Raw genomic sequence first — 72,089 nt, 5'->3', positions numbered from 1 at the left:
ATTCCTCTCCGTCTCAAAGATGCGTTTATCATTGCGAACCCTTGTTGCAATGTCTATCTCCTGCAGATGCGTTGAAATACGCAGTGCTGCAGCTAAATGCCCAGGATTCTCCATCCTAACCCTACGAGAAAATTCTGCAGCAATTCCCCTGAGGAATACATCGAGGTCTCTGTTTTCTGCCTCTCGTAGTAATACACGATCCGCATCAGGATTACTCGATAATTCATAGGTCTGCGAATTAATTTTCCGTATCCTATCTGAAAAAGACTCCACTGTCTCATTGACCTTCTGTGTCAAATTAGCTAACTTCTCCCTAAAAAAACCTTGCACTATTCTGCTTAACGATATCTTTGTCGTAACCCATCTGCCAGTTCTTCAAATGTGCTCGCCTTACTAAGCGTCTCACGGTACATCACGAACGTCTTGGCTTCCCCTGCAAGTCACAAATTTGCCGTACGTAACGTAGTTACTTCCGACCAATTGCTCATTGCAGTTGTTGCCAAAACATCGTTAATGAACGCTGTGACATCCTCTGTTGTTTTACCCGAGAAAGGCGTGATCAGGTTAGCTACTGAAGGATATATTGCAAGGTGGGACATAGCTACTGACTTGCACTCACTTGAACCCGTTTACGACCAATCATGAATCACATCCCTCATCGTAGAACTTGGATCCAGATGAAAAGGATCCAGAGGAATGATCACAAGATTGGTTCCATTTCCACCACAACACCCAGCATGCCATTGCTAAATAGTCGACGAGATTGTTGCCAGAACCAAGAAAGTTGCGCTGCAATGGCAGGGGAGAAGTGAGAAAAATGTGAAGCAGCATTTCTTCTTCGGAGGTCAGAAGATAATTGTGAGAAATTACCGCCTCTCCTATAAAGCAAAGAATGAGACACAAAAGTTTTCCACCCTGTAAATTTTGCATTAGCGCAAAGCAAAGAGCACAGAAAGAAAGACTGGTTTTTGTCTTTTTGAAAAAGGAAGAAGAGTAATTGTTCATTCCCACAAAAACCTACATATAAACATACATTCAGTATACTGTTTCTCAAAGCAGTCCTCGTGTTAAGTAATCATGAGTTGGGGTTTCTTCATGGTTGGTTCAGCAAGGGAAACAAAAACTATTCAATGCATTCGAGAAATAATTCGTTACAGAGACGGTAAGAGGTACTGTATTCACTAATCGCAACACAAATACCTCGTCGACCTCGTTCAGTGCTCTAACAGCTTCAGTTGGTGGCTGAGATCAACAGTCCCCACAAATAGCATTATTCCGAAGTCTCATATTAATAAACATACCTTTCCCTACTTGGAACCGACGGCCTAAAAGTGAATAATGAAGCACCATATAAGGGATAATAAAGATAATGTAAATGCGGAAAGGAACAATACATGATCTTTGTTACGTTGCGCAATTTGTTCGATGTTGCTGATACCGGTGTTCGGCTATGTCAATATCTTTAACTGCTCCCCCCGGCGGGTTTTCCGGGCGAACGTGTGACGGAGGAGTCTCCGGTTGGTGATCATCGAGCCAAGTTGTGTTGAAAACAAGCCGGCGTCCCTAACCGTGGTGCATGTCTTTTGTAGCGTCGGATGTACGGTGCCGATCATTGGCCGCCTTGACGTGCAAAATTGTGGTGGGCTCGTCGTCTCACGCTAACAGCTTCTCAGCTGAATCTGGTGAAAGGCTCTTGTAGCTCACCACTGCATCACTTTATCTATAACAGACGAAAACGTAATTTAACTTTCTGACGATGGAAGGACCTTCACCGAATGGGTGTGATAGCGAAAACAGCAACAACGTGTGTGTACGTGGTCTCACACACATTCCCCAAAATACATCTGAACTGCGTAAAAACGTTCTCACAGCCAAAACAAGTATGTGCGTCATTTAACTCAACAAAGACAAAAACTCTACCTGTCGGACATACAAAAGGAAAACGAGATAAAGAACAATAAAGAATTTATGGCTAATAGTAACTGAAATGTAAGTGTGGGGATCATTTACTTAATATCCAAGCACTACCGGTTAAAGAGTGTATACAAAAGTAAATTCCTGTACAAAACGTTTCGGATTTGAGAAATGGTGAATTTCTTTCGCTTTTCTGTCTGCAGAGTCTGGAGCATGCGGTGGAAACCGTGTTTGTTTTGGTAAACAAGTCAAATTAGGTATATAATGTTACACACAAATGATAACATGATGAAAGACCTTAATGTTAGGATCGACTCATAGGGTTTTAAAGTAGGGGAAAGAACAGATGTTGAAAGGTGGCTACACTGAGCGCCAGAGATCGCGCTAGAGAGTATTGTTCCGCCGCCTCCACTGGCAGTGATTATTGAGATGTCGTAGTGGGCAGTGCTTGTCGAGGACTCGTAGTAGTCAGTTCGTATTGAAATGTACTAGTGGGCAGTGCTTGTCGAGATGTTGCAGTAAGAAGTGCCTGTTCCATGTTTTATGCAGTTGTTTGATGGGATAGACAGCAGATGGTGCGAATGGAAATACTGTAATGATTAGAGTGATTTTGGTCAATATATGAAGGTAACGAAACTTGATTTATTTTTCATTGTTTAATGTCAGTAATGCTTCATTACAGGTTCAGTCAACAAAGCATCTGGCTTGTGTTCTTAGATTAGAGTGTAATTCTGGTTTTCTTGCGTAATTATGGTATTTCTATTTTCTTTAATTAATTCAGTATAAATGATATTTAAAATTTCTTGTGTTACTGAAGAAGAACCGTGCCAGATGCATACGTTGAATCATACTTCCACACACAGAACAGTTACACTTGTGCTTTGGTTTCGTAGGTTTTATAGTTGCTGGGGACTTAATTAATTAATTGTGTTAATGAAAATTTCCATTTCATTCTTTGTTATTGTTCTATGCAGTCAGATAGCGTAATAATACTAGTCAGGGCCAACCATTTACGAGACTCCGTAATCGAACAGACAGCTACTGAAGCAAAAAATTAAAATTATTTTCATCATATTTTAATTAAGCCCCCATGCACGTGGCGACCGCTGCTTCGGATCGTCCCTTGGAATCTTCTGATTGTAAAAGTAGTAGACTGTAGCATTGTTGTAGTAATTTGTAGTTTAGTAATTGTAGTCTATTTGCATGTGTAGATTTGGTAATTGTCATTCTTCTAATGGTATTTATTTTGCAAAATTTCATTTCTGTTGTCTTGTCTACGGGTTTGACAATTAGTGCAATTATTTCAATTGTTCGATTAATCGTGTTTGAGGGAAACATTTCGTGTGAATGGTATTGTTGGAGATAAAGTGTCATTGTGTGTAATTTTCATATAGTGACGAGTTTTGTATGTTTTGTAAATGATTACACGATCGATGAAAAAGGCAAAAATGATGGATCGTGAGAATGACGAAATTGTTAACATGGCGAACTCGCCAACAGAGGAAAACAGTATCATGAATAATGAAGTGGAAAACAATTGAATAAGTCGGGAAAATAGTCCAGAACCATTTCAAAATTTTTCACAATCAAAAAATTTTCAGAATCCGAGATTAACGACAGAAGATTCTGGAATAGTATCGAACTTAGATAGCTTTACGGCTATGACGAAGGAAACTGGTTTCGTGGGAAATGTTAGGGGTGAAAAGAATTTTGAAACTGTTACTATGGAGCAGTTGATGAGTGCTATATTAAATGTGGGATCACAGTTACGATCTGAATTTAAAACAGAGATAGGAACTTTGGGATCTCGGTTAGACTCACAAGTATCTGAATTAAAAACAGAGATGGGAACTTTGGCAACACGGTTAGAAACTGATATGGGAACAATGGAAACACGGTTAGACTCACGAATAGGGACATGTTTCAAAAATATGAAAGATGAATTAAAGAAAGGAATCAGAGAAGAAGTACAGCCAATTTTGAATTCTCACAATAATAGTTTAATTTCAACAGAAATCAGACAAGAGGAACAGGACAGAGAACAGGAAAAAAAAGAGCACGTGATAGTACAAAAATTTTCAGAATTAAATTTACAACGTGCACACAATAAGGAAGAAATAATTGAGAGAATCGAGGAATCCGTACCAAATGACAGAATAAATAATTTAACGCAACAGTGTGAACAGTTAACTACTAAATGTGACAATACCGAAACCCGAGTCGCGACACTTACGGAAGACGTAAACTTACCGGAAAGAGTTGAGGAGATTTCAGATAAATTGACAAATCTTAGTTTACATGGGGACAGAGAGTCGGATGATACAGCTCCATTACCATTTGCAGAAACCGAAGAGTACCAGAACATAAATAAGCATGTTGAAAATCAGGGAAAATTTAATGAACGTGTTAAAAGGGAAGTTGAGGCACTACGAAAGCAAGTCAAACAAATTGAAGGGGAAATTGTAGGAAAAGACAGCAAAAGAAATTTGGAATCACAGATAGCAGAGGGGTTTGAAGAAAATAATTTATTTCATTTACGGGATGCAACAAGAGAGCGCGAGGCGCGTGAATTTAACAATAATCGTCATTCAAACTGGGACAGACGCGGTAGGTCTTTGTCGCCACGAGGCGAAAACTTTGACTATAAACACTTCTTGACTGTTCGGAAATTTAAGATCTTCCGCAATTCTAAGAATGACATACATCCATGTTCATGGTTAGATCAATTTATGTACGCACTTCCGCCAAATTTGCCACTAAGTCACAAACTGAAATTTATGTGCAGCTATTAAAGTCCTAAGGGGATTCACTACACTAAGTGAATATGTGCCGTAGCGCTCACAGGGCCCCGAGCTGTAGTGGTGCTATTTCTCTTTTAGTTTTCTGCGCCGCTGCCTACTCTTTCACTATTCTTTGCATCTAAAAAAAAAACAACTCTTCTACTATCAATCTATCTAGACAGTAGGTAAACAATAACCGGATTTGACTGTTTTACCCAAAAGTGACTTTGGAAATTACCGTTTGGACTTACTATATTTTCTGCAGCATTCATTCGTAGTTTAAATCAAATTTTACCTGTTTATCTTCGTGACAATATTACTTCATATGTTGACGGTATTCTTGTTGCTAAACGTTCTTGGAGTGAGCACAACAAAATTTTGGATTCATTATTACGTATTTTTGCAAGAGTTGGCATTACAGTGAACTTGGAAAAATCTGAATTTGGTCGTTCACAGGTGAAATTTCTCGGTCACATTATTTCTACAGACGGTATTCTTCCTGATCCAGAGAAACTAGACGCTATTCGTAATTATGCTGTTCCTTCCACAAAACGTGATGTTCGTAGTTTCCTTGGTGTCTGTAATTTTCTTAGACGCTTTGTTAAATTGGACGATTTGGCCACACCTCATTTACGCATTTCAGTTATGCGCACTTTGGTCCCAGAAAATGCTTTCATAAATTGCGAGAAAATTGCTACTTCAGTAATATGGAAAAACGTATTCGATCTGTTCTTGCCAAATGCAAATTATGTCAAAAGGCTAAGCCGCCAACTGTTTCTCACAGAGCACTGTTGTTTCCTATCATTCCAGCGAAATTAAAGGACATGGCTGCAGTCGATTTGTTCGGTCCAGTGGTTCGTTCTACTAATGGTTTCGCGTACATTTTCGTAGCAGTGGAATTGACATCAAAATATGTGTGTTTTACACCTTTATGCAAAGCAACAGCTCGTTCAGTATCTAATGCTTTCATCAAACATTTTCTTAAAGAAGTTGGTCATGTTGATAAGGTTATATCAGATAATGGATCACAGTTTCGCTCTAAAATTTGGCTTCGTACTCTACGGCGTTGTAAGATTAAACCAATTTTTATTTCACTTTTTCACCCTCAATCTAATGCTTCAGAAAGATGGATGAAGGAAATCAATAAATTGTGCCGTCTTTATTGTCATCAGAATCACAGAACTTGGGATAAGTATCTTCATATTTTTCAAAACATTCTGAATGAACTTCCTAATGACTCAACTTCTTTACCGCCTCTATTGATATTAAAAAATAAAGTACCAACAAATCGCATTTCTGAAATCGGTCCTTTTCCGCCTTCACGGAAACTGCGGCATTCTGAAGTTGTCAACCTGGCTCTACGAAATATTGCATCTGCGGCTGCTAGAAGAGAGAAATCAGCTAAACGTCCTGGTCGTTTAAAAACTTTTTCAGTTGGTCAAAAGGTATTAATTAAGTCTCATCGTTTGTCTCACAAAGGAAAGGGATTGTGTCGCAAATTTTTTCTGCTTTATAACGGTCCATATAGGATTCGCAAAATTATCCATGATAACACTGTCGAAGTAGAAACTCTTAAATCTCGGCGCTCTAAGGGAATACATCACATATCTAACGTTAAAATTTTTGTGGAATGACATACTTTAGAGAAACTAACAGCTACATGTAAACATGCGGAGAGTACAAGGATACCGCGCTGTGTTTTGGCGGCGGCACATACTCAAAGCAACAGTGAAGTCTGCGCACCGCACAAGGCAGTCGTTGACCGCAATCACCTTCTACGTCACGCGTCTACAGCTGATCGAGCGCTCAGTGCGAATGCACTGACAGACGTTAACAAATACACAGTCTAATTTCTCGGATTAAATTCAGTATAAAGCTATGGTGACTTTATAAATTATGTTATTAACGTTCAGTATTTTTCAGGATACGGTTGTGTAAAATATTTAAGACCTTCAGGTAAATTCTGTGCGTGTCCGACGTTAAGACGACTTGCTATGGAGAAAATTTCAGGAAGAATGTAATTTCGAGGAAAAAAAAGTAATAAACTAAAAAGGGTAACTATTAATTGAGTTTATTTTTCAGGTAACATATTTCCACTTAGGTACGTACTTTAGACGTAATTTGCTGCTTGCGATTACGTGACTCATACTTTGTGCTAAATTTCATGTTCTATGAATTTACCTGTGAAGCGACATGCTTGCGTACATTAACTGATTTTGACAATGTTTTATTAATGAACAGTGTTATTACTTGCGTATATTATGCATCGCTTGGCTGCACTGCCTTTTCACTGATGTCATATTTTTTTATTATGTGCCTGCTGTGCTTATTTATTTAAATTGTAATTGACAACTGATTAATTGTGCTGACTGTGGTTATGTATGTAAGATATACTTTGTGATTTATCTGCTTGCGCCTTCATGTTTACTTATTAAGATTACGTATGAACATTTATTTGCTTATGCTAATATGATGCTAATGACCTGTTTATTATGTAAGGTAACATATTTGCTGCTTTGCGTATGGATTGCATATTTACACATTTCTGTTTGTTGTCATAAGTACTGTTTAATTTGGTGTATAGAATTGCTGATGTACGGTGTACGAACATGGAGTTTGGGTCACACCATGGTATTAATTATAGATTGTTTGCTTGGCAGAGCCTCGTTGTAGGGATGGTGCTGCATCCACTTGTTGACATTCTGTTCTCTACTGGTATATTTACTCGCTATTGCATGTTTTGCTTACGCTCAGTGCCTGATATTTTTAAGATAAGAAAATGAACTGCTATAATTCGACGAACGACATTAGTACAAGAAACTTCATAGAAGTCACCTGAGCTGGAGGTTTTATGGAAGCTGTATAAATTTATGCTAATAGGAAGGAAGCTAACGACATGACATACCAAAACTAGGTTTAGACCATTGACAGTTATTACACTGCATTCTTCGTGAGCAATTGAAATAGGAAGTGACACTTGACACAAAAAATACTCCACATGTTTGCTTCTGCCATGATTCTTGAAGTGGTGTACACACTGTGAAATATTATGATCATTAACACTTCGTAATCGTACTTAATTACTGAGAGTTATTCGAACTAAGTCTGTTAGAGGTCATGTATGCATTTCTTTTATTTAATGATGGACAAGGAACCAAAATGTATCTTATAATTTATAATGAGTAGAAAATTTGGGTCAGATGGATTACACAGAGGTTGTGTGTGGACACTGTGTCTTCGGATTGTATGGGATGCTGAATTGAAGTTGCACTAGGATTTTGTCTGTACTTGTTCGAGGAGACTGACTAGAGGAAAGAGTTGTTATGGAAGTGAAATGATATTGGTGCTGAGGTTTATATATATCGACGTATTGAAGAGGTATGATTGAGGTATTATTGAGATTATGTGAAGTTGATGATTATTGGAGTTTTCGTGGACAAGAGGTAAGGTAAATGAGGTATTATTGAAGTATTGAGATTATGTAATGCTGATGATTATTGGAGTTTGGTGGATAAGAGGTGATGTAAGTGAGGAGCATATTTTTTTTTTCGTTGGTCTATATGGAACAAGGAGGATAAAGATGGCGGACTAGAACACTAAAGTAGCAGGAAGATTGTCTACACACACACTTTGTTAAATCACTAAGCAGTATATACTTTTTTTTTTTTTGAAGAGAGGAAGTATTTGCATATCTTGGCTCACTGACAGTTGTTCAGCAACAGTACATTTGATATGGCTTGGCAAACATTGGTCTTGACATGATGACTATGACGTTGACTAACTATTATTGAATGTTATACATTGCTGCCACTACTACTTGATACACATGATGAACATAAAATTTTGACAGAATTACATTTACACAGTTAACACTATTCAACTACACAGGAGCACTAAATGTGGATGAAAGATGAGTGAGTGTGTTTTGTGTGTTTTCCTTTTATAATCCCAGAGAAGTGATCCCAACCTATCTCCTAAATATTATTTTACTTGTTTGTTGTGGCTTGCACTGACACCCATAAATATTATAGGTTTACTGTTATTTGTGTATTGTAATAGTTAATAGGACAATTATCTGATATCATTTGTGTGTTTGTTATGATTTGTGTGTTTAGTGTAAAAGCATTTGTATGTGTATTCAAACTATTGTTCATGCCTGAACTGTCTGATTAGTGATGGTGCTGCACTTTTCAACATGATGTGTGACACTAGGACATGTTTAATTTCTGCTAATGAACTTTGATTAACTGACTGATTAGTGATAGGGAATATTATGGACTGTTATTTGCACTTTTTCTACATGATTGGTGCCACTAGGACATGTTTAATTTCTGCTGATGAACTGTGTGATTAGTGATAGGGAATAGTATGGACTGTTATTTGCACTTTTTCTACATGATTGGTGCCACTAGGACATGTTTAATTTCTGCTGATGAACAGTGTGATTAGTGAAAGTGAATATTATGGACTGCGGTCAGCACCTGTTCAACATTGCTGGGTGCCACTGATGGACTGATTCTACTGAAAAGATGTTACTTGTGGGTGTCTGCACCTGTTCAACATTGCTGGGTGCCAGTAATAGAACTGTTTCTACTGAAATGATGTTACTTGTTGGTGTCTGCACCTATTCAACATTACTGGGTGCCAATGATGGACTGCTTCTACTGAAATGATGTCACTTGTTGGTGTCTGCACCTGCTCAACATTGCTGGGTGCCACTGATGGACTGCTTCTACTGAAAAGATGTCACCTGTTGATGTCTGCACCTGTTCAACATTGCTGGTGCCACTAATGGAACTACTTATACTGAAATGGTGTTACTTGTTGGTGTCTGCACCTATTCAACATTATTGGGTGCCACTGATGGACTGCTTCTACTGAAAAGATGTCACCTGTTGATGTCTGCACCTGCTCAACATTGCTGGGTGCCACTGATGGACTGCTTCTACCGAAATGATGTCACTTGTTGGTGTCGGCACCTGCTCAACATTGCTGGGTGCCACTGATGGACTGCTTCTACTGAAAAGATGTCACCTGTTGCTGTGTGCACCTGCTCAACATTGCTGGTGCCACTAATGGAACTGCTTATACTGAAATGGTGTTACTTGTTGGTGTCTGCACCTTTTTAACTTTGCTGGGTGCAACTGATGGACTGCTTCTATTGAAATAATGTTACTTGTTGGTATGTGCACCTGTTGACCATTGCTGGGTGCTACTGCTGGAACTGTCAACTACTTGTTTCTTGGGCTATGGAAAGCGTTTATGTGAATATTTGTATAAACTGATTTTTTGTGTATTACTATTTGTGAAAAGTTATGAGACTCTTACCTGCACATATTCGTCATTGCTGACGCTATTGATTGAACTGTTTAACCACATAATATTGTGTAAACTATTATGTAATGTCACATGTATGAAAGAATTTGTATTGCTTACTGTATTCTATATATTAGCTTATTGAAAGGTCAGTGCAAAGCCAAAATTTTATCTAGTTATATGATATTTACGCATTAATATTATCTTTTATTTTTGTCTGTATTTTTTTGACGAATTTGATGGTATTTTCACCACCAATGCTGGCAAAAATACCATCAAATTCTAGCCCGTGGAGGAAGGGCATATGAAAGGTGGCTACACTGAGCCACAGCGCCAGAGATCGCGCTAGAGAGTATTGTTCCGCCGCCTCCACTGGCAGTGATTACTGAGATGTCGTAGTGGGCAGTGCTTGTCGAGGACTCGTAGTAGTCAGTTCGTATTGAAATGTACTAGTGGGCAGTGCTTGTCGAGATGTTGTAGTAAGAAGTGCCTGTTCCATGTTTTATGCAGTTGTTTGATGGGATAGACAGCAGATGGTTTGAATGGAAATACTGTAACGATTAGAGTGATTTTGGTCAATATATGAAGGTAACGAAACTTGATTTATTTTTCATTGTTTAATGTCAGTAATGCTTCATTACAGGTTCAGTCAACAAAGCATCTGGTTTGTGTTCTTAGATTAGAGTGTAATTCTGGTTTTCTTGCGTAATTATGGTATTTCTATTTTCTTTAATTAATTCAGTATAAATGATATTTAAAATTTCTTGTGTTACTGAAGAAGAACCGTGCCAGATGCATACGTTGAATCATTCTTCCACACACAGAACAGTTACACTTGTGCTTTGGTTTCGTAGGTTTTATAGTTGCTGGGGACTTAATTAATTAATTGTGTTAATGAAAATTTCCATTTCATTCTTTGTTATTGTTCTATGCAGTCAGATAGCGTAATAATACTAGTCAGGGCCAACCGTTTACGAGACTTCGTAATCGAACAGACAGCTACTAAAGCAAAAAAATAAAATTATTTGCATTCTATTTTAATTAAGTCCCCATGCAATGTTTTGCCCATTTCAGCCTTTGCGTGTCTCAGGCGCAGCAGTATTACCTCCACTGTGTAATATTTTATTCAGAATATTTTATTCAGAATAATATTCACAACAACTTTGTGTGTGGAATGTGAATCAACATTAATCGCATTCTCGTGATATTAATAAAAAAAGACTTCATCGTTAGTAAAATAATAAATAATTATTGTCAATGACATAATTTAATATTTTGTAAAAAATTATATTCCAGACAATACCAATGGAAATGGATAATGAAAATCTCAATCTTTTGTTTTCTATGATTCTTCTAGAAAAATTCTTCTTCTTGTTTGAACTGTTGTACTGATAGGATGTGACTGATGTCTCGTAACACGACTGTAAAAGCTGTACTACGTTGCTAATTTAACATTTGTGAAATAGAGTTTATGTGTCACTGAAATGAAACTTCTTTGTTTGGAGTTTTATTTCATTATAATTCTCGTCCTATATAAATGTTAAGTTTTCTGCTCAGCTACAAAAGAGCGGAGTCATTAGCGCTATTGACCTACAGTGCGGTTTATTGGTAAATGCTGAATAATAAACCATTAACATTGAGAAATATGTTCAAATGTTGATGCATATAGTGAAGGTACAAAACGATTTGATATATATTATTTGTTAGTAGTAAGACAAGGCCTGAAGCAGAATCGATAAGTGATTGTCGTATGTTGCCGACCATCTTAGTGAAATATTGCAGCGGCAGTTTTAAACCGATTTTATATACAGACGTAAATGTTTTTGATCATAATTGCTATAATAATTGTGTATTGGTGGCGCAGAACCCACTCTGAGATAATTGATTCCAGTTAGACTGTCAATACAGTGAACTTCTAAGAATGCAAACTGCGTCTTACGTGAAATAAATTCTTAGCTGCTGATGTGTGAAGCCTGGTTATTTCGTAATAACTTTATGAAATATTTTGACAGGAAAAAATACATTAATGATGTGTGCGTGTGCTATTGTGTGACAAAACTGTTCATTTTGCTTAAAGAAAGGTATGTACCACCTCGAATAACAGTAGCGTTAAATTCGATAAACGATCTGCAACTAGTCAAGAGACTACTATACAACTGCACTGAAAATTACTATAAATTATTACTCTTGTTTGGTTCAAATTACCTATCACACATTTAGCTTGTTCGCTGGTTAGATATGATTAATTTTGTGCACGATCTTAGTGCCATTTACACTGCTTGACAGACAACGTTGCTACACGTTTCCAGGTGATTTCTTTAACAAAAGAACGATCATTAGCCGGGAAAGCAGTTATTAAATAAAAACTCATCTTACATTAATAAGTAACTAGTTTTATTGTAATCTTGCGGAAATTGTACAACAAGCAATCAAACCATACACGCCACAATTGGCACAATGGGATTCCGTAAGAGCTGCCTGAGGCGAATGATCTCGAAGAGAGTGGAGAGGGCGGTTAAACGCGATCCTTACCTGCGACTTATCTCTCAAGCGGCGGAAGGTCGCGTGCCCCTCATCTCAGCACGCCTCGACCAGGTGTGAACTTATTCTTGACACAGTCTGCCGCCAATCTGTGTACGCTGTCCCGCATTCTCGTTTGAGACGAACGATTCATCCACTCTGAGCTAGCCCAGTTTTGTTTGTTAGTGTTTCGCACAACCATTTATTCATACAGGCATAGTTTTTTTGTTTTATTAACTACTGGACATTCACAATACTACTTACTGAGACACATGAATAGGTCAGAATTATATATTAATACTTTCAGCTGCTGACGGGCGTTGATATATATATCAACGGGGGCAGATGTAAGTGTGTGCTCCGACCGGGATTCGAACCCTGGATCTTCTGCTTACATGGCAGACGCTCTACCCATCTGAGCCACAGAGGGCACAGAGGAGATTGCGACTGCAGGGAGTATCTCGCGCACGCCTCCCGCGAGACCCACATTCTCACCTTATATACACTCCTGGAAATGGAAAAAAGAACACATTGACACCGGTGTGTCAGACCCACCATACTTGCTCCGGACACTGCGAGAGGGCTGTACAAGCAATGATCACACGCACGGCACAGCGGACACACCAGGAACCGCGGTGTTGGCCGTCGAATGGCGCTAGCTGCACAGCATTTGTGCACCGCCGCCGTCAGTGACAGCCAGTTTGCCGTGGCATACGGAGCTCCATCGCAGTCTTTAACACTGGTAGCATGCCGCGACAGCGTGGACGTGAACCGTATGTGCAGTTGACGGACTTTGAGCGAGGGCGTATAGTGGGCATGCGGGAGGCCGGATGGACGTACCGCCGAATTGCTCAACACGTGGGGCGTGAGGTCTCCACAGTACATCGATGTTGTCGCCAGTGGTCGGCGGAAGGTGCACGTGCCCGTCGACCTGGGACCGGACCGCAGCGACGCACGGATGCACGCCAAGACCGTAGGATCCTACGCAGTGCCGTAGGGGACCGCACCGCCACTTCCCAGCAAATTAGGGACACTGTTGCTCCTGGGGTATCGGCGAGGACCATTCGCAACCGTCTCCATGAAGCTGGGCTACGGTCCCGCACACCGTTAGGCCGTCTTCCGCTCACACCCCAACATCGTGCAGCCCGCCTCCAGTGGTGTCGCGACAGGCGTGAATGGAGGGACGAATGGAGACGTGTCGTCTTCAGCGATGAGAGTCGCTTCTGCCTTGGTGCCAATGATGGTCGTATGCGTGTTTGGCGCAGTGCAGGTGAGCGCCACAATCAGGACTGCATACGACCGAGGCACACAGGGCCAACACCCGGCATCATGGTGTGGGGAGCGATCTCCTACGCTGGCCGTACACCACTGGTAATCGTCGAGGGGACACTGAATAGTGCACGGTACATCCAAACCGTCATCGAACCCATCGTTCTACCATTCCTAGACCGGCAAGGGAACTTGCTGTTCCAACAGGACAATGCACGTCCGCATGTATCCCGTGCCACCCAACGTGCTCTAGAAGGTGTAAGTCAACTACCCTGGCCAGCAAGATCTCCGGATCTGTCCCCCATTGAGCATGTTTGGGACTGGATGAAGCGTCGTCTCACGCGGTCTGCACGTCCAGCACGAACGCTGGTCCAACTGAGGCGCCAGGTGGAAATGGCATGGCAAGCCGTTCCACAGGACTACATCCAGCATCTCTACGATCGTCTCCATGGGAGAATAGCAGCCTGCATTGCTGCGAAAGGTGGATATACACTGTACTAGTGCCGACATTGTGCATGCTCTGTTGCCTGTGTCTATGTGCCTGTGGTTCTGTCAGTGTGATCATGTGATGTATCTGACCCCAGGAATGTGTCAATAAAGTTTCCCCTTCCTGGGACAATGAATTCACGGTGTTCTTATTTCAATTTCCAGGAGTGTATGTCCACACACTACATTCGTAGTGTCCCTACCCAACACACTCATTACTCGTGGAAGACATTCTTACCAAGTACCGTAAGAGTTCGGGTAATATGTGTGCATCCGCACAGAAGAAGAAGGTCATGGCCGGTCTTGCCAGAACTATATACTTATTTGGATATTGTGTCTGTTCTTTCGGACATGTCCGAATAACAGACACCATATCCAAAAAAAAAATGGTTCAAATGGTTCTGAGCACTATGGGACTTAACATCTGTGGTCATCAGTCCCCTGGAACTTAGAACTACCTAAACCTAACTAACCTAAGGACATCACACACATCCATGCCCGAGGCAGGATTCGAACCTGCGACCATAGCAGTCGCGCGGTTCCGGACTGCGCGCCTAGAACCGCTAGCACCATATCCATATAAGTACACTAGAATAAGTGGCTTAATGCACAAGCCATTATATGTTTCGGTCTAAGGCGCTGCAGTCATGGACTGTGCGGCTGATCCCGGCTGAGGTTCGAGTCCTCCCTCGGGCATGGGTGTGTGTGTTGGTCCTTAGGATATTTTAGGTTAAGTAGTGTGTAAGCTTAGAGAATGATAAACTTAGCAGTTAAGTCTCATAAGATTTCACACACATTTGAACATTTTTTTGAACACTATATGTTTGGAGGTGATGGTGCTCAAGGTCAGCTTAGCAATTAATTTTTTTCATTTGAATTTGTTCATTGTATGCCCCAATGTGGCAGCCGCTACTAACTTACAGAGTTTATAATTGTCAACGCCGATAATCTTATTTCATTTTCATAGTCTTTAGTTGATACTGTTTGTTGTGTCGATTCCCTAAGGTCTCGACACAATGAGTGGCTAGGTGCACGCGAAACTAACGCAGACGGGCGTAAATTCTGAAACAGGAGACTGGATGAAAACTATAAAGAAAAGAAGAGAGATTTTAATATACTTAACTTTAATGTAGTCTTGTTCTTGTTGAAATACATCTCTTGCATAGTAGTAAGCAATTAGCACTGATACCATTGGCGCCTTGCTAGGTAGTAGCGATGAACTAGCTGAAGGCTATTTAATCTGTCTCTCGGCAAATGAGAGGAAGACGTGATACGTCTTGTCGCAAGCTATGTCGTCCGTACAACTGGGGCGAGGTCATGTCCGTGTCTTGTGACCTGCCCTGTGGTGGCGCTACGTTTGCGAATACACAGTGGCGACACGCGGGTCCGACATGTACTACAGGACCGCGGCCGATTTAAGTTACCACCTAGCAAGTGTGGTGTCTAGCGGTGACACCACATTCCTCCCCCGCAAATCGGCGAACGGTCGTGAGATAAGGCTTCCGCCCGCCGTGGGGAGGACCCCATGTTGACGTATGCGATGAGGTGGGGAGCCTAACAACAGGCGAGGCTGTGCCACCCGCACCCGGCCATTCGGTCCGAGGGGAGCTAGGAAACGCCTGCAAACCTAGTCCAGGGTGCACGTCAACATGAGGTGTATGCGCACGTAATGATATAAGAGGAGCCGCGGGGTCGACCTCCATGTGGTCGGAGCACCCGACGGGCGAAGACGACATCTGGTCCGGAGCGGGCAAGAGGTCCATGGCGGAGGACGGCTGGTCACGGGAAGCAAGCGGCGGCGCGTGACCCAGGGAGGCGCGAGGCGGCTGCAGCGAAGCGTCCGCTGCTGGCGGCGCCGGCGGCGGCTGCGGCGGCGCGACGCCATGAGGCAAAATGGAAGGCATCGTCGGTAACACCTGGGGATGAGGCGAGCCAGTAGATGGGTCCCCAGGGCGCTGACCTGACGGCTCCGTCGCTGAAAGCAGACGGGGAGCGGCAGAACCCAGGCGACGACAGAGGCGCAGCTGATTGAGATGCCGACGCACCTCACCAGAGGCCCCCAAAACCAAATACATCGCGCGGCCGAGGCAGCGAAGAATGCGCCCTGCGAGCCAACGCTGTGAACCGCGATAGTTGCGATAATAGACAACGTCGCCAGGAGCAAAAGCAGGAGTCTGCCGCTGCACAGGAACCTGATGTGGCGGATGCAGCAAAGACATCAGAGTTCGATGAGGACGACCATGGAGCAATTCAGCCGGCGAGCGACCATCGCGGGGCTGAGAGCGATATGAGGACAAAAAGAGCAACAAAGCGGCCTCCCGAGAATGCGACTCTTTCAACTTCAACATCTGTGACTTGAAAGTCCGGACCAATCGTTCAGCGGCACCGTTTGACTGAGGCGAAAACGGCGCGGATGTCAGATGTTGAATACCATTGGCCTTGCAGAACGACTGAAATTCTGCGGACATGAATTGTGGGCCATTGTCGGAAACAATAGTCTGCGGAAGACCTTCAAGGCAAAAGATAGCAGACAAGGCTTGGATGGTGGCAGAAGACGTCGTGGAAGACATCCGGACAACAAAAGGAAAATTACTGAAAGCATCGACCACAACCAACCATCGAGCATTCCAGAATGGACCAGCAAAATCGATGTGCAAGCGTTGCCAAGGGGAAGTGGCTTTCGGCCAAGCAAAGAATTTCCGCGGCGGTGCGGATCGTTGTTCGGCACACGCCACGCAAGAGGAGCACATATTCGTAATCGCAGCATCGATTCCGAACCAAGTACAGTGCTGACGAGCAAGTTGTTTCGTACGCACTATACCCCAATGTCCTTGGTGAAGAAGCCGTAAGACAGAGGACTGTAACGAACGTGGGACCACGACTCGGGACTGATCATTATCGGAACGCAACAACAAAACACCACGTCGTACAAAAAGTCTCTCCTTGTGAGCAAAAAAACGGCGAACCAAAGGATCCTCGATCCGTGACTTTGACAAGGGCCATTGCGTAGCAACAAAACGCAAAACGGGAGCAAGGACAGGGTCAGCAGCTGTGGCTGTAGCTACACGACGAAAATCAATCGGAAACGATGCGACCACGTCATCGGCTTCCGAATCAATGAACATGCAAGCAAGTTCGGAAGAATCGAATGCTTTATCCTCAGCAACAGGCAAACGGGACAACGCATCAGCGTTGCCGTGCTTAGCAGTGGACCGATACAAGATATCGTAGCGGTACTGCGAGAGAAAAAGTGACCAGCGAATGAATTTCTGCGCTGTACGTGGAGGTACAGGCTTGTTCGGATGAAAAAGTGATGTCAAAGGTTTGTGGTCCGTGATGATTGTAAAGTGACGACCATACAAGAAATCGTGAAACGTTGTTACACCAAACACAAGAGCCAAAGCTTCCTTCTCTATTTGGGAATAATTTCTTTGCGCAGATGAGAGCAATTTTGACGCAAAGGCAATAGGGCGATCATGCGAGCCATCCTTGTGCGCAAGCACAGCACCGATCCCGAAATCCGAGGCATCTACCATCAACAAAAGGGGTTTTCGGGGATCGAATGGCGTAAGGCAAGTATTGGAAAGTAACGCCGATTTCAACTGGCGAAAGGCGCGTTCGCATTCCGTCGTCCAGACGAACGGAACACCTTTACGGCGTAAGCGATGAAGCGGAGCTGAAATGGAAGAAGCATTGCGCACAAATCGATGATAATAATTTACCTTACCCAGCACACTCTGTAGCTGTTTTAAGTTCTGCGGTGACGGCAAGTCCTGAATGGCACGAAGGTGCTCTGGACTCGGATGTATACCTTGGGCGTTAAGGACATGGCCCAGGTACGGTAAGTCACGAGCAAAAAACACACATTTGTCCTTTCTCAAGCGAAGACCATTCTGACGCAAGACCTGAAATAAGGTCCGGAGATTCTGCAAATGTTCGGCTTCTGTCTGTCCTGAGATCACAATATCGTCCAGATAGTTCGCAGCAGTAGGGACCGACGCACAAATAGTTTGTAAATATTGCTGAAATAAAGCAGGGGCGGATGCACACCCGAATGGCAGTCTTTTGAAGCGATACAAGCCAAGATGCGTGTTAACCACTAAGACGCGCTGGGATTCTTCGTCCACAGGTATTTGCAAGTACGCATCTGCTAGGTCCAATTTTGAAAAATATTTTCCCGGGCACAGTTTGTCAAAAAGATCTTCCGGGCGGGGCAAAGGAAAAGTAGCAGTCACAAGTTGTGGATTCACAGTTGCCTTGAAGTCCACGCAAAGTCTCAATTTTCCGGAAGGTTTTGGCAAAATTACTAAGGGTGAGGCCCAGAGAGAAGCCTGCACACGTTCAATTACACCTTGAGATTCTAATTCGGCTAATGTTTTTGCGACCTCATCACGCAATGCGTGGGGAACATTGCGCGCTCTGAAAAATTTTGGTTGCGCGGTGTCTTTCAGTTCCAAATGCGCTTCATAGTTCTTAGCGCAACCAAGGCCCGGTGCAAAAATGTCTGCAAATTCTTCACAAAGACTAGAAACGCCGGCGGAAGGCACAGTCTGATTCACTGATAGGACCTGATTTACTATAGACAAATTAAACAATTGAAACAAATCTAAACCAAACAAGTTCACGGCACTAGAGGAACGAAGAACATAAAATGACACAAGTTTTGTCTGTCCCTTGTATGTTGCAATAAGGCTGCACTGTCCGAACACAGGTATATGCTGTCCTGAGTAACTAGTTAACGTAACATTTGCGGCACGCAATGGCGGTTGGCCCAGTTGTTTGTACGTGTCGTGATTGAGCAATGAAACAGCAGCTCCGGTATCGAGCTGGAATGGGATCACTTTTCCTGCAAAGTCTAAGTCCACAAAAAGTTTATTGTCTTGTTGACGACAAGAGCGACTGTCTCGTGCAATTTGAACTGATACAGGTCCAGAAGCACTTGCAACTTTACGGGATTTCCGGCGACGTCGACGCACACTGTGGGTGGGACGAACACAGTCACCGTTAGCTAAAGTGTCACTGGACGGGTGGGCATGAACTACATGAATGTCCATGGGCGACGGTCCACGAGCCTGATTGTCCTGGGTTCGATTCCGGCGCGAAGCAAAAGGCCTGGAATTATTGCGAGTGTCTGATCTAAGCTTTTTCTGGCAAACACTTTGTACATGTCCTTTCTTTTGACAGTAAAAGCAAATAGCTTGGCGTGACGGGCAATTTTCACGCGAATGTCTAGTTGCACACCGCGGGCAAGATTTCACTGCATTTGCTTGCTTACGCGGCGCACGTGGTTGCAAGCTAGGCGGCCGCAGCGAAGTCGGGCGCGAGGGCCGCTTAGCGTCCCGTGCAGCGGGCCCGGCGGGCCGATTAATGCGACACACTGCTGGCGAAGTTTCAAATGATGCCTGAGCAAAGTCAAGTGTGTCTTGCCTGTCCAATATGTCTATCACTTGTTGCAGGGAGGGATTAACTAGTTTCAAAATCTGTTCCCTTATGCGAACATCAGAAACGTTCTGTGCAATTGCATCACGCACCATAGTATCTGAATATGGGAGGCCACATTCACAGGCAAACGCGCAGTCTCTAGTAAGGCCTTGCAAAGTTGCTACCCACTCCCTATTAGTCTGACCGGCCGTACGTTTTGTACGAAAAAACGTATACCGTTTGGCAACTACATTTACTGTTTCTTTGAAATAGGCATCCAAAGCAGACAAAATTTCTTCGTAGGTCAGAGTTGCGACGTCGCGTCGGGGAAACAATTTCACTATCACACGGTAGGTAGACACACCGACACAAGAAAGCAAAAACGGCTGCCGCTCTTTACCTTGAATTCCATAAGCAGTGAGGTGGAAGTTGAACTGATCGGCCCACTCAGTCCAGCTCTCGTTATGGGCCTCAAAGGGCCTAAATGGCGGTGCGACAGCGTTGTGTGGCTGCGGTAGCGAAGAAGCTGCTGCCGCCGCATCGGTTTGCAGCGCACGTTGACCCTGGACGAGCTGTCCAAGGGCTTCCAATAACGCCTGCGTCTGCTGATTCTGCAAGCGAAAAAATTCGGACAGTACATCTGGAGAATGCGGCGAAGCCATGACACAAACAAATTAGAGCAAATATAACACAAAGACTGCAACGTGGGCGCGGCATCCCATCCTCGTCGCCAAAATATTGTTGTGTCGATTCCCTAAGGTCTCGACACAATGAGTGGCTAGGTGCACGCGAAACTAACGCAGACGGGCGTAAATTCTGAAACAGGAGACTGGATGAAAACTATAAAGAAAAGAAGAGAGATTTTAATATACTTAACTTTAATGTAGTCTTGTTCTTGTTGAAATACATCTCTTGCATAGTAGTAAGCAATTAGCACTGATACCATTGGCGCCTTGCTAGGTAGTAGCGATGAACTAGCTGAAGGCTATTTAATCTGTCTCTCGGCAAATGAGAGGAAGACGTGATACGTCTTGTCGCAAGCTATGTCGTCCGTACAACTGGGGCGAGGTCATGTCCGTGTCTTGTGACCTGCCCTGTGGTGGCGCTACGTTTGCGAATACACAGTGGCGACACGCGGGTCCGACATGTACTACAGGACCGCGGCCGATTTAAGTTACCACCTAGCAAGTGTGGTGTCTAGCGGTGACACCACACTGTTAAATGAGGTGATTAACTTTTCAACATGTACTCTAAGCCTGCCGTGTAAAATTCAGGCCAAATATTCTGTTGTATTAATTTTTAATTTATTCTGGAATGAAGTTTCACATATTTAATTTTCTTAAGTTTTTTTATCCTTAAATGGAAGAGTGCTAGGAGTTTCATGTCCTTCAGATTTCTGGTGATTGATTTCAAGTAGAATTATTTTGTCATGTCCTGCCATTAATCAGTGATGACAGAGAATTGCCATGAATGGAGTGATGTGACAGTACATTTTGCTTTGCGATGATAATTAAATTTAGTAAGCTATTATCTCAACTTTAGCAGAGGGAAATACGTAACTAGTGGCTTCTGGAGCAATATTCTTAAATTTATCTTCCCTAAGGCGCTCTAAAGCTGATGCACTGTGAGAAGCCTAGGTGGTCTTAGGTCTTTGAACACGAGGTGGTTTCCAATCCCATGTGCGGCTATGGGTTCTCAAAACTGCTCAGCCAAAGCTATTCTTTCCCTTGTTAGGAAGTCAACATGGACCTTCGATAAACTGATCGCAGGTCCCTTGATTATTCCGGGCTTGACGAATTTGCACACGCTGCAGGGTGATGCAAACACGTAAAACGGCTGCTTTGCCGATTCCAGGGAGAAAATTTTTGAATCTTACCTTCACGATGTTGTCAGCCAATCCCACTGGTCAGTAGCATCGGTGCCGTGTGGGCTACTTGTCACTACAAAGAGGAAAGACCGCAGTGTTCGCTTTATGGCTCTGGTGCATTGTACTGAATCTGCAGCAGAAATTTCAGCAGCAGTTGGCACAACGAACTGTTACAAATCGATTACTTCAAGGACAGCTCCCAGCCAAACGCCCTGACCCCAAACCACAGACATTTGCGTTTTCAGTGATGTCAAGCGAGAGCTCCTTGGAGACCGGGGTGGAGCTCTGTTGTGTTTCCTGATGAAAGCTGGTTCTGCCGCGGTGCCAGTGATAGCCGTGCGTTGGTTAGAAGGGAGGCAGTTGAGGACTTGCAACTAACCTGTCTGCGAGCTACACATACTGGTCCTAAATCTGGAGTTGGTCTAGGTTCGATATTGTATGATAGCAGGAACACTCTCGTGCTTGTACGGCGCACCCTGACTGAAAATTTGGACGTCATTCTAGTGAACCGACCTGTTGTTCTCACACTGATGAACAGCTGACAAGGGGAGGCCGCCAATTGTGAAATTCAGATTCTATTCATACTGCGCATAATAATAGCTCATGGGCAGAGGTGTAATGTGGCAAAGCACCAAGATGCACTTCTCAGCCGTTGTCGAGAAAATCCACAGTTAAAAGAAACCGTTGCGGTTGAATGCTCTCTACGGTTGATAACGTTCTACAGCGTCGTGGCGCAGCGGTAAGCGCTCGGATTCGTAATCCGAAGGTCGCCGGATCGAATCTCGCGCCCTGCAACATTTTTTTTGGTATTTCTTTTTTGTAATTCAAATATATATATATATATATATATATATATATATATATATATATAATTAATGAATTGCTTATGCATGTTGGTGAAGGCGGATCGCTCTCCAATTGTACCGCCTCCATTTTTCCGTTTGTTTAACACGGTGTACCAAAGCTCTCCCGTCCGCACTGGTTTACGACGATGTTATAAGTTGCGCTAGGGACCGCATCCACCTTCTTTCGAAGTTAGCAGGCAACTACGCTGTTATGCGGCTGCTCGTTTCGGCCCATTCAACATCTGTCTTTCAAGTGTAACGAGCGAGTAACGGAGTTTATATTTCAAACCTGCCACAGCAAATTTGTGTTCGTGGGGTCTCTGTTCTAATTCGGACGTTTGACTTACGCTATACGTATTCGTTTCGGAATATCGTTTCTTAGTCTTCCGTTAACTCTACGTGGTTAACATTATGAAGACAATTAATAACATTTCTGAAATACAACTTCGTTTGCGAAAAACGTAATGATGTTCGAAGTCGCCAGTTTTTCCACGAGAAACGACTTTCAACAACTTATTATATGCATAATTGTTGCAACTGATTGCCGGGGGCGCAGCGGTAGGCGCTCGGATTCGTAATCCGAAGGTCGCCGGATCGAATCTTGCACCCTGCAACCTTTTTTTTTTGGTATTTGTTTTTTGTAATTCAAATGCACTTCTCAGCCGTTGTCGAGAAAATCGACAGTTAAAAGAAACCGTTCCGGTTGAATGCTCTCTACGGTTAATAACGCTCTACAGCGTCGTGGCGCAGCGGTAGGCGCTCGGATTCGTAATCCGAAGGTCGCCGGATCGAATCTTGCACCCTGCAACCTTTTTTTTTGGTATTTGTTTTTTGTAATTCAAATATATATATATATATATATATATATATATATATATATATATATATATATATAATTTGTAATTCAAATATATATATATATATATATATATTTGAATTACAAAAAACAAATTATATATATATATATATATATATATATATATATATATATATACATTTGAATTACAAAAAACAAATACCAAAAAAAAAGGTTGCAGGGTGCAAGATTCGATCCGGCGACCTTCGGATTACGAATCCGAGCGCCTACCGCTGCGCCACGACGCTGTAGAGCGTTATTAACCGTAGAGAGCATTCAACCGGAACGGTTTCTTTTAACTGTCGATTTTCTCGACAACGGCTGAGAAGTGCATCTTGGTGCTTTGCCACATTACACCTCTGGCCATGAGCTATTATTATGCGCAGTATGAATAGAATCTGAATTTCACAATTGGCGGCCTCCCCTTGTGAGCCGTGGTGGCTGCTGCTAGGGTGTTCTACTTGCATCGCTGATACCGGTGTTCGGCTATGTCAATATCTTTGACTGCTCCCCCCGGCGGGTTTTCCGGGCGAACGTGTGACGGAGGAGTCTCCGGTTGGTGATCATCGAGCCAAGTTGTGTTGAAAACAAGCCGGCGTCCCTAACCGTGGTGCATGTCTTTTGTAGCGTCGGATGTACGGTGCCGATCATTGGCCGCCTTGACGTGCAAAATTGTGGTGGGCTCGTCGCCTCACGCTAACAGCTTCTCAGCTCGTAATTTGCAAGCTCCAAGTTATTCTGTGTTTAACTAAGAAGATTGTTGAAACTTGTTGTGGCATGGGCAGCTGCCAGAGATGGTTCTGAACTTGGTTCCACAATGGCTGTTTTAAGGAGGCTGTTGTTCCTCATTTCGTTTCTCATCACTTGTGGAGTGTGTGTTTTAAGTGGTTTTCATGCAAGTTTTAACTTGTTTTAGGACATATTGACCGCTTGTCGACCGGTTGCCGTCGTGTTAATGGTGCCGTAGAGTTAATGGTTTAATCATTTGTCACGGCAGGATTTGTTAGGTTTATTTAATGTTGAAAATGCCTTAAGGCAACTACAAGTGATCTCTAAGTTTCCTGCTAATTTACTGGGAGATGGGTACTGTTAGAGTATTGCTCCATAAGAATTAGGGGGAATGCTTATTATACATAGAGTGATTCAAAAAGAATACCACCACTTTAAAAATGTATATTTAATGAAAGAAACATAATATAACCTTCTGTTATACATCATTACAAAGAGTATTTAAAAAGGTTTTTTTTCACTCAAAAACAAGTTCAGAGATGTTCAATATGGCCCCCTCCAGACACACGAGCAATATCAACCCGATACTCCAACTCGTTCCACACTCTCTGTAGCATATCAGGCGTAACAGTTTGGATAGCTGCTGTTATTTCTCGTTTCAAATCATCAATGGTGGCTGGGAGAGGTGGCCGAAACACCATATCCTTAACATACCCCCATAAGAAAAAATCGCAGGGGGTAAGATCAGGGCTTCTTGGAGGCCAGTGATGAAGTGCTCTGTCACGGGCTGCCTGGCGGCCGATCCATCGCCTCGGGTAGTTGACGTTCAGGTTTCATAACTAACCTTTTTCGTAGGACTCTCCATACAGTTGATTGTGGAATTTGCAGCTCTCTGCTAGCTCTGCGAGTCGATTTTCCTGGGCTGCGAACAAATGCTTGCTGGATGCGTGCTACATTTTCATCACTCGTTCTCGGCCGTCCAGAACTTTTCCCTTTGCACAAACACCCATTCTCTGTAAACTGTTTATACCAACGTTTAATACACCACCTATCAGGAGGTTTAACACCATACTTCGTTCGAAATGCACGCTGAACAACTGTCGTCGATTCACTTCTGCCGTACTCAATAACACAAAAAGCTTTCTGTTGAGCGGGCGCCATCTTAGCATCAACTGATGCTGACGCCTAGTCAACAGCGCCTCAAGCGAACAAATGTAAAACTAAATGAAACTTTATAGCTCCCTTAATTCGCCGACAGATAGTGCTTAGCTCTGCCTTTTGTCGTTGCAGAGTTTTAAATTCCTAAAGTTGTGGTATTCTTTTTGAATCACCCTGTATTTCAGTGTGGCTGTGATTTGACATTGTCTTTATTGCAATCTATTTGTGCTGCAGACCATTTGTTAAGTCTACTCGTTTCCTGGCGTCGGTGCGGTTATGGACCGCGCATTGTGAGACAGGTCGGACTGTATATAAATATATACCGCCTGTTTGTGGGCCTGTCCACAAGCCGTGGGGAGTGAACGCTCGTATTGCCTGCCGGCCGTAACGTTATTGCTTCCAAATACTGCTGTGTGCCTTAACGCTCTTCTCTAATGTTAAGTGAGGCCACTTTGTTAACATTAGCGTTTCTGTAACTTATTTCACTGGTTATTACAAGCCATTCTTATTCAACACTTATGTTAATCATTCGCGTATCTTTAATGAAAGTGCAACTTGTGGCACGCGGGATTAGCCGAGCGGTCTAGGGGCGGTGCAGTCATGGACTGTGCGGCTGGTCCCGGCGGAGGTTCGAGTCCTCCCTCCGGCATGGGCGTGTGTGTTTGTCCTTAGGATAATTTAGATTACGTAGTGTGTAAGCTTAGGGACTGATGACCTTAGCAGTTAAGTCCCATAAGATTTCACACACACTTTTTGTGCAACTCGTTATTTTTCTTGTGTGCCAGTTTTGCGACCTTGATTGGCCCACTTTGCAGTTTTAGAATAAGCATGTATCACTGTGGACCTTTATGTGGGCAGTTCAGTTTTATTAAGCTTTAAGATTTTTTTTTAATGAAGTTGTGGTATTATGTGGCTGTGTAACTTTGGGTTGGAAGTGTATGGTGTTACTAGCCTTTTGAGATATGGTTAAACAAGAACAATTGTTTATGATTGATTATTCACCGTCCCTACTATCTATGTTTTTGGTTGCGGAAGCAAAATGATTCTTATTCGTGTTTATGTAATTCAATTAAAGTGAAAATTTGTATACTCTATAAGTAAGAAGGCAAATGTCCAAATTGAAGTTTATTATAAAGTCTGTTTTGAGTCAAATTAAAATTGTAAAACAGTCACAAGCTTCTCTATCACCAGTGATCCCGGGCATCCTATTTTCTTTACATAACTGTGGTGAGGTTGTAATTTCGATTTTCTAAAGAATTGAGTACTACCACTGTTCAACAGCATTCCAGTGGGTGTTTTCCAATAGGATAACGCTCGTCCTCTTACATTAACCTGTGGTCATGCAATGTTAATCAGTTATTATGTTACCTAGACAAATGTGTTTCCGGAAGTTCATTACTCTACATTAATTATTTTTTGTTACTGCGATTTTTTCAGTTAGTGTATTTACTGTAGTAAACATAATTTAGCAGTTACGTTCATTAGTATATGATGATACTGTCTGCAGAATGTGTTGCTAACAGAGATAGTAGTAAAGCAAACTAAGACGTCATGCCTATAGCTGAAGTTTTACCGAGTGAACAGCTAAAAGGTAGTAAGCGACAAACTTTTTCCCTTTCATTATTTTGTGCTAGGTGTCACCGAGAAAAAGTTTAAAATTATGTGCAAAATTTCTCGGAAGTCGCGAAGTGCTAAATACTAGACGAATATAGTCTGGTAATTTACGCGCCGTGAGTTACGGTCCCTCAACGCACATACACAGGTTCCTTCTCTAATACTTGACTTCATGGCAATAAAATACTACTGTGTATGTAACCGCATTGTCAATTCCGACGTTTCGGCCACTGTTGCAAATGACGTTCCTCAGGGCGTTTTTATTCGCACAGTCAATAAAATTCTTATGGGTATGTGACCACACTGTCAATGTGTAACATCTTCCGATGTTTCTGACAGGAATGACCTTCCTCAGTGTGTTTCTACAAGAAAAACACTCTCAGGAAGACATTTGCAACAATTTTTCAATGTCAATAAATTTCACCAACAGCCGTATACTTTAAGATATTCTATATTACTCTGAAAGCAAGCACTTTCGGCAATTCATTTTGCCATCTTCAAGCCCCATACTTCGGCAGAGTGAACGAAACTGATTGCTTTCAAAATAAAACACAATATCTTAAAAGTATACGGCTGTTGGTGAAGTTTACTGACATCGAAAAGTACTTACCAACCGACGTCCCCTGGCCGTGATGGACCAACAGAGATTGATTTCCAACAATGGCCGAAACGTTGCAGAATTTTACGCGTTGAAAATTCAGTCACTTACCTAGAAGAATTTTATTGACTGTGACAAAGGCCGTGGGTATCACCGCTTCCAGTTGACTTATTCTTTTAAGTGTTCAAATGTGTGTGAAATCTTATGGGACTTAACTGCTAAGGTCATCAGTCCGTAAGCTTACACACTACTTAATCTACATCATCCTAAGGACAAACACAAACACCCATGCCCGAGGGAGGACTCGAACCTCCGCCGGGATCAGCCGCACAGTCCATGACTGCAGCGCCCCAGACGGCTCGGCTAATCCCACGCGGCTATTATTTTAAACCTTTAATGTAAGGTTTTACCTGTTTTTTTTATTGTATTACACATTTAAGATAAGACATATGTCTTAAATGTGTAAATAATAACAACTATTTATATTTTAAATTCGGTCAATAATTATACGAAGTACGGAGAATCAAATTCTTGTTGCCAGGGAAACCATTAGATACACAACTTGCAACTGTGACAATATGACCGTTTTAGTCGCTGAGTAGTATAGAAACGACCAGGAAGGTAAGCGAAACAGTTTCGAGCTCACACAGCGGCTAACCAACACTCATTCTGTTGTGACTTGGCAAGACAGCCAAGCCAGTAGAGGTGAAGCCGAAAGGCACGCGTTTAAACTCACGCAGGCTGGCGTGAGGTCTGGAACAGTTAAAGGAGTTGAGACTAGTAAAATAAGTACGTAGCTTCTGGAATGCTTAACTTTAATCCATAATTGGTGAACATCTGTCTGACGGTACATGCATCACAAGATAAATAGCAAATGATAATGGCGCCTTGCTAGGTCGTAGCAAATGACGTAGCTGAAGGCTATGCTATCGTCTCGGCAAATGAGAGCGTAATTTGTCAGTGAACCATCGCTAACAAAGTCGGCTGTACAACTGGGGGCGAGTGCTAGGAAGTCTCTCTAGACCTGCCGTGTGGCGGCGCTCGGTCTGCAATCACTGATAGTGGCGACATGCGGGTCCGACGTATACTAACGGACCGCGGCCGATTTAAAGGCTACCACCTAGCAAGTGTGGTGTCTGGCGGTGACACCACACATTCTTCTTGAGCGCCATTTGCGACTGAGAAGGATTGGGGGAGGACTGGGGGAGGGTAACAGGTAACAAATGTACACAATGTATCATCTGCCACACACGATAATACGACTTATGGAGGATAAGGTAGATTTCTGTACTGAGTTTATTTAGACAGTTTTGTACATTTTCCCTTTCACTGGACTTACAATATTGAAACAAAGTTTTTTTTTTCATTTTCGTTAATGCTTGTATTTATTTATTCGCATTAATTCTAACTTTTCACAATTTTCATCTCTCACTAATTGTAAGTACTTTATTATTCATTGTTTTAAGTTTATGTTTTCTTTGTCGACTTAGCTTCATATTTTATACCGTGTCATGCACCCTTTGACCGGGTTGAAAAATTTCGTCTGTGACGAAAGTGACGTTGACTAGTGCACTCCCAGCGCAGTCAATGGAATAAGAGGAGGGTTCGCCACGGTAGTCGCCCCTTGCTCTCGGCTCCGCAGCCGTTATTGCTTTTTGAGCCGGCTTGCCAACGGGCAGAGCCAGTGCAAAACGCCCGCACTCCGGCGAGCTAACAAATAACCGATCACGTGACCCAATAACCCGGTAAAAAGCGCCATACGTCAGAGCCAGCGGCCTGGCGGGCCGACAGTCGTTTGTTACTGCGCCGTTTCGTTCCGTCCTGTTCCGTTCTGTGCCGTTCCCGGCGCAACCCAGCGCACGCACACACACACACACACACACACACACACACACACACACGCCCAGCCGGCTATGAACAGCACGCAGTAACGGGGCGGCCGAATACGTCAAAAGCGACAAAGGAGCATGGCGCAATTCCTTCAGAAAGGACGCAGCGCTCTTTGTGCAAATAATGGCGACCATATTTCCTCCTCGTCGTAACAGCTCGCGTCGTAAGCGCTGCTCGTTATCTAGAGTAATTGCTGTTGAGTCTCGAATAGATGTACTGGATTCCACAGCGACTCTCAGCGGCTGCTAGACCGTCTACGCAAAATATCTCACGGCGGATTACTCTTTTTTTCCAATACTGAGTAGAGTAATGGTAAAGCAGGGAACATACTGCTGAACGTAAAGTTCAACGGATATGTTGAAGGCATAGAACGCAAAGTCGAGAGAGGAATTAAAACGAACGGGAGAAATACTGGACAACATCTTACAGTTGGCGGACATTGTCACTTGATAGCGTTTAAATATTTGTATTGTATTTCACATATTTCAACAACACGTATCGACAGACATTGTTCCTATCATCAGATAGTCGATACACATAAGATTAAAACTGTAAAATTCCAACTCTATATTTGGGGCGATCATAAAACAAAATAAAACGGAATGGAATGTGGATAAAATCAGTCTGTAAATAACTCTTTCGTGTCACGTCTGACAGTATAAGGTAAATTGTACAGGATCTATGACATGCGAGTTTCAAATGTAAAGCGTGATAAGTTGAGCCGCGCGGGATTAGCCGAGCGGTCTTAGGCGCTGCAGTCATGGACGGTGAGGTTGGTCCCGGCGGAGGTTCGAGTCCTCCCTCGGGCATGGGTGTGTGTGTTTGTCCTTAGGATAATTTAGGTAAAGTAGTGTGTAAGCTTAGGGACTGATGACCTTAGCAGTTAAGTCCCATAAGATTTCACACACATTTGAACCTTTTTTTGGTAAGTCGACGGCTATTATAGCGGTGATTATGTGATGACATTTATGATGAATATAATAGGCGCCCTTTTCGATTACAGATAAACAAATGTAGCTATTTTTGCTCTTTTTTTTTAATACTGGAAGTTGCAACTGGCATTTCTTCCATCATGGCTCTTTGTGTAGCTTTCAGTGCACTGAGTCAGCTAAGGAATGTTGTCTCTTTGTTACTTCCCCTCGAAAAACACATTGCAATGCATCATGAGCGTAGGGCTCTGGTCATTCTATGTTGCCACTGAATATCCTCTCTCAAGGTGCAAGTCCTCCACTACGGTCCAGTTGTATGAAGAGGAACTGTGCGCACAGAAAGGAAAGGAAAGGGTCGGGCCTAACACATGGACTGTAGTTGAGTGTCCTGATAAACAGGGATTACCAGCTACTGTAATGAAACAAGGGCTACAGATCATGTTCATTTATTGCCTGTGAATTCAATGATTACTCAGAACAAATAAGGATCAAATACTCATAACGGGAGATTGAATGCAAATACACATATGACCGTGTGATAATTGTGGGTCCCCACAGGGAAAGTACTGGAAAAGTTCGGGTAAAATAGGTCACATGAACAATAAATCGTATTAACTGACTGCTAAACGCAAATTTGAAGCGTTTGTTGGTAATGATTGCATTGGAACGTTGGTGAGTAAGAGAAACACAATCCCGTAAAGTAAAATCATGGCCGAAGGTTACCACACAGTGACTGATCGATTAATCTGTGTTGGGAATGGAGGGGAACGGCGTAGGTCTTCAGTCAGAAAGATTCCCAACAACTGGTAATAAAATGATGTTTATTAAATATGAAGAAATACTCAACTGAAATGGTGGTCCAGCAAAACTGGACGTTTTAAATTATTACAAATCCTTTGAAACTTTAAAGTCCTGTTGCTGTGCCTCTGAGTGATGCCTACCTAGAGAACAGAGCTGGCGTACCATACCTACGGAGCCAAAGTGTCGGAGGTGACGGACAAACACGGCCGTTGGTAGACTCAAAGCGCTGAAGAGAACTATCTGCCGTAGCTCAGTGCTCCGGTATTTGAGGCATCGACCTATCGCTATCCACACTCGTGATGCCCATGGGTTGGCAGCTGCGGCCCCTGGCGGACCTGTTTGTAGTTCGTACTGCCAATCCATACAGCAGCTGAAACTTCCTGGCAGATTAAAACTGTATGCCGGACCGAGACTCGAACTCGGGACCTGGCGGAAGTAAAGCTGTGAGGACGGGGCACGAGTCGTGCTTGGAGAGCTCAGATGGCAGAGCCCTTGCCCGCGAAAGGCAAAGGTCCCGAGTTCGAGTCTCGGTCCGGCACACAGTTTTAATCTGCCAGAAAGTTTCATATCAGCGCACACTCCGCTGCAAAGTGAAAATCTCATTCTGCATACAGCTGCCGCATTACGAGTGTTTTGAGCGTTACTATCGGTTGTGGTACAGTATTCTCTGGAGTTGTGAGTACCATCACCACCATCTGAACGAACGCGGGTGTTATCCCCTACCAACTTCATACGCTGTTGCTGTGACACAATCATTTTTGGAAATGGTGCTGGCGGGGATCGACACTGACTTTTCTCGTGGTGGAGAAGACTGTTCTTTACGCCTGTCAGCGACCAAGTGTCCTCTGTGTCTCTTGACGACGAAGTCTAGTCTATGCACCTTTCAACGACGAAGTCTGATACTTCTCTCTCCTAATCCTTCGGGTTCTGAGCCCATCAACACTGCCATTTTGGCCAACTGAGACAGCATACTTTACTTCTTCAATGCGAAGGCTCCTTACAATTTTGTTCCGGAAGGCTCGGCGTCACTTTCTGGAAAGATTCCGAAGGCAGACCTCCAACTCCGCTTTCCAGAAACTTGTGAATGCCACCCTGTGGCACATCACCGTACCCACAGATTACGAGTTTCCACCATAACTTTCCGTAACTTCGTCTTCTCAATGTTTGCGTTCAAGGCGATAGCGGCCCTTCTTCACTAAACACTCGCCTTTGGTGGTGTCCCGTGGCTACTGCACAACGTTGTGATGTTATCCTCTGGGACCCTCCATTTGCGTGGTTGGTGTGTCTTTTGGAGAAATCTCTGTAATATTCGCCACTGGCGAGGACAGGGCGAATTCGCTGAACTCCGCACGCAAGTACATTCTCCCTGAAGTGTTGCTAATCTCTACCAAGACTGTCAAAGATACACACAGCCCTCTGCCATGGTGAGTGCGACAGGGCTGGGCGCTCACAGCATTCAGGTGGCTGGAACTACCCCAGCCCACCCCCCTCCCCCCCGCCCACCCTCTAGCATGCATCCAGTCAGCCACCTCGTCTGCTGAAGGCAGGCCAAAGCAAGCGGAAAGTTTAAGGGCCTTGTTTTCACTCCAAACTAACTACTACAACGAATTCAACATGCACTGAAGAGAAATTAAATGAAATCCTCTACACTCATCACCCACCCCCATGGATAATAGCGATTTTTGCTTATAGCTGGGAATTTATTGATTAATCAGACCGAATGTGGCGTTTATGCCACATCCCTGTCCACGTTTATTACGTTTTATTACTAAGTTTTAATGCACAGTATAGGACTATGTTGTTATGGGAAGCTCGCGAATAGGTAGGACGACAAAGCGAATTCACCGAACGACGCGTCGGATGGTCACATAGCTTGAGAACTTCAGGCGAGCAAGAACCGTTTTGCCTGGAGCATGGGGATTCATCTACCATGCTACGCACCAGGAAGCGAAATTTTTGTCTTTATATTTGCTGTTTAAATATTAATATAAAGCCGGCCGCGGTGGTCTCGCGGTTCTAGGCGCGCAGTCCGGAACCGTGCGACTGCTACGGTCGCAGGTTCGAATCCTGCCTCGGGCATGGATGTGTGTGATGTCCTTAGGTTAGTTAGGTTTAAGTAGTTCTAAGTTCTAGGGGACTGATAACCACAGCAGTTGAGTCCCATAGTGCTCAGAGCCATTTGAACCATTAATATAAAGCTTCAGCTATGCTGATGACGTTGCTTGCACGGAGAACTTGTTAATAATAATTTCAATGTTACTCAATTAGTCAGGAAATTATAATTACAAATTTTAATTACTGTCTGTGGTTACTGACTGAAAGGTTGGACCAGTCGAAAGCATGCCCTGAGAGGGCATGCGTCAAACTGCTGAGACAGCTCACTAGTAGTCTGCGATCGGTTTCCGAGGAGGTAATACATGAATCCGTGTGTAAAATCTGATCTCATGTAAAGCCAGAACAGTTTGTTGAAAAATTGCCTCTGATGACGTACTTGCACGAGGTTACGATGTTGTGTTAATGCAAGTCAGTCTCCGATCGGTTGTTGAGGTGGCAACACGCGATCTAGTGTGTGAAGTGCAACTGCGCAACAAAAATGGAATTAATTATTTAAGTTGTCTCTCAAAACATATTTATGTCATCTCATGTTGTTTCTAAGGTCGTAAGAAAAATTTTTGTGACTTTTGCGGTGCTCGAGAACTAGCGATTAATGATCGGGAATCTTGTTATGAATATTAACGACGGACTGGCTCTAGAAATCGTTTTACTAGTTTTGCGATTCCGTATTCTTATTATGTTTGCAATTAAAACCTAACCACTTATTACATTATTATGCACTGTTTATGGCGCAAGTGTTAGGAGCTAGCCACCGACAGAAAGACGGAATAGAAAGCAAGCGGGATAACGGCTACCGTACATATTTAGAAGATTAAGGTAAGTAAGTTGGCTCCAGTGGTGCCAGGGAAAGTGAGCGCAGACATTTCTTGCTAAAATCCACCGTGGCTGTTAATCCCAACACATCTTTAAGGTGGGAGGTTACATATACTGTAACCCACTTTGCAGCTTACGGGTGTCAATTCCACCTTTACTGTGAGGTTACATTTTACCACCGACCCTAGTATTCGTTACACTGTCTTACCAAGGTATTAAGAGTTCTGAGTAGAAAAGAAGGAAACACGAGAATGACTATAGCCTGATGCGTTTCAACATCTGAGATTCAGTTCTTACTTTAATACTCTAGTTCCTGTAGATGTCCATTGCTCACCCAGGTATTACGTTTTCGAACGTGAAATTCTATTGCACATCACATTACTTTCGACGGCCTTGCCGCAGTGGCTACACCGGTTCCCGTGAGATCACCGAAGTTAAGCGCTGTCGGGCGTGGTCGGCACTTGGATGGGTGACCATCCAGGCCGCCATGCGCTGTTGCAATTTTTCGGGGTGTACTCAGTCTCGTGATGCCAATTGAGGAGCCACTCGACCGAATAGTAGCGGCTCCGGTCAAGAATACCATCATAACGACCGGGAGAGCGGTGTGCTGACCCCACGGCCCTCCTATCCGCATCCTCCACTGAGGATGACACGGCGGTCGGATGGTCCCGGTAGGCCACTCGTGGCCTGAAGCCGGAGTACATCACATTAATTTCAAACAGTCATGCATTGGTCCTTAAGCTCAAATCTTACTCCTATTTTTCGAGTGTAAGGGAGTGATTTTAGAGTTCCATGCTACAGTCCAGTATAAGGTAGTGTCGAAGTGGTCTGCAAGTAATTTCATTAGACTGTAGCTGATAAACAATACCGAGTACAACCCAGTCAAGACGGACTTAACTGATGCTTTCTATAATACATTTCACATCCTTTTGTAGAAAACAAATAACAAATATTATATAAAACTTATAAAATGATTTGTCTCATTTAAACCTTTCTCGATTGCACCTGTGTCGAACTTTGTAGTGGGAATCAAATAGCGGATACTTCCGTACGTCTTAAGACGTTTTAAATAAACAGAAACCAGATACAGATATTAAATAGTTATTTGTAGAGTTTATCATAAACAGTCGCTGTTGTTCTAAGAGATAATACGCCTAAATTATCATACAGTACGAGTTCGAGAGGTAGCGCCCTCCAGCAAGGCATCTGTAGTAAAACTGTAGTAACATTCATGGAAAGTATCAAACTCGTTAAAGGATACAAAGCTATGTTCTTTGTAAGCAACATGCCTGTGGACTCTCCTCTGCAACCGACTAAAGAACATGACACATTTTGTGTTCTTTTGCAAGCTGAATTGATGATTCCACTGTCAAGCGGAGTATTTCAATGACTACCTTGCCGCCGGCCGCGGTGGTCTCGCGGTTCTAGGCGCGCAGTCCGGAACCGTGCGACTGCTACGGTCGCAGGTTCGAATCCTGCCTCGGGCATGGATGTGTGTGATGTCCTTAGGTTAGTTAGGTTTAAGTAGTTCTAAGTTCTAGGGGACTGATAACCACAGCAGTTGAGTCCCATAGTGCTCAGAGCCATTTGAACCATGTTTTTGACTACCTTGCCAAATACGCTCTTCGTGGAAAATTTCCCTAACACAGAAAACTGATTGTGGGCGGCCACTCATTTAAGACCTATGCTATGAATTTATTATAGACAGCATCTAATGGACAGCGCGATTTTAAGCTCTAGACACAGATGCTAAAGTGAGGGATTTACAGAATGATTTAACGTGACACGTAAGGGTCTGACAAGGACAATCTCTCATTTAAACAATCTATTCATTAAAACATCGATAATCACAACTCATAAAATGGAAACAATCAAACAGTCGACTACTGTTCTCTATATGAAAATTACGATTAGTGTTTGTAATGGGTAGCAGCCTTAGTCGTCTGCGCTAACTCAGGAATGACGGCCTGAAACTAAATTTCAGAAGTCGCTGTTTCCGCGTGGAAAACACATTCAAGATACGTTCGCTGAACCTGAGAAAGGAATGAGAACGACGTAGCTCTCTGATGCTGCTATGAATGCCCGCTGCAACGTAACTGCCGTGCGCCCTGATGAACGTCGCTGTCTTGCTGGCTCTCTCGAGAAGACAAGGGCGCGTTGCTACAACCTCGACCCAGTTCTCTGGACGTCTCCTAACTCGGAAATGGATGCGGTCAGCACAACGTCTCAGACGAAGTCTATGCCGCCTCCAGCGCGTCTTAACCCTCATTGCATTCTATTTTTGTCTGTTAACACCCTGTTCTCCTTTTCCGCCAAACAGTGCCAGTGGCCAATACTGAAAGTACAATACACTGTAGCCTAACAGCAAGGTAGGTGCAATAGATATGGAAGCACAGAGAATCCCACCAAAGTGATGCGTTGCGATCAGACGCCAACACGCCAATCACAAAACAGAACTCTTCCCTACCATTAAAAAAACGTCCGCTCCCATTCTTTGCTCCTGCCGTCGCACACTAATATACCAATCCTGCGTTTTCGCACCTGTGTCACTGTCATCAGAGGGCCTCTGAAATTGGAAACGACAGCTCACGAGGCTAACACATATTCTTCTCCTGCCCATGTTTTCTAAAGCGGTCGATGGCTCCCTACAAAAACGGTAAACAAGATGTGAGGAAGCTGCCCGGTTGTGAAGCTGGACAATGGATTGGTACCCCCTGGGATGCCTCGGCAACCCCAGTCCCGGTTAAGTCCACCTCAGTCTTCAAATGGTTCAAATGGCTCTGAGAACTATGGGACTTAACATCCGAGGTCATCAGTCACCTAGATCTTAGAACTACTTAAACCTAACTAACCTAAGGACAGCACACAACACCCAGCCATCACGAGGCAGAGAAAATCCCTGACCCCGCCGGGAATCGAACCCGGGAACCCGGGCGTGGGAAGCGAGAACGCTACCGCACGACCACGAGATGCGGGCTATAGCTGTATACGTGACCCACCAGTAATAAAACCACATATAATGTAAAATACACCAAGGTAACCGAATATATAATCCATCCGTCATGAAACATCTAAACCGTAAAGTGCACCTTGAGCACACCAGCCATACAAGATAGGACCACGCTTACAAAACCGCGTACGAACCGCAAGCGGCACAAAGTCTGTATTGCCGCGCACGCAAATATTACTGTGACAAATTACAGAAGCCGCGTATAACGTGGTAAGAAGTGCCCAGATGGCGTGCTTGACCGGCTTAAGGCATAGTTTCGAAAAACAAAATTGTGTAAAACTGATAATTGAAATGCATATAAGCAAATCGAAGCACAAACATAAAACCCAAAAATAAGGTAGAAGTACCCCCTTACAAATAGGTAAAATGAATACATGAAAAACAACGAGTCAAAATATGTCATTAAAACTCCGTCACAGGGAGTAAAGCAGCTAAATTTTGTATTCATAGCGTATGCATTCTGAATCGATAAAACTTCAAGATACCAGGATCGGGGGCAGTCTTAAGCATCGCAAACAAGAGACTAAAATATTCTTAGTCCTTAAAATAAAGAAACGTAAGTTATAAAATATAAAGAGGTAAGGACATCTACGATAAAAAATTAATTAAAAATGCCCCTTTATGGTTCCCTATCTTTCCATACAAAGACCAACAAATAGAGACTGATGCTGTCGACATAAAATAATCATTGCAGTAACATTCCGAACATTGGTAACATTGCATCCTAATATATTTGATTACTACGAATCATTTGATCATCCAGCAATGCCGCGCGGGGTAGCCACGCGGTCCAGGGCGCCTTGTCACAGTCCGTGCGGCTTCCCCCGTCGGAGGTTCGAGTCCTCCCTCGGGAATGGATCTATGTGTTGTCCATAGCGTAAGTTAGTTCGATTAAGCAGTGTGTAGGCTTAGGGGCATATGACCTCAGCAGTTTGGTCCCATAAGACCTTACCACAAATTTCCCATTTCCGTTCTGCAGGCTATCTTTCTCAACATCGAGATGCTCCAGTTCCTCTAACGGTTGCTTGAACAGTCTGTCACGATGGAATAGGAAAGTTTTTGTAAGTCTATCAATATTGTTTACAAAGTTTTAAATTTGCGTATATCTCCTTCTGACACGTGGCGGTCGCGCGATGTGACTGATGTTTCCGCTCGCTGTACCTACCGGTGTCGGGTGTCGGTCACCTTTGATATGCGCCGAAAGGCATATACCGCCCTTGAGGCTTTGACAAAAACCACCACCGCTCTGATTCCGTCTATGTTGAATTGTTTATATCATTCAATCGAAACTTGACTTTCGCTGATTGGTGGACGTGTTTATCTTGGTTCTACTGTGTTGCGAGTTTCAGTTTATCTAATAGAGTTAAAATGAGTAAAAAACGTAATTTACCTCCAACTATATAAAGTTTGTAGTGCAGCTTGTGCTGAGAAAAAGAAACAAAATATGCTAAACGAAATTCACACCTCATGGAGAAGATTGAAAGGTAATGACAATGTCGAAGGTGAAGTAGATTCGAAAATCAAAGAATTGCAAATAAAACTGACGACAAAGAAAGCGAAACTTCAGATTTTTTGCGAAAATTTCTTCGTCGTGAAAACCACTAAATCAACTAGAGCCCATGGACGTAAGAGTAACTTTGAGTTTTAAATTATTTTAACATTCTGTTCTTCATTGCAAATATATATTTCGCGTTATATGGCAATTTGAAAAACAGAACAACCCAGTCAGTTACGTTGAGTTGTTATTCACTGTTTGTTACAAGGCAAAATCGGCAACAGCATCTTTCTGTCTGTCTATTGGAGGTAATCTCGGTAATCTCAGTGCAGTTCTCACTATGGTGTAGCTGAATTCCTCAGTGTGATTTAGTATACACATTGTCCGAATTGCTCATATTCAACATTTTACATGCTTACGTTCAATTATAAAGAAGAAACCAAACAGAAGAAACCAGAAGGCATTTAAGATAATAGGATGCAACCAAGAGGAAGCCAGTTACCTCAATCAGCACCTACATCAACGCCTAGACAGAACACTTCTAGGAATAAAATTGTAGTACTAGAATCCGAGCTCAGTAGCCTGCTGTTAGCACGCGATGCTGGTATGGTGACAGATGAAGTAGGAAAAAGAAAGAGATTCAACAGCAAAGAAGCAACCGAACGACAAAAAAAGTCATGATTCTAAAACACAAAAAATTCCAGAAATTTTTGGAAGTAATACCGACTCAGCAGCAGCTCTTTAAACTCGAAATACCGTTTGTCGGCCTAGAATAGAAGAAAATAAATTGGGTGTACTTGAAGTCATAATGGACACTGCAGGTTTTGGTGGTGTAAAACAATGGAAGCCGAACTGCGTAAACAAAGCTGTACTATCAGTCGATCAGGGCTACATTTAAGACTCCTTCCCGTACAATACAGAGGAAGGGAAAAAAAGACGTGGCAACTGTTCCTGTTAAATTGTGCAAACTAGACTCTATGCTTCACGTAAAGGATAAATAAGGCAAATTCTGTGCTGTTACTGTAAGATACCTTGAATCATTAGCTTCAATTTTGGACCACGGTGAAGAAAACTTTTTATCTATGGATGACAAAGTAAGTGTGCCATTAGGTATTACAGCAGCAAATGTTCAAGCACGAGTGTTAATGCACCTTGACTACCGTGTAAAATTACAGGGTCATGTTTTCGTGGTCGCTGAAAAACACAAACGTATTCCCTTTAGTTATGCAGTTATTGTAATAAAGAAAAATGTTAAGCGTAAACTTGAAGCTGTGACACACTCTGGGCTTGCATTCGTAGCGATTCGTAGTGGAAAACATTCTTCCTCTAATGCACAGACTGATGCCACAGACGTGGCAGACTTTCGGAATTACCAGCTTCTGAAAAGATAATGAGAACCCGGAACGATTTTGTAAGACTTACAGTGATGGTCCCGACGAAAATCCGCTATACGAGGTAGTCATAGTTGTAGCTGAGCAACATTTTAAAGATTTTGACTTGGATGCATTTACACTGCCACATATGCTCCAGGAAAGGTTTTGTAAAGCCCCTGTTTCTTTTCATTTACATTGGTGGTCCCGACGAAATTTCACTATACGAGTGACTTATAGTTTTAGCTGTACAACATTTTAAAGATTTTTATTTGGGTACCATTTAAAATGCCACAAATGTCCCAGAAAGAAGTGCATTTAACAGAGTGGAGCGATGAATGGTGCCTCTTAGTCGCGAAGTTACTCATGATGTGTTGAAACTTGACAGTTTCGGTCCCATTCTTCACTCCAGTAATCGAACTACTGAACTGCAGCTAGAAAAACTTTCAGAGTTCCGGCACCTTAGTGGCTAATGTTTGAAGCCAATTCGTCATTAACAATTTCCCTGCTGTTGCCGAATATATTGTGCCAGTAGATACCACAGTGGATATCGTACAGGCTAGGACTTTGCTACTTGGTACACAATTCACGTACGTGAATCTCGATATCGTTTACAAACTGTATAACGCAAAGTTGTCACCTGTTACGGTGTGCGACGATCTAGCCTGTGGCAGGTATTACGAGAGGGGTTCTTACTAAAATCTGCTTTGATTAAACGGACTTCAGACGGGCATGTACTCGTAGCAAATGAAGACCCCGAAGGTACATTTGCTCCTCATTTTCTACAGCTATCTTTGGATCTCCAAGTGTCATCATATTTCAAAAAAGATCCCTATGACGATTATTGCCCCAGTGTCGAAGCACACCAATTTAAAGGATCATATAGCATTTGTGACCTATATTTTTCATTACACAAAGCCACTAACCAACACAAGCAATCACATAAGAGCGAAAAAGAGCTTTTGGCCATCACAATGATCCTTCCTGAAGGAATTGCAGATAGATGAGCCAGGGAACTTTGTTTGATAAATGGTGACGATGCTGTATGGTTGGATGAAAATGATGTGGACACATCGAATGTTCCTAACATTATCCAAATCGAGAACGAACTGACTACTAAGCCTATCACAAATAATGTGAAAGTCCTTGGACACAATTTGAGTAAACTTTGTATCGTTCATTTTTGTTGTTTTCTAAATATTCTTAAACATACGATTTATTCTTGTTTTTAAGAAAAGTAATGTCCTTTGTAGAAATAGACAAAGAGATGAAGCATACTTTTCTCAGGGGAGGGGTCATGCAAATATGATCATCTATGACAAGGAGAGGGAGGGTCTGCAAAATTCATGAAATCCGTGTGATATAGTTTATGGATGACTCCTAATACACTTTCGATAATTTTTGCGGAGGTTGAGACACAATGAGGACAAAGCCCACGTAAACAGTGTAGAACTATTTCATTGAAAAGTATGTGAAAAAAAAAATATTTTTCTTTCGACGAAGTTAATCACTAAAAAGTCTGTGATAGTTCTTGATCAGCAAAGGATTTGGACAATTTAGAACTTAAACTGAAGGCCTCAATAAAGAAACATTCAATGTCTGCCTTATACTTGAAAAGTAGAGCAAAATAACGCAGTGGCGATCAACGGCTCAGAGCAAGTTGCTGGTCACTTCTGATGCAGAGACTAAGTACTGGCGATGGTGATGACAGGCAACGACGACTCCCTTGGTAGCTTGTGCAGCAAGGCATTGTATGTAGCAAAGGCTTAGATCGGCAGTGTAACAGAGTAACTGAAAGAACAGTCAGCGTCTGGCCCAAGGCTCATAGAAGAGCCCTCAGAACGGCTTTGCACCACCCTAAAAACCCAGGCCACAGAAATTCTAGTGGAACAATCTGTTGCCACGTGACACACGCAGGTTATCAGATGCACGGGGCTGGTGACCATTGGACGTTGATGGCCTATGGCCTTCGCTTGACTGCCTTTTGGCCTAGGCAGCATGCGTGATTGAAGTTGTGTTGCCCTGGCACAGGCAGCATGCATGATTGAAACCCTGTTGCTTCATTGGGCGACTCCTTCAAGCTTGGGCCGCTGGTAAATCACGGCTGTGAGAAAAATTGATGCACTGTTGGATATACAACCTGAACACAGCAGTTTTCATTTAAAAAATAAACTAACGGCAAAATCTCAGCACCAAAAAATAATTGACGTAGGTTAATGAAATCTCTGAAAAACATTTGTCTAGGTAACTGTCGTGTCACCGCTAGACACCACACTTACTAGGTGGTAACTTAAATCGGCCGCGGTCCTGTAGTACATGTCGGACCCGCGTGTCGCCACTGTGGGATCGCAAACCTAGCGCCACCACAAGGCAGGTCTCGAGAGACTGAGGAGACCTCGCCCCCAGTTGTACGAACAACATAGCTAGCGATTGGACGTGCTAAGCCTTGCTCTCATTTGCCGAGAGATAGACAGTAGAATAGCCCTCTGCTAAGTTAACTGGCGACCACCTAGCAAGGCGCCATTTGTATCAGTGCCTATAGCTTACTAATATTCAAGAGAGATGTATTCCAAGGACTAATTAAAAGTTAAGTAACAAGCATCTACGTACTTTTCTTCTTATTCATTTATAAGTTCTCATGTTCCAGACTTCACGCCCGTCTGCGTTAGCCTTGCGTGCCCTATCGGCTACAGCATTGTGTCTAGGCTGTATGGTCTAGACTCAACATTATTGGCGACGAGAAAAAGAGTTTGTATTAATTTGCTTGTGTCATGGCTTCGCCGCCATCTCCAGATGTACTGTCCGAATTTTATCGCTTGCAGAATCAGCAGACGCAGGCGTTATTGGAAGCCCTTGGACAGCTCGTCCAGGGTCAACGTGCGCTGCAAACCGATGCGGCAGCCGCCGCTTCATCGCTACCGCAGCCACATCACACCGTTGCGCCGCCCTTCCGTCAATTTGATTCTACGTCCGAGACCTGGCACGAGTGGTCTCGCCAGTTCCACTTTCATCTAGCAGCCTACAGAATTCAAGGTAACGAGCGGCAGCCGTTTTTGCTTTCTTGTGTCGCTGTGTGCACCTACCGCGTGATAGTGAAGTTGTTTCCCCGGCGCGACGTAGCAACTCTGTCCTACGAAGAAATTTTGTCGGCGTTAGATGCCTATTTCAAAGAAACAGTAAATGTTGTTGCAAAACGGTATACGTTCTTTCGTACACAACGTACGGCCGGTCAGACTTATAGGGAGTGGGTTGCGACATTGCAAGGACTTACTAGGGAGTGTGCGTTTGAATGTGAATGTGGCCTCCCTTATTCAGATACTATGGTGCGTGATGCAATTGCACAGAACGTTTCTGATGTTCGCATACGGGAACAGATTTTGAAACTAGTAAATCCCTCCCTTCAACAAGTGATAGACATATTGGATAGGCAAGACACACTTGACTCTGCTCAGGACTCATTTGAAACTTCGCCAGCAGTGTGTCACATTAACCGGCCCGCCGGGCCCGCTGCACGGGACGCTACGCGGCCCTCGCGCCCGTCCCAGCAGCGGCAGCCTACCTTGCCAACACGTGCGCCGCGTAAGCAAGCAACTGCAGTGAAATCATGCCCGCGGTGTGCAACTAGACATTCGCGTGAAAATTGCCCGTCACGCCAAGCTATTTGCTTTTACTGTCAGAAGAAAGGACATGTTCAAAGTGTTTGCCAGAAAAGGCTTAGATCAGACAATCACAATAATTCCAGGCCCTTTGCTTCGCGCCGGAATCGAACCCAGGACAATCAGGCTCGTGGACCTTCGCCCATGGACATTCATGTAGTTCATTCCAACCCGTCCAGTGACACTTTAGCTAACAGTGACTATGTTCGTCCCACCAAAAGTGTGCATCGACGTCGCCGGAAATCCCGTACAGTCGCCAATGCTTCTGTACCTGTATCAGTTCAAATTGCACGTGACAGTCGCTCTTGTCGTCAGCAGGACAATAAACTTTTTGTGGACTTAGACTTTGACGGCACAGTGATACCATTCCAGCTCGATACCGGAGCTGCAGTTTCATTGCTCAATCACGACACGTACAAACAACTGGGCAAACCGCCATTGCGTGCCGCAAATGTTAAGTTACATAGTTACTCTGGACAGCATATACCTGTGTTAGGACAGTGCAGCCTTCTTGCCACATACATGGGACAGACAAAACTTGTATCATTTTACGTTCTTCGTTCTACTTCTGCAGTGAACTTGTTTGGTTTAGATTTATTTCAATTGTTTAATTTGTCTATAGTAAATCAGGTCCTATCAGTGAATCAGACTGTGCCTTCCGCCAGTGTTTCTAGTCTTTGTGAAGAATTTGCAGACATTTTTGCACCGGGCCTTGGTTGCGCTAAGAACTATGAAGCGCATTTGGAACTGCAAGAAAACGCGCAACCGAAATTTTTCAGAGCGCGCAATGTTCCCCACGCATTGCGTGATGAGGTCGCCAGAACATTAGCCGATTTAGAATCTCAAGGTGTAATTGAACGTGTGCAGGCTTCTCTCTGGGCCTCACCCTTAGTAATTTTGCCAAAACCTTCCGGTAAACTGAGACTTTGTGTGGACTTCAAGGCAACAGTGAATCCACAACTTGTGACTGCCACTTTTCCTTTGCCCCGCCCGGAAGATCTTTTTGACAAAATGTGCCCGGGAAAATATTTTTCAAAATTGGACCTAGCAGATGCGTACTTGCAAATACCTGTGGACGCAGAATCCCAGCGCGTCTTGGTGGTAAACACGCATCTTGGCTTGTATCGCTTCAAAAGACTGCCATTCGGGTGTGCATCCGCCCCTGCTTTGTTTCAGCAATATTTACAAACTGTTTGTGCGTCGGTCCCTACTGCTGCGAACTATCTGGACGATATTGTGATCTCAGGAAAGACAGAAGCCGAACATTTGCAAAATCTCCGAACATTATTTCAGGTCTTGCGTCAGAATGGTCTTCGCTTGAGGAAGGACAAATGTGTGTTTTTTGCTCGGGACTTACCCTATCTGGGGCATGTCATAAATGCCCAAGGTATACATCCGAGTCCAGAGCACCTCCGTGCCATACAGGAGTTGCCTTCGCCACGGGATGTTAAACAACTACAGAGTGTGCTGGGTAAAATTAATTATTATGCAAAGTTTGTGCGCAATGCTTCTTCCATTTCAGCTCCGCTTCATCGCTTACGCCGTAAAGGTGTTCCGTTCGTCTGGACGACGGAATGCGAACGCGCCTTTCGCCAGTTGAAATCGGCGTTACTTTCAAAAATGTGCCTTACGCCATTCGATCCCCAGAAACCCCTTTTGTTGATGGTAGATGCATCGGATTTCGGGATCGGTGCTGTGCTTGCGCACAAGGATGGCTCGCATGATTGCCCTATTGCCTTTGCGTCCAAATTGCTCTCATCTGCGCAAAGAAATTATTCACAGATAGAGAAAGAAGCTTTAGCTCTCGTGTTTGGTGTTACAAAGTTTCACGATTTCTTGTATGGTCGTCACTTTACCATCATCACGGACCACAAACCTTTGACATCGCTTTTTCATCCTACCAAGCCTGTACCTCCACGTACAGCGCAGAAATTCATTCGCTGGTCACTTTTTCTCTCGCAGTACCGCTACGATATCTTGTATCGGTCCACTGCTAAGCACGGAAACGCTGATGCGTTGTCCCGTTTGCCTGTTGCTGAGGATAAAGCATTCGATTCTTCCGAACTTGCTTGCATGTTCATTGATTCGGAAACCGATGACGTGGTCGAATCGTTTCCGATTGATTTTCGTCGTGTAGCTACAGCCACAGCTGCTGACCCTGTCCTTGCAACTGTTTTGCGTTTTGTTGCTACGCAATGGCCCTTGTCAAAGTCACGGATCGAGGATCCTTTGGTTCGCCGTTTTTTTGCTCACAAGGAGAGACTTTTTGTACGACGTGGTGTTTTGTTGTTGCGTTCCGATAATGATCAATCCAGAGTCGTGGTCCCACGTTCGTTACAGTCCTCTGTCTTAAAGCTTCTTCACCAAGGACATTGGGGTATAGTGCGTACGAAACAACTTGCTCGTCAGCACTGTACTTGGTTCGGAATCGATGCTGCGATTACGAATATGTGCTCCTCTTGCGTGGCGTGTGCCGAACAGCAATCCGCACCGCCGCGGCAATTCTTTGCATGGCTGAAAGCCACTTCCCCTTGGCAACGCTTGCACATCGATTTTGCTGGTCCATTCTGGAATGCTCGATGGTTGGTTGTGGTCGATGCTTTCAGTAATTTTCCTTTTGTTGTCCGGATGTCTTCCACGACTTCTTCTGCCACAATCCAAGCCTTGTCTGCTATCTTTTGCATTGAAGGTCTTCCGCAGACTATTGTTTCCGACAATTGCTCACAATTCATGTCCGCAGAATTTCAGTCCTTCTGCGAGGCCAATGGTATTCAACATCTGACATCCGCGCCGTCTTCGCCTCAGTCAAACGGTGCCGCTGAACGATTGGTCCGGACTTTCAAGTCACAGATGTTGAAATTGAAAGAGTCGCATTCTCGGGAGGACGCTTTGTTGCTCTTTTTTGTCTTCGTATCGCTCTCAGCCCCGCGATGGTCGCTCGCCGGCTGAATTGCTCCATGGTCGTTCTCATCGCACCTTGATGTCTTTGCTGCATCCGCCACATCAGGTTCCTGTGCAGCGGCAGACTCCTGCTTTTGCTCCTGGCGACGTTGTCTATTATCGCACCTATCGCGGTTCACAGCGTTGGCTCGCAGGGCGCATTCTTCGCTGCCTCGGCCGCGCGATGTATTTGGTTTTGGGGGCCTCTGGTGAGGTGCGACGGCATCTCAATCAGCTGCGCCTCTGTCGTCGCCTGGGTTCTGCCGCTCCCCGTCTGCTTTCAGCGACGGAGCCGTCAGGTCAGCGCCTTGGGGACCCATCTACTGGCTCGTCTCATCCCCAGGTGTTACCGACGCTGCCTTCCATTTTGCCTCATGGCGACGCGCCGCCGCCGCCGCAGCAGCCGCCGCCGGCGCCGCTCGCAGTGGACGCGTCGCTGCAACCGCCACGCGCCTCCCTGGGTCACGCGCCGCCGCTCGCTTCCCGTGCCCCGCCGTCCTCCGCCATGGACCTCTTGCCAGCTCCGGACCAGATGTCGTCATCGCGCGTCGGATTCCCCGACGCAATGGAGGTTGACCCTTCGGCCCCTCCTGTCTCATTACGGGCGCATACACCGCATGTTGACGTGCACCCTGGACTAGGTTTTCAGGCGTTTCCTAGCTCCCCTCGGACCGAATGGCCGGGTGCGGGTGGCACAGCCTCGCCTGTTGTTAGGCTCCCCACCTCATCGCATACGTCAACATGCGGTCCTCCCCACGGCGGGCGGAAGCCTTATCTCACGACCGTTCGCCGATTTGCGGGGGAGGAATGTGTTGTCACCGCTAGACACCACACTTACTAGGTGGTAACTTAAATCGGCCGCGGTCCTGTAGTACATGTCGGACCCGCGTGTCGCCACTGTGGGATCGCAAACCTAGCGCCACCACAAGGCAGGTCTCGAGAGACTGAGGAGACCTCGCCCCCAGTTGTACGAACAACATAGCTAGCGATTGGACGTGCTAAGCCTTGCTCTCATTTGCCGAGAGATAGACAGTAGAATAGCCCTCTGCTAAGTTAACTGGCGACCACCTAGCAAGGCGCCATTTGTATCAGTGCCTATAGCTTACTAATATTCAAGAGAGATGTATTCCAAGGACTAATTAAAAGTTAAGTAACAAGCATCTACGTACTTTTCTTCTTATTCATTTATAAGTTCTCATGTTCCAGACTTCACGCCCGTCTGCGTTAGCCTTGCGTGCCCTATCGGCTACAGCATTGTGTCTAGGCTGTATGGTCTAGACTCAACAGTAACACTTTTAAGTGATTAACATTACGAGATCACAGGTTAATGTAAGCGCGAGATAAACCACACAAATGTAAAATGCTGTTACATTAATAACCCGTATAACCGCTAGAATGTTGAATTTAAAGCATACAAACGTACATGCATGTGTTCTACAGGAGCCGAATGTCAGTTTGTGGGACAGAGTTCCATACCTGTTGCATTTGTCAGTCACTGCAGTGACGGTTAATGCCGGTGCTGGCTGTGTATGACGCTGGGGTTGTTGTCCGATGATGTTCTTTATGTGCTCCATTGGAGACACATCTGGTCCTCGGGCAGGCTAAGGCAACATGTCGACAATATGTAGAGAATGTTGTGTTACAATAGCGGTATGTGGGCTGGGGTTATTCTATTGGAAAACTCCTCCTTCAATACTGTTCATCAATAGCAGCACAACAGATACGCATTTGCAGTCAGGGTGCAGAGTGCTCCTGTTTTCCTGTATCCAGCACGTAGACAAGTTGGATGCGGCCCTTAACTGACCCGGAGTAGTCCTGATATACGAGCTTGCTCAAGCTCAGTGACGTGTTGATAATGGCATCTTTTTTCGCCTTAAAGGCGTTCTTGACTTGCATCAACTCACCACATCCATTCTCGAAAGTAACTAACGCTGATGAGCGTTACAGTATGTATTTGAAGCAAATCTGTTTTGCATCCTTATAGTGACACGACTAGCGCAACTCTTATACCACTGGCGCGAAATTTGAACTGACATCGCCTTCCAGATGTAGAAACACGCCTGTCAACATTCATTTACATCATACAACTCTTTTTGGTGTTGCGGCTTTTTCCATCAGTGTATTCACTGTCCAAAAAATTAACAAAGAGAAATACTGGTGCTGTCAGTTCGAGAAAATAATGAAGTTCATCCGTAAGCTAGACAATCGGCTGAACAGAATTCCTATTTTTATGCTTTTTAAAGTTATGTTTAATTTGTTTATCGGTGTTCAAGTTGTTCTGTATGTCCTGACTAAGTCCATGGCAGAATAGTTTCGAATGACTTCGTCACATTGAATCCGCCAAAAAATAAAATAAATAAAAGTCTTCGGTACCCTAATTATTGCTTCAAATTCTGGTAACTACATAATCAGAAGTGGCTTTCGTCATGAATTATATCCAGTGATAAATTAGTAACTGAGACCGGATCTTCTTAGTGATGGTTGTTGCTGTTCTTGTGGTTTTCAGTCTGAAGACTGGTTTGATGCAGGTCTATCAGCTAGGCTCCTGAGAGAAGCTCTTCATCTCTAAGTAACTACTACAACCTACATCCATTACTATGGCCAAGCCTGGTTCCCCCCCCCCCCCCATTCCCCCCCACACACACACATCCTTCCATTTCAAAATCGAAGATTTCTTGATTACGCACCATTAACAGATCTTTGTTTTACCCCTTACATTATAAATTTATTTTCTTCTCAACGCGATTCAGTACTTCTACGTTCAATCGATCTTACGCACCTAATATGTTTAGCATTCATCTACCGCACCAAATATCAATAACTTATAACCTGTCCTTGTCTGAACTGTTTATTGTCCTGGGTTCCCTTCCGTACAGTGTTATAGTCCACGCTAATTATTAGATTGGTGAATAAGTTCATAGCGTTTTCCAATAAGTTTAATAAACGCAACAGATAAACAGAACAGAGAGTTTAGTCGTCGGTAAAAATGTAAATGTCGTGTGATTAGGGCCTCCCGTCGGGTAGACCGTTAGCCGGGTGCAAGTATTTCGATTTAAGGCCACTTCAGTGACTTGCGCGTCGATGGGGATGAAATGATGATGACTAGGAGAACACAACACCCAATCCTTGAGCTGAGGAAAAATCTCCGACTCAGCCTGGAATTGAACCCGGACTCTTAAGGTTGACATTTTGTCGCGCTGACCACTCAGCTACCGGGAACGGACCTTAGCGGTTATATATTCTGGTTCACTGTTCGCAATTGTCTGCTAACGCTGGTGCAACTTTTCGATTCTGTGACAGCAGAAATCACGTGGTTTTGTGGCAAAGACCTCGTCGAGCCATATTCGCATGGCATTCTCAGCCGGAGAGAAAGTTCCTTGAATGCTGTTCCATATAAAGCGGAGAAGGTGAAAATCTGAGGGGGCAAGATCGGGTGAATAAGGTGCGTGCGGAATGACTTCCCAACCAAACTCCTGTACAGCGCTTTTGTCAGTCTAGCAGAATGCGGGCTGTCTTTATCATGGAGTAGCATCAGTTCACGCGTTCTTTCTGGTCGTTGCGTCTGCCACAAACCTCAGTTGTTGACAATAAACGTCAGCACTGGTGGTTACACTCGGGGAAGCAATTCGTAGTACACTGTGTGGTGTCACCGCCAGACACCACACTTGCTAGGTGGTAGCTTTAAATCGGCCGCGGTCCATTAGTACATGTCGGACCCGCGTGTCGCCACTGTCAGTGATCGCAGACCGAGCGCCACCACACGGCAGGTCTCGAGAGACGGACTAGCACTCGCCCCAGTTGTACGGACGACTTAGCTAGCGATGCACACTGACGAAGCCTCGCTCATTTGCAGAGCCGATAGTTAGAATAGCCTTCAGCTACGTCAATGGCTACGACCTAGCAAGGCGCCATTAGCATTACATAGCTTGTATCTAAAGAGTCTCACTTGTATCGTCAAGAGCGATGTACCACAAGGATGGATTAAAGTTAAGTATTCCAGGAGCTACGTAATTTTCTTTATAGCATTCATTACGTATCCTGTTTCAGACCTATCTACTAGCCTGCGTGAGTTAACGCGTGCCTTTCGGCTACTTCCGAGTGGCGTGGCTGTTTTGTTACGCCACAACACACTGCACAGTCGCTGTTTCACGTGATGCATCAAATTATCTTTGAGGATGCGCCCAGCTTTTTGTATTGGGAATTGCTGCTGTGTTCGGTCTCAACCATTCTTTTCGTTTCCTTACGTTAGCATAATGACACTGTTTCTTGTCATCAGTAATGATAAAGAATAGGAATGAATGTAACTCCAACTTCTGGCTGGAGTGTGGGACTACGACTGGTCAATAACCAATAAAACAATACCAATCGCAGTTATTTATGTTTTATTTTTTATTTTTAGGCTACCAGTTTCGACGATACATTACGTCATCTTCAGGCCTGCTTCAATCGAGTAACCTTCGTGTTACAAGATACAACAGCACTTTTAACCGGTCTCGTAACGACTTTACGGGCATGCGTGCTCCTTGGACACCTGTCAGCAAGCTTATAAGCCCGTCGCGAACACGCGAAGGATATTTGGTTTATTGTTTCAGATAAAGGGAGTTGTTGCGGTACCGAGTGGTGCACTCGCTGTGTGTAGAAGTAAAGAAGACAGACATCCTTCGAACAACATTGCTTCAATTATAAGTGAGAGCCGTTTATTTCGGCGTGCTGCTCTATCGATACGCGGATATCTGTTAAAGGGAGATAGTATCTGAAACCAACCAAACAAAGCGAGGAGTTTGTTTTAATGGTTACAGACCGGAGTTGTCGCGATCGACTGGCAGCGACCTGTGTCAGCCAGACTTGAATAACCATCCACATCGAGCCGACACACACACACACACACACACGTCACATTATTTGGTGCCGACAACTTGGGCCGACTCTCCGCGCCTACGAGGCACACGAGCCCACCCGCAGAGGAAGTCCAACGCGACGCGTCGGAGAACCGAACTAGAGCTGAACGTTGGTCGTGACAGCGACACGCCTGCCGACAGCGACGTGAGCGTTGCTCAAACAGCATGCAAGCAGACAACGATTATTAAATCATTACTCAAAATAAGTGATTGTCCAGGTACGTTCAAACTTTCTTGATTTACCTAGAAAAAAAAGGAAAGAAAAAAAAAGAGGTTCAAATGGCTCTGAGAAATATGGGACTTAACTTCTAAGGTCATCGGTCCCCTAGAACTTAGAACTACACTACTGGCCATTAAAATTGCTACACAACGAAGATGACGTGCTACAGACGCGAAATTTAACCGACAGGAAGAAGATGTTGTGATATGCAAATGATTAGCTTTTCAGAGCATTCACACAAGGTTGGCGCCGGTGGCGACACATAGAACGTGCTGACATCAGGAAAGTTTCCAACCTATTTCTGATACACAAACAGCAGTTGACCAGCGTTGCCTGGTGAAACGTTGTTGTGATGCCTCGTGTAGGAGAAGAAATGCGTACCATCACGTTTCCGACTTTGATAAAGGTCGGATTGTAGCCTATCGCGATTGTGGTTTCTCGTATCCCGACATTGCTGCTCGCGTTGGTCGAGATCCAATGACCGTTAGCAGGATATGGAATCGGTGGGTTCAGAGGGATAATACGGAACGCCGTGCTGGATCCCAACGGCCTCGTATCACTAGCAGTCGACATGAAAAGCATCTTATCCGCATGGCTTGTAACGGATCGTGCAGCCACGTCTCGATCCGTGAGTCAACAGATGGGGACGTTTGCAAAACAAAAACCATCTGTACGAACAGTTCGACGACGTTTGCAGCAGCATGGACTATCAACTCGGAGACCATGGCTGCGGTTACCCTTGAGGCTGCATCATAGACAGGAGCGCCTGCGATGGTGTACTCAACGACGAACCTGGGTGCACGAATGGCAAAACGTTATTTTTTGGATGAATCCAGGTTCTATTTACAGCATCATGATGGTCGCATCCGTGTTTGGCGACTTCGCTGTGAACGCACATTGGAAGCGTGTATTCGTCATCACCATACTGGCGTATCACCCGGCGTGATGGTATGGGGTGCCATTGGTTGCACGTCTCGCTCACCTCTTGTTCGTATTGACGGCACTCTGAACAGTGGAGGTTATGTGGTGTCACAGCCAGACACCACACTTGCTAGGTGGTAGCCTTTAAATCGGCCGCGGTCCGTTAGTATACGTCGGACCCGCGTGTCGCCACTATCAGTGATTGCAGACCGAGCGCCGCCACAGGGCAGGTCTACGTTCGCCATTAATGGATTAAAGTTAAGTATTCTACCACGTACCTCCTTTTTTCTGAGTTCTGATTTCCTTGTCCAGTTCCAGACCTCACGCCAGCCTGCGTGAGCTTAAACGCGTGCCTTTCGGTTTCCTCTCCATTTAGTGGGTTGGTCTCCTGCCAATCCAAAACAGGTTACATTTCAGATGTGATACGATCCTTGGCTCTACCCTTCATTCGATCCCTGCGAAACCCTACATTTCAGCAGGATAATGCACGACCGCATGTTGCAGGTCCTGTACGGGCCTTTCTGGATACAGAAAATGTTGGACTGCTGCCCTCGCCAGCACGTTCTCCAGATCTCTCACCAATTTGAAACGTGTGGTCAATGATGGCCGAGCAACTGGCTCGTCACTATACGCCAGTCACTACTCTTGATGAACTGTGGTATCGTGTTGAAGCTGTTGGGCAGTCGTACCTGCACACGCCATCAAAGCCCTGTTAATGCCCAGGCGTATCAAGGCCGTTATTACGGCCAGGGGTACCGATTTCTCAACATCTATGCACCCAAATTGCGTGAAAATGTAATCACGCATCAGGTGAAGCATAATATATTTGTGCAATGAATACCAGTTTACCATGTGCATTTCTTCTTGGTGTAGCAGTTTTAATGAAACCTAGGGACATCATACACATCCATGCCCGAGGCCGTATTCGAACCTGCGACCGTAGTGGTCACGCGGTCCCAGACCGTAGCGCCTAGAACCGCTAGGTCACCCCGGCCGGCTGGTAATTGTAAGAATTTTATTGTGCTGGTGTCGAGTAGATAGTAAGATTAGGATCGAGTGACGATTGTGACAATAACTATTGCGGATACTGGTCAAAACTAGTTAATAACGTCTTACCACATATGTCAACTGGGTATTCGCCCAATGAGTTCCTATTTAATTAGCGGGATCGTAATAATTGGCTTAGTAATTTACCATGTATTCAAAGGATCGTGATGCAATTATAAAGAAGGTATACCTGAACTTGCAACATAAACCAAGTATTCGTGAACATCAATTTGATAAAAAGCTAGGCTTAGTAGTCACTTATAATGTTATTGACAGTATTCTATTGAAGACTCATCCCAAGTCTTCAAAGCTAAGAAAAATAAATCGAAAGTGGAACAATCTTTATAAGGGACCATGTAAAATAATTAATATCCCACATGAAGGAAGTTACTTATTAGAGGATGAAGAAACCAAGAAGATAAAGGGGATGTATCCCCACATTGAGTTAAGAAGATATTTTAGTTAACTGAAGATTTAGAAGCAAGGAGAAGGCATGATGCAGAAATATGTTACAGTAATGTTTGTGAATTTTTTTAAATTATTTTATACGTAGTATTAGTGGACAGTGAATTAGTTTTAAGTAGTTCTTGCTAAAGGAATTACTGATGTTACGATTTTATGCGATAGAATATCGATACATTGGTATGAGTTCACTTCAGGAGATTCCCAATAAAAAGAAGAGAATTGTATTAAGGGCTAAGCCCAAAGATAGTAATAAGGAACAGGAGATTTGTTGGATCTAGTTAACGCGTTAAGAAATGTTATGAGCAGCAAGTTCTCAACAATAATGAATTTGCATTCATTTATCGTTGTTCAATTAAATATAAACCGTTATGTTGATGTTCTCATGTTAACAGTTGATGTTTTCATGTTGACAAGCCTCAATATGTTTTGTTCAACGAGGGAATAGTTTAGAATGCGCATGCGAGCACAATGAAAGACCTTACCGTTGTCATACATGAACAGGGGAATGTATTTAATAAAATCATTTGTTTTGAGTAGTGAGATTCTAAGAGATGAATAAAAGTGAATACGAAATAAGTGACTGAATTAGTAATGCTTGAAAACGTAGAAGCTAACTGGTAGGAACAAAGGAACTGTACTGGTGTAAGGAATGTTGTGCGTGTTCCCAAACTGACAGTACATGTGTGACAGTGAAAATATAAGGTACTTACCACGAAAGGAGAAGTGATTTAGATGTTACGGCAAACTCAACAGAGGTGATGAAGACTGTCTTCGGATGGATGATACTGACATGTTGGTACAGTCTAACGGGAGCGCAGCCACTTACCAACGAGAGCAACCAGACGAGAGCGCAAGATCGGGTGGTACTCGCTGCCATATGCGGTCCGATGCTGTTGCAGCTCCGCCGTTGTCGTAGGATAAGAACACACTAGCATCGGACCGGACCATGTTCGTAGCTTTGCATGGTCTGGTGCGGCTACAGCGGCAGTGTGGCAAAGCGCCGAGGATATAACTGTGATATTAAAATGAAGTGATGAAATATTTAAGGAAAATGAAATCTAGGTTCATTATTGACGTAAAAAGAACACTGTAATGATTTTCATTTTTTGCATTTGTATGTGTGTGGACGCGAATAAGCCAAAAAACAAAGACTTTACCTGGTTATCGACGTTGAAGCGGGAAGTCACGTACCCACTTTATCATCTGGGGGGCGTATACAGGGTGGTCCATTGATAGTAACCGGGCCAAATATCTCACGAAATAAGCATCAAACCAAAAAACTACAAAGATCGAAACTCGTCTAGCTTGAAGGGGGAAATGGAATGGCGCGATGCTTGGCCCGCTAGATGGCGCTGCCATAGGTCAAACGGATATCAACTGTGTTTTTTAAAATAGGAACCCCCATTTTTATTACATATTCGCGTAGTACGAAAAGAAATATGAACGTTTTAGTTGGACCACCTTTTTCGCTTTGTGACAGATGGCGCTGTAATAGTCACAAATGTATAATTACGTGGTATCACGTGACAGTCCGCCAGTGCGGACGGTATTTGCTTCGTGATACATTACCCGTGTTAAAATGGACCGTTTACCAATTGCTGAAAAGGTCGATATCGTTTTGATGTATGGCTGTTGTGATCAAAATGACCAACGGGCCTGTGCTATGTATACTGCTCGGTATCCTGGACATCATCCAAGTGTCCGGACCGTTCGCCGGATAGTTACTTTATTTAAGGAAACAGGAAGTGTTCATCCACATGTGAAACGTCAACCACGACATGCAACAAATGATGATGCCCAAGTAGGTGTTCTAGCTGCTGTCGCGGCTAATCCGCACATCAGTAGCAGACAAATTGCAAGATAATCGGAAAGCCGGCCGATGTGGCCGAGCGTTTCTAGGCGCTTCAGTCTGGAAATGCGCGACCATTACGGTCGCAGGTTCGAATCCTGCCTCGGGTATGGATGTGTTTGATGTCCTTAGGTTAGTTATGGTTAAGTAGTTCTAAGTTCTAGGGGACTGATTACCTTAGATGTTAAGTCCCATAGTGCTCAGAGCCATTTTTGAGAATCGGAAATCTCAAAAACGTCGGTGTTAAGAATGCTACATCAACATCGATTGCATCCGTACCACATTTCTATGCACCAGGAATTGCATGGCGACGACTTTGTACGTCGTGTACAGTGTTGCCGAGCGGTTCTAGGCGCTTCAGTCTGGAACCGCGCGACCACAACGGTCGCAGGTTCGAATCCTGCCTCGGGCATGGATGTGTGTGATGTCCTTAGGGTAGTTAGGTTTAAGTAGTTCTAAGGTATAGGGGACTGATGACCGCAGATGTTAAGTCCCATAGCGCTCAGAGCCATTTGAACCATTTTTGAACCTATGGCAGCGCCATCTAGCGGGCCAACCACAGCGCCATCTGGTTTCCCCCTTCAAGCTAGACAAGTTTCGTTCTCTGTAGTTTTTTCGTTTGACTTATTTCGTGAGATATTTGGCCCGGTTACGATCAATAGACCACCCTGTGTAACACCACAAATATAGAGACCCTAATGACATCCCTTTTGACATCTAAAGATAGAAATATTAGTTTTCCTGACCTTGACGGTAGGTACTTGGAACAAAATATTAAGGCTATTGAAAGTTTGACCAAGAGAAATAATAAGGATTTAACAACATCTATTTATTAACAACATCTATTCCATGAAAAGAACTAAATGAAAGACTGTCAGAAGATCACTTAATCTACGAAGCAAGAAACTTTAAGTAAAGATTTCAAAATATATGATTTACGAAGATTAAAACACAGACGAGATAAAGTGATCAGAGATAACATTTATTCAAGAAAAGAGTTGTTGCTGCATCGAGCTGTAAGTTCGCTGCGACTACAATGAAAAACTGCAATGGAGATGTTAATTCGCTCTCCTGTAGCCGTCGCGATAGAAGCACGCTTACTGACCGATACTAGATTGTTTCAGACCGATCTGGAATTTTAAAGTTTTTCAATATCGTGTTTACGTATTAGTCAAACTTCTGAAGAAAAGAGATAGAACAATTGTCGTTTAGCCAGACAACGGAACAGCTATTATAGGCGAGGGAAAAGTAACTCTTCTGATACTTAATCAATCCTGGGACTTAGTCGTCGTGATCTGTGATCGTCACGAACAATGAAGGACACAGCAATATACCAGACGCCGACATAAACTGTACGAGCAGACTTTAGTAGGAAACATATACACGCAATCATGAAGAATTCACAGGTACGCCACGTTGTCGGAAACTGTAGTCAATGTCAGAATTGCTGATGTAAATCGTAGCTTCAGTTCCTTGAATGACAGATTGGTGCGCTTTCTAGTGCAGTGGTTAGATAATTCAGAAGTTCAATATACTCACTGATAATTTTATTCTTCCACTTTGAATGTTAATCCCACTCTTGAACCTTTCTTTTATTTTCATCATAGCTTCTTCACCGTTTAGATTGAACAGCAGGGGCGAACGACTACATTCCTTACACCCTTTTTAATCAGTGCATATCGTTCTAGGACTTCCACTCTTACTGTTTCCTCTTCGTTGTTGTACATATTGTATATTACTCGTCTTTCCCTACTGCTTACCCCTATTTTCCTCAGCATTTTGAACACCTTTTATCATTCTGCATTGTCGGACGCTTTTTCCATGTCAACAAATTCTATGAAAACTTTTGATTTTTTTTAGTCTTGTTTCCATTATCAGCCGCAACGTCAAAACTGTCTCTCTGGAGCCTTGAACTTTCCTAAAACCAAACTGATGGTCATCTAACACATCCTCAGTTTTCTTCCTCATTGTTTTCTGTATATTATTCTTGTCAGCCCCATGGATGCCTGACAAGTGAGCTTTAAAACTGATTTTGCTATAATTCTTGCACTTGTCAGCTCTTGCAATTTTCTAAACAGTGTGGAAGACGTTTTTCCGGAAATCTGGTGGTATGTCGCCAGCCTCATACATTATACACAGAAAAACGTGAATAATCGCTTTGTTACCACTTCAACGAATCTTTTTAGAAATTTCAATGTTCTGCCTTATTTGGTTTTTATTCCTCCAGAGTTTGAAATTGTGATTCTAATACGCGATCTCCAGTATCTTCCCTATGAAGTGTTTCTTCCTCTATGTACTCTTTCCACCTATTCGCTCTCCCCTCTGCAGTTAACTATGGAATTCCCATTGCACTTTTAACGTTACCGTCCTTGCTTTTAACTTCACCGAAGGTTCTGTTTTCCTGCATGGTGCGCCAGTCCTACCGACAATCATCTCTTTTTCAATTTCTTCACATTTTTCATGTAAACATTTCGCCTTAGCTTCCCCGCACTTACTGCTAATTTGATTACTAAGTGGCTCGTGTTTCTGTATCCCAGAATTTCCCTGAACATTTTTGTACCCCCTTCTTTCGTCGATCATCTGAAGTATTTCTTCTCTTACCCGTGGTTTCTTCGCAGTTACCTTTCTTGTACCTACGTTTTCCACTCCAACTTTTGTGATTGCCCTTTTTAGAGATGTCCATTCTCTTCAACTGCACTACCTACTGAACCATTCACTACCGCAGTATCTGTAGCCTCAGCCTGATTCTGAAACAGTTGTAGCTTCAATCAACAAAGTTCATATACTCACAGCACCACTCATCATACCCCTGTCGATAGTTTCTTTAAGAATGACGAATCTATTGCAAAGTTTTAGATCCATCATAGTATAATACAAATTAATTCACGATTGTTGCACCAAAATGTAGTTTTAAATCCCGACCGAACAAATCTCCCTTACTCAAAAGACTTTTAAAATGTCACTGACGCCCTCCCCGTAAATTTTAACGAATTATTATTGGTGCAGGACTATAGGTCTGTTCATATGGTGATCAAAGTGAGATGTGAGTTACTCAACCCAACCATGTCGCCTTAGCTTTCCTGCACTTCCTATTTATTTCATCCCTAAGTAACTTGCATATTTGTATTCATGAACTTTGTACTTCCTTCTTTCATAGATCAGCTGAAGAATTTATTCTGTTACCTATGGTTTTTTCGCAGTTTCCTTCTTTGAACCTGCGGTTTTCTTCCCAACTTCTATGACTGACCTTACTAAAGATGTCAGAACCTCATCAACTGAACTGGCTGCTGAGCTATTCGTTATTGCACTATGTATTGCCTCAGTAACTTCAAAAGTATCTCTTCATTCCTTAGTATTTCCGTATCCCATTTATTTCCACATTGATTCTTCCTTAGTAGTCACTTAAACATTAAAAAATTGTAATCTGAGTCTATATACACTCCTGGGAATGCCTTGCTCCTGTAATCCTTTCTTCAACTCCTTCCACTACAACCGCATGCCAGTCCCACATGACTATTACGTTGTCATCTCGCTGTACATGCTGGATTACTCGTTCAATATTTTCATACATTTGCTCAGTCTCTTCATTTTCAGCTTATGATGTCGGCGTGTATACCTGAACTATTGATGTCAGTGTTCTTTTGCTGTTGATTCTGATGAGAACAACCCTGTGACTGTTCTGTTTACAGTAACGCACTCTCTGCCCCACCTTCATATTCATAACGAATTCTACTCCAGTTATATTATTTTCTGCTGCTTTTGATAATACCCTATAGTCTCCCGACCAGAAATATTTGTCTTCTCTTCATTTCATTTTAATGGTGTCCACTATGTATAGACTGAGCCCCTTCATTTGCCTTTTCAGATTTACTAGCTTACCTACCTCGTTGAAACTAGGTATCAAATTTAAGTGATTAACATTGCAAGAGCACATGTTACAACAAGCACGAGAAAAGCCATTGCAAATACGAGATGCTGATAAATTAATAGCCGGTGTAACAGCTAGAAACGGGCATGCATTGTGTTGTACAGGTGCCGATGGTCAGTTTGTACCTGTTGCACTTGCTCTGTCAATACAACGATGGATAATGCTGTTTTTGGACGACACTGATTGTCTTGAGATGATTTACCATATGTACTCAATTGGAGACAGATCTGTGATCGGGTAGGGGAAGGTAATATTTCCACCCTCTGTAGAATATGTTGGTATTACAACAGCGGCATGTGAGCGAGCGTTATCCTGTTGGGAAACAGCCTCTGGATGCCAGCACAACAGATCGAGTCACCCTTGCTGACGTAAAAGTTTGCAGTCAGCTTTTATGGGATTACCACGCGAGTCTTCCTGCTGTCATATCAAATCGTACCCCAGACCATTAGCTGTAGGCCCAGTGTGTCTAGCACACAGACAAGTTGGCTGCAGGTTTTCAACTGGCGTCCTCGTAACCAACACACGGCCATCACTGCCACCGAGACAGTACCAGCTTTCATTAGAGAACAGAATAGAGCTCCACCTAGCCCTCCAATGAGCTCTCGCTTGACGATGCTGAAGACGCAGATGTTTGTGGTTTGGGGTCAATGGCATGCACGCTATAGGGAGTCTGGATCAGAGCTGTGACACTTCGTTGTGTCACTTTGGTGCCAACTGTTTCTCGAAATGTTGTTGCAGATGCCGTGCAATCTGACACAGCCATACGCCGAAACGATGGTCTTCCCTTTCGGTAGCGCCACGTGGCATTTCGGAGCTCGTCTTCTTGCGAATGTACATTCTCGTGTCCACCGCTGCCAGCTGTGATGTACAGTGGCTAATTTCCTGTCAACTCATTCTGTAGTATCCCAGAAGGAGCATCCAGCTTGTCATAGGCCTGTAATACGATCTCGTCCAAAATCAGTAAGGTTGCGATAATGGCGTCTTTGTCGTCTTAAAGGCAGTCTTCAGTTAAGTCATCTCACCACGTCCAACATCAAAGGTAACTAAAGCTACGCTTACGGCGCGAATTTACAGCAAATCCGGTTTACATCCTCATAGTGGCACTACTAGAGCCATTATTTTGCGACTGGCCCGAAATTTAAATGGACATCACGTTTCAGACGTAGAAACACGCTTATAAACTTTCGTTTATGTCGTACAACTCCTTCATGGTGCTGCGATTTTTTTCCCATCAGTGTATACGTCTCTGTAGTATACCTGCCCCACATCCGTCCCCACTCCTTCGGTGACCCGTGACCCTCCTGCTACACAACAACACTGGCTTACCATTTTTCTTTGGTCGAAAGGGAGTTATGGGTTGCTGAAATCACAGTTAAAGTTTACAATTGTACAGCGACTGCAGAAGGCTGATTAAAACGGTCCTGCTATACAGGTGTGTCATCTGTAGTTCATTTACGTATCCAAATTCATGACCATATACGAACATATTAGATTTTCTTCTACAGAACAAAGGAAAAAATGTTTGAAATTTCAGGGTAGAGAATACTCAAATTTCGTCGGGTGCAATATAATGGAACATGCAGTCAGAGAGTTGTATATTCGGCAATCGAACAGGCATGCAGCACACAACTGTGCCGAAGCGGGGAGACAATGACCATCTTCGTTCAGTCCTGGACCGTAAGTTGGTTGTGTGGCCAGTTTCACTTTGTTTTGGATGGATTCTCATATTAACTCGTCGAATGCAGACCCGAGTTACACAATCCCCAAATAAAGTAAAAATGTAACTTTCAGAACGCATTATGTTTGAATTGAACTGCACCAGTCAGCTCAGAAAAAATATACATAGCATGAAAATAACACAATAAATGCATTGTAAGCGTTTATGAAATTTATTTCCTATGTTTATAACTTGAGAAATATTAACCAGCGTTATATCTGTTGATAACCAACTGAACTTTCTAATGTGTTACGATTTATATCTAGTTAAGATTTTTTAATTTTCAGGGTGATAGTAATGTTACCAGGAAATTAAGAAAATTATATTTTGCGATTATATTATAGAATTGCATCGTAATTCATTGGATATGTTTTTTTTAATCATGTTGTTGTTGTTGTGGTCTTCAGTCCAGAGACTGGTTTGATGCAGCTCTCCATGCCACTCTATCCTGTGCAAGCCTCTTCATCTCCCAGTACCTACTGCAACCTACATCCTTCTGAATCTGAGTAGTGTATTGATCTCTTGGTCTCCCTCTACGATTTTCACCCTCCACGCTGCCCTCCAATGCTACATTTGTGATCCCTTGATGCCTCAAAACATGTCCTACCAACCGATCCCTTCTTCTAGTCAAGTTGTGCCACAAACTTCTCTTCTCCCCAATCCTATTCAATACCTCCTCATTAGTTACGTGATCTACCCACCTTATCTTCAGCATTCTTCTGTAGCACCACATTTCGAAAGCTTCTATTCTCTTCTTGTCCAAACTATTTATCGTCCATGTTTCACTTCCATACATGGCTACACTCCATACAAATACTTTCAGAAACGACTTCCTGACACTTAAATCTATACTCGATGTTAACAAATTTCTCTTCTTCAGAAACGATTTCCTTGCCATTGCCAGTCTACATTTTATATCCTCTCTACTTCGACCATCATCAGTTATTTTACTCCCTAAATAGCAAAACTCCTTTACTACTTTAAGTGTCTCATTTCCTAATCTAATCCCCTCAGCATCACCCGATTTAATTTGACTACATTCCATTATCCTCGTTTTGCTTTTGTTGATGTTCATCTTATATCCTCCTTTCAAGACGCTGTCCATTCCGTTCAACTGCTCTTCCAAGTCCTTTGCTGTCTCTGACAGAATTACAATGTCATCGGCGAGCCTCAAAGTTTTTATTTCTTCTCCATGAATTTTAATACCTACTCCGAATTTTTCTTTTGTTTCCTTTACTGCTTGCTCAATATACAGATTGAATAACATCGGGGAGAGGCTACAACCCTGTCTCACTCCTTTCCCAACCACTGCTTCCCTTTCATGCCCCTCGACTCTTACAACTGCCATCTGGTTTCTGTACAAATTGTAAATAGCCTTTCGCTCCTTGTATTTTACCCCTGCCACCTTCAGAATTTGCAAGAGGGTATTCCAGTTAACGTTGTCAAAAGATTTCTCTAAGTCTACAAATGCTAGATACGTAGGTTTGCCTTTTCTTAATCTTTCTTCTAAGATAAGTCGTAAGGTTAGTATTGCCTCACGTGTTCCAACATTCCTACGGAATCCAAACTGATCTTCCCCGAGGTCCGCTTCTACCAGTTTTTCCATTCGTCTGTAAAGAAATCGCGTTAGTATTTTGCAGCTTTGACTTATTAAACTGATACTTCGGTAATTTTCACATCTGTCAACACCTGCTTTCTTTGGGATTGGAATTATTATATTCTTCTTGAAGTCTGTGGGTATTTCGCCTGTCTCATACATCTTGCTCACCAGATGGTAGAGTTTTATCATGACTGGCTCTCCCAAGGCCATCAGTAGTTCTAATGGAATGTTGTCTACTCCCGGGGCCTTGTTTCGACTCAGGTCTTTCAGTGCTCTGTCAAACTCTTCACGCAGTATCTTATCTCCCATTTCATCTTCATCTACATCCTCTTCCATTTCCATAATATTGTCCTCAAGTACATCGCCCTTGTATAAACCCTGTATATACTCCTTCCACCTTTCTGCCTTCCCTTCTTTGCTTAGAACTGGGTTGCCATCTGAGCTCTTGATATTCATACAAGTGTTTCTCTTCTCTCCAAAGGTCTCTTTAATTTTCCTGTAGGCACTATCTATCTTACCCCTAGTGAGACAAGCCTCTACATCCTTACATTTGTCCTCTAGCCATCCCTGCTTAGCCATTTTGCACTTCCTGTCGATCTCATTTTTGAGACTCTTGTATTCCTTTTTGCCTGCTTCATTTACTGCATTTTTATATTTTCTCCTTTCATCAATTAAATTCAATATTTCTTCTGTTACTCAAGGATTTCTATTAGCCCTCGTCTTTTTACCTACTTGATCCTCTGCTGCCTTCACTACTTCATCCCTCAGAGCTACCCATTCTTCTTCTACTGTATTTCTTTCCTCCATTCCTGTCAATTGTTCCCTTATGCTCTCCCTGAAACTCTCTACAACCTCTGGTTCTTTCAGTTTATCCAGGTCCCATCTCCTTAAATTCCCACCTTTTTGCAGTTTCTTCAGTTTCAATCTGCAGTTCATAACCAATAGATTGTGGTCAGAATCCACATCTGCCCCTGGAAATGTCTTACAATTTAAAACCTGGTTCCTAAATCTCTGTCTTACCATTATATAATCTATCTGATACCTTTTAGTATCTCCAGGATTCTTCCAGGTACACAACCTTCTTTTATGATTCTTGAACCAAGTGTTAGCTATGATTAAGTTATGCTCTGTGCAAAATTCTACAAGGCGGCTTCCTCTTTCATTTCTTCCCCCCAATCCATATTCACCTACTATGTTTCCTTCTCTCCCTTTTCCTACTGACGAATTCCAGTCACCCATGACTATTAAATTTTCGTCTCCCTTCACTACCTGAATAATTTCTTTTATCTCGTCATACATTTCATCAATTTCTTCATCATCTGCAGAGCTAGTTGGCATATAAACCTGTACTACTGTAGTAGGCATGGGCTTTGTGTCTATCTTGGCCACAATAATGCGTTCACTATGCTGTTTGTAGTAGCTAACCCGCACTCCTATTTTTTTATTCATTATTAAACCTACTCCTGCATTACCCCTATTTGATTTTGTATTTATAACCCTGTAATCACCTGACCAAAAGTCTTGTTCCTCCTGCCACCGAACTTCACTAATTCCCACTATATCTAACTTTAACCTATCCATTTCCCTTTTTAAATTTTCTAACCTACCTGGCCGATTAAGGCATCTGACATTCCAAGCTCCGATCCGTAGAATGCCAGTTTTCTTTCTCCTGATAACGACGTCCTCATGAGTAGTCCCCGCCCGGAGATCCGAATGGGGGACTATTTTACCTCCGGAATATTTTACCCAAGAGGACGCCATGATCATTTAATCATACAGTAAAGCTGTAATTTAAGGACGTTACATCAAAGAGACTGAATCCATATTCATAGCGAAAAAACAAAATGATTTATCTCGCTTGTATAAATATTAAGTTGTTATTTTCAGTATTTGACATACAATACTTTTTATTTGCCTCCTGTCATGGCCGCGCGGAGTGGCTGCGTGCTTCGAGGCGCTGTCACGGATTGCACGGCCCCTCTCGCCGGAGGTTCGATTCCTCCATAGAGCACGGGTGTGGGTGTGTTGAGCTTAGTTTAAGTAGTGTGTAAATCTAGGGACCGATGACCTCAGCAGTTTGGTCCCTCAGGAATTCACACACATTTCTCCTGTCATTCTGGGGTACGACGTTATCTAAACCTCATCGAGATCGAGTCAGCTACACAAACAAAGGCAATTTTAGAGTATTGCCTCCTCATGGGTAAACCTCTGTTACCCCCCCCCCCCCCCCTCCGGTATAATGAAGGAGAAAGAAATTTTGCAAGGGACAGGAAGGGAGAGCAGTACCTAACCAAGCTTAGACTTTATGAACAAAACGCAATAAACAGTTCAGGAAAACGTGAATTTTGAAATGCTAACAAATTATTGCACTCAACTTATAAAATAGAGCCATAACAAGAGGCGGGTAAAAATTAGCTGCATCCAGTGATAAGTGGAAGGTCAATAAATAGGGCTCATAAAGAACTGAAATGAGTCGCGTCGAAATTTTGAAACTACACTAGAACAAGCAGTCCACGGGGTAGAGGGGGTATGGAACAAATAAAAAAGTAGATACCAAATAAGTCGCCAGGTTCGATCGGAATACCATTTTGTTTTACAAAGGGGACTCGGCGACATTGGCCCCTTCCTTAGCTTCAATTTATCATTAATCTCTCGCCCAGCGCAGTCCCGAGCGACTAGGAAGCAGCACAGGTGATTACTGCGTATAAAAAGGGCAAAAAAAAAAAAAAACGGACCGGCAAAATTACAGACCACTGGTTTGCTGCAGTATTCTTCAACATGTTCTCAGTTCCAATATAGCAAATTTCCTTGAGACGGAAAAGTTTCTGTACACGAATCAGCACGATTTCAGGAGGCATCGCTCATTCGAAACTCAAATTGCCCTTCTCCCAAATTGTATTCTGCGTACCATGGATGAAGGGAAACAGATTTCGTATTTCAAGATTTCAGAAAAGGCTATGGCACGGTGTCCCACAGCAGACTGTGAACAAAGAAACGAGCTGACGAATATTATCCGAGGTATGTGCGTGACTCGAAGACTTCTTAAGTAAGCCAGTACGTTGCCCTTGATGGCGACTGTTCATCAGAGACAAGCGTATCGTTAGGACTGCCCCAGGAAAGTGCGACAGGACCGCTGCTGTTTTCTACAAAATGGTTCAAATGCCTCTGAGCGCCATGGGACTTATCAGTCACCTAGTACTTAGAACTACTTAAACCTAACTAACCTAAGGACATCACACACATCCATCCCCGAGGCAGGATTCGAACCTGCGACCGTAGCGGTCGCGCGGTTCCAGACTGTAGCGCCTAGAACCGCTCAGCCACACCGGCCGGCTGTTTTCTACATACATAAATGATTTGGAGGAGAGGGTGGCCAGGAATCTGTGGTTGTTTGCTGGTGATGCTGTGGCGAAAGGTAGGTGTCGTCGTTGACTGACTACAGGAGGAATGCCAGCTGCCACTAAATATAGAGAAATCGAGCCAGTGCAGGTGAGTACGAAAAACAAACCAATGACATTCGATTAATGCATTAGCAGTGTGCTTCTTGAAACAGTCGCTTCGTTAGATATCTAGTCTAAACGTTGAAAACCGATATGAAATGGGACGAGCGTGTAACGACTGTAGTGGGGTAGGCGAATGGTCGACTTCGGTTCACCTGTGAAGGAGACAGTATATAGGACACTAGTGCGACCCATTACGGAGTACTGATAGAGTGTCTGGAATTACCAGGTCGGAGTGAACAAAGTCATGGAAGTGTTTCAGAGACAGGCTGTTAGAAAAGTTGCCGGTACTTTCGAACAACACACAAGTAATACGGATTCAGGAACTCAAATGAATACTATGGAGGGAGACTGACGTCCTTTTCGAGGATTGCTATTGACAAAATTTGGAGAACCGGCATTTGAAGCTGACCGCAAAGCGATTCTGATGCCGTCTACGTATATTTCGTCTAGCGACCACGAAGATAAGAGAAATCCGGGCTCGTATGGAAGCATATAGAGTGCCGTTCATGTCTCGCTCTATATGTGAGTGGACCAGAAAAGTAGTAGTGGTGCAGCATACCCTTCGCTATGCACCGTACCATGGCTGCAGCAGTATTTATGTAGATGTAGATGTTATTCAATGCTTCTGACATATTTACTGGAGACTATGTAACCTTATGTTACGTATCAGCTATTGTCGTAAGTGATAGTGCTTCTAATACAGGAACGTTGCTAGTTACCTTAATGTAAGAACAAATAAGAAATATAGTGTATTATTCATTTTAGAAAGTTGGGTTTTACTTGTTTGGTTTTTGAAACGTAAGTCAATATTTTTAAGTTGACATCATAACTCCATAATTGTTCTCTTCTACTCTTTCCACAATATGTAATTCAGTTGCCCAGACTCCTGAAATTTAATGGGTGATCCCCCCGGCAGATGATTTAGTGTTTCGCTACAGATTTTTCTGTCGGTCGATTTTTCGTTCGTCCATCCGCGTGCAGCTGTATGACGTCGTTATCGTAACAGTAGTAAGTTTGGTAGGTACTTACAACATGTATCGCAATATTTTGAAAAAAAAAAATGTATCTGCGCAGTCTGGGGCGTCTTGTCACGGTCCGCGCAGACTCCCCGTCTGAGGTTCGTGTGGTGTCACCGCCAGACACCACACTTGCTAGGTGGTAGCTTAAATCGGCCGCGGTCCATTAGTACATGTCGGACCCGCGTGTCGCCACTGTCAGGATCGCAGACCGAGCGCCACCACAAGGCAGGTCTAGAGAGACGTACTAGCACTCGCCCCAGTTGTACGACGACGTTGCTAGCGACTACACTGACGAAGCCTTTCTCTCATTTGCCGAGAGACAGTTAGAATAGCCTTCAGCTAAGTTAATGGCTACGACCTAGCAAGGCGCCATTTGTACCATTGCATGTATCTCAAGATAGTCTCACTTGTATCATCAAGAATGCTGTATACCAAAGGACGATATAAAAGTTAAGTGTTCTAGTAGCTACGTTCTTTTCTTTATCACATTCATTACGAATCCTGTTCCAGACTTAACGCCAGACGGCGTGAGTTGACGCGTGCCCTTTCGGATACTTCACTGTGGACTGGCTGCCTTAACAGTCCACTACAGTTCGAGTCCTCCCTCGACCATGTTTATGGTGTGTCGTCCTTAACGTAAGTTAGTTTAAGTTAGATTAAGTAGTGCTTAGAGACCAATGATCTTAGATGTTTGGTCCCATAAGACCTTACCACTAATTCACATTCAAAAAATGGAGCATTAGTTGAAAATTGAAAAGAAATTTTATTAGAGACTTGAGCGTCTGTAACTTCTTTACATTTTTCAGTGTGCTGTCTTGTAATACACCACAACGAACACCGAAAGAGTACTTTTAACTGTAAAGCGTTAACAAACGTTCCTTTTTCTCTTTGTTTTCTAGATTACATCACTTGTAAGTAGCTGAGAGGTCTTTAATATCACGACACTTATCTGTTATTGAACACTCAGAAACGGTATGAGATTTGCGTACTATGTGGGTATCACAAACGCCATTATACGATGTCGTCACACATTCACGTATACGGGTAATAGTTAATGTGATCTGTCCCTGCCCAGACTGGTAGACTTTTCACTGCAGATCCAGTTTACAACCAGAAGTGCATGCTGCTGATGGTGACATCAAGATCCAAGGCAAAAAAATTCAGCAGTATCAAGGTGGACTGAAGTTACGTTTATAAACTTCCCCGAGTCCAGTATTTTACCGCTAGAGACAGAGAAAACATTTTCCACCGTCAGAACAAGGGAAAAACCGGATCGTAAGAAAAGTATACAGCTTGAGCTTATCAAATTATCGTCATCTGTCGTGACAATGCGTTAAATTTATTCTTTGGTCTCCAACATATTTTGGGAACTTTAACTGTGGCGAAGCACGCTACTGGAACATAATTCCTACCTCTGCTAGCGTGTCCGAGCATTGCTATGGCTGATTCGTAAAATCAATATTTCTATTTCGGCACTGGGTACTCCGATGTCTGACATGTTCATGTCAGTTTCTCATTTACTAAATGTGGAACAAGCAACGTGCACGGTGCTGATAATTCGTAAAATACTTGACTGAATGTGAATTTGAAATTAAGCCTCATCGTGTAGGGCTGTTCTTCGAGGTCCATGTGACGAGAGAGTGAATGGAAAAGCATTTTTTGTAACACTTGTTGAAACTACCTCTTTAGCTATTTTCATTAAACACAGACCTACAGAATTTTCCCTGACAAAGACAATTAAGACTTAACCTATTCATTTGTTACCCACAATATACAAGGCCGACGCAATCTGACTGCTATACATTGAAAGCACGACTTCCAATAATTAACACAAAAGAATGCTTCTGAATTGCAAGAAATCCCTACAATAATACATTTTAAAGCCTTACATGTCTCCAATATAATTATGTTTCTTACTTTTCCTTAAAGCTTTTAGTTCAAGGAGATTTATGCAGCAATGTTTTTGACCGTGTGTGTTTCTTTTTGTTTATGTTTCTTATATCTTTCACGGTAAAGTCGTGCTGTTAAATTCGTTGACATACTGTCTATTCGACTTTAATACTCTGACCACATCGTGTGTAGTTTGATTTTAAATGTTTCACTAACATATATTAATGTGTTATTCGCTGGACAGCGATAAAACCTGCATAAGGGTCACATTTTAACACGTTTTTATTAGATCGATTTCTTCTCTGTCTGTCAGTTCCGTACAAATTTTGCCGTCGGTTTTAAACTAATTTCACGAAGAGATAGAGTCTAGAAATTTTAAACGTAGCACGGAATTGAAAGACAAAGACGTTTTTTCTTTTTTTCTGTTTGATATACCTAGCTCCCTTAGGGGTGGGTTTGGGAGTGAAAAGGGTTAGTAACGGTGCCCTGCAGCAATGACGTGTTGTGAGGGTGGTACCGGAATGAATTTGAGATATTCTCCACGGCTCAAGTTTTCGCTGTTGGATTACTCGTTTTAACTTTGTTATTCTCACGTGTCGTCTCCATTGTCCGTTTCCCTCTTCTTGTCCTCATATTCACACTTAGCTAACTACTATTGATGGTCCCTAGCCGGTCGGCCATTCTCTGTTGGTTCTTTGAGTCCTTTTCGATCCTTGTCTGATTATGATCACAATAGTTGGCAGCAATAACATAATAATAGTGATACAATGAAGGCTTTCACGACCGGATGTTTCAGCTGCCGAGTATTCTTCCGGGTAGTATGGCCGTGGTCCGTGGAACTCTTCTATCCCTGACGTTTCGTCCAAAGCGACGTTGGACATCTTCTGAAGTGCTCCTGGTTGTGCTGAGTCTACCCGAATGACGAGTTGGACGTCGAAGAACGGCCTAAATACCGTGGAAAGTGGGCGTGGTCTGGATTTCACGTGATAGCAAAGATGAGCCTTGTCAAGGATAAAATATAACTATCGATCATAGTACGTCAAAGATGAAAACTTCTCATCGATTCTGTAGTGCCACTGTCCATATATCTCTGAGTTTCATAGCTTCTTCTTTTCTGTTAAAATTATCCCCATGTTTATATATTTCGATAGCTTCTCTATATAGCCGTGGCTAATAGTTCGTCATAGTACATAAAACTTCAGTAGCCTAAAATTTCAGTACGTGATCACCCGACTGAAGAGCATGTTCCGCCACGGCTGACTTGCCTGTTTTCCCTAGTCGGCAAAGACTTTTATGTTCCTTCAACCGTGTATTCATACTTCTCTTTGTAGTTCCAATGTAGACCCTACCACATGTGCACGTAATCTTCTATGATAATAGTGCATTAGTGACCATTTTTTCTACGGTCAAACGGACAGTCACCCAACTTAAGTGACACTTAGAGAAAGAGAAGAAAAGACGACAAGAGAAACTTCAACAGGAATCGGAAGCAAGACAGTCTCAAAGCCCATCCAAACGGCGTAAGCAAACTAAAAAAGTTCCAGGAAGGAGCGCATTGTCGAACGTAAAAAGGCCAAGGACAGAATGGTTCAAGCATGATCGACTGAGACGGTGGACGCCCTCTCCTCTCGACTTGCCAGTGGCTGCAACGAACTGCTTAAGCAAGAGAACATGAAACAGCCGATGAGTACAACGCTCCCCTTGCTACTAACGCACTTAGTCATGCTCAAACAAAGGCGATTGTGACTACTAAAGCGCACGTCTCGTTTGGAATCTGACATCCAGCAGCACTACAACGTAAACGTGAGGTCTATGCTCAGTGCATAGCTGATGAGGTATATTTTTACTAAACGATAAAGAGTTGGCCGGCCGGAGTGGTCGTGCGGTTATAGGCGCTATAGTCTGGAACCGAGTGACCGCTACGGTCGCAGGTTCGAATCCTGCTTCGGGCATGGATGTGTGTGATGTCCTTAGGTTAGTTAGGTTAAATTAGTTCTAAGTTCTAGGCGACTGATGACCTCAGAATTTAAGTCGCATAGTGCTCAGAGCCATTTGAACCATTTGATAAACAGTTTTTGTGAGAAATGCTATGATATCTACCGGAAAAAGTTCTATCCAAATCATGTAGTGAAATATAGTTTGATTGCTCCAAAGCCATAAAGGAACTAGCAACTAAAACCGAACTGCTTGTTTACAGTCGAAGCAATGTGCAACTGAAGAGCTCAAAGAGTCATTCTCTATCGAAGACGTGTTAGAGTAACTTACTACCGGGTGTCATTCTCGGTGATACTGCGGCACTAACTGAGCCAGAACGACTTTTGCTTCAACGCATCATTACGTATGTAAAAATGATCTAATTACCAGGCAGATTGGGACAGCACAGTTTCAAAGAACATACAACGTCTTATGCTCTCGATATCTTTGATGTCAGTGACAAGATGCCTGGAATGCTTCCTCGATCGAAAACAGATTAGGAATTGTTGTGGTGACTCTATGGAGAGCTTGTATATATATCCAGAGATCATAACGTTTCACCAAGTCGCGTCCACAACGCACTTCACTGGTTTATAGTATATAACCCCCACAACGTTGTAAGTGTAAATCAATTTGCGCTATTAAATACGTAGGATGTCGTCCGTG

The 72,089-nt window shown here is 43.4% G+C and overlaps 1 pseudogene; it reads left to right on the top strand.

Annotated features, from left to right (window-relative positions):
- The first annotated feature begins 34,304 nt into the window (after positions 1-34,304).
- Positions 34,305-34,422, top strand: LOC126206507 (5S ribosomal RNA; annotated as a pseudogene).
- The last annotated feature ends 37,667 nt before the right edge of the window (positions 34,423-72,089 follow it).

Source organism: Schistocerca nitens, chromosome 1, assembly GCF_023898315.1.
Source record: "Schistocerca nitens isolate TAMUIC-IGC-003100 chromosome 1, iqSchNite1.1, whole genome shotgun sequence".
In the NCBI taxonomy this organism is placed as follows: domain Eukaryota; kingdom Metazoa; phylum Arthropoda; class Insecta; order Orthoptera; family Acrididae; genus Schistocerca; species Schistocerca nitens.
This window is presented reverse-complemented; position numbering and strand designations above follow the sequence as displayed.